This window comes from Leucopleurus acutus (assembly GCF_964270905.1).
Source record: "Leucopleurus acutus genome assembly, chromosome: 8".
Taxonomy (NCBI): domain Eukaryota; kingdom Metazoa; phylum Chordata; class Mammalia; order Artiodactyla; family Delphinidae; genus Leucopleurus; species Leucopleurus acutus.
Genome location: NC_139151.1, coordinates 28,269,382 through 28,341,470, shown reverse-complemented (window position 1 = coordinate 28,341,470; position 72,089 = coordinate 28,269,382).

Sequence of the window (72,089 nt, the reverse complement as noted above, 5' to 3'; positions counted from 1 at the left end):
AGAAACATAATCATCTTTTTGAATTAAATCTCATCAAGGCTTCACTACATGAATTAAATTACAAGTAATGAGGAAACTTCAGAGACAAAAAAATCAAGAAATACTAGAAATATTTAGAATATATCAGTCAGTATTTACTTGAAGAAGCAGAACATAACAAGTGTTGTGGTAATGAGTGGTTTATAATAGGAAATGAAAGGCTGAAAGGGAGAGTTGGAGGATCAGAGAAAAATTCAACAACTAATCTGACAGATGAATTAGTGCAAGTAGTTAAATTGGAGGTTGCAGGTAAATGTGAGAAACCAGTCAGCTTACACCATCAAAGTAAAACTGTGGATGGGAAAATGTAGCAAGATCTAAGGGAATTTGTTGTCTCAGCATAAGTACCATATCTCTGTGTCAAGGATCTGGTTTGGTGGGCTGGAAACCACTTTTGGTCGATAGGGCCAGTAATAGGGAAGACAAGCTGAAGACAGAGCAATGGAAAGTAAAATTAAGCTGGGAAATAAAATTTACTGTAGGTCAAAAGAATACAGAGAAGGGAGAAGGGGATTTTGGAAAATGTATAGTCCACAGCCTTAATCAAGTTGACATAGCACAATTCTTCACAGAAAGGGAGAAATAGTGGCTAGATTAGATTTATTAACATGTGGTCAAGGGAACTCAGGGATATCCATAAATCAGATTAAGAATGCTTGTGAAATCATAAAATTATAGCTAGATAGAAGTATATCTAGATTTACATATATGACTGTGTATTATCCTTGAGATATGTTCTAGAGCATTCCTTAAGTTATACAAAATACTTGAGATACAAAGAGATTAACAAACATATTTTTTTTCTAAAACAGCCCTTTTCACAAATATGAAATATGTAATTTGACTAATTTTGCATAACTTATTGGTTATAGAAATAGTAATTCATTTTCTCACTTAACATTTTGGTTTTATTGCATGAATACAATGAAAGAGCCAAGATTTTAAAATTCAAAGAAAGCTATTTTTCTGTTTCAAGAAATAAGTAAAGCAAATATAGTAAGAACTCCTACATGCAAATTTTTATAAAACCAAAAATTTATAAATATATTTATACACATATGTGTAAATAATAAATATATATAAAAGACATAATATTTAGTGTTTTCAAATTGTCAGGATCTGCAACAACAGAGATGAATCTTGAAGACATTATGCTAAGTGAAATAACTTAGACAGAGAAAGACAAATACTGTACGATCTCTCTTTTTATGTGGAATCTAAAAGCAAATCAGATTCATAGAAAAAAAGATCAGATTTGTGGTTACCTGAGGCAGAGGTGTGGTGGGTGGGAGAGCTGGATAAATGTGGTCAAAATGTACCACCCTTACTTCCTCTTGGGAGAGCACCAGAATAACAAATAACTGCTGAACAACCATCGACAGGAAGACACTGGAACTCAACAAAAGCATACCCGACATGAAAAGACAAAGGAGAAGCAATAATGAGACAGTAGGAGGGGTGCAATCACAATAAAATCAAATCCCATAACCACTGGCTGGGTGACTCACAAACAGGAGAACAATTATACTATGGAAGTCCACCCATTGGAGTGAAGGTTCTGAGCCCCACATCAGGCTTCCCAACATGGGGGTCTGATAACAGGAGGAGGAATTCCCAGATAAGCAGACTTTGAAGGCTAGTGGGATTTGACTGCAGGACTTCAACAGGACTGGGGGAAACAGAGACTCCATGTTTGGAGGACATACACAAAGTAGTGTGTGCATCAGGACCCAGGGGGAAGGAGCAGTGACACCATAGAAGACTGAACCAGACCAACTTGCTACTGTTTGAGGGCCTCCTACAGAGCCAGAGGGTGCTGTGTATCACTACAGGGACAAGGACAATGTCAGCAGCAGTTCTGGGAGGTACTCCTTGGCATGAGCGCTCCTGGAATACACCATTAGTCCCACCAAAGAGCCTCCAGCTTCCAGTGCTGGTTCACCTCAGGCCAAACAACCAACAGGGGGGGAACTCAGCCAACCCATCATCAGACAAGTGGATTAAAATTTTACTGAGCTCTGCCCACCAGAGCAACACCCAGCTCTACCCACCACCAGTCCCTCCCATCAGGAAGTATGCATAAGCCTCTTAGATAGCCTCATCCATCAGAGGGCAGACTGCAGAAGCAAGAAGAACTACAATCCTGCAGCTTGCAGAACAGAAACCACAATAACAGAAAGTTAGATAAAATGAAATGGCAGAGGATTATGTCCCAGATGAAGGAACAAGATAAAACCCCAGAAAAACAACTACATGAAGTGGAGATAGGTGACCTTCTACAAAAATAATTCAGAATAATGATAGTGAAGATGACCCAGGACCTCAGAAAATGAATGGAGGCAAAGATCGAGAAGATGCAAGAAATGTTTAACAATGACCTAGAAGCATTAAAGAATAAACAAACAGAGATGAACAATACAATAACTGAAATGAAAACTACACTAGAAGGAGTCAATAGTCAAATAACTGAGTCAGAAGAACGGGTAAGTGACCTGGAAGACAGAATGGTGGAATTCACTGCTGCAAAACAGAACAAAGAAAAAAGAATGAAAAGAAGTGAAGACAGCCTAAGAGACCTCTGGGACATTAAATGCACCAGCATTCACAATATAAGGGTCCCAGAAAGAGAAGAGAAAGAGAAAGGACCTTAGAAAATATTTGAAGAGATTATAGTAGAAAACTTCCCTAACATGGGAAAGAAAATAGCCATCCAAGTACAGGAAGTGCAGAGAGTCCCAGGCAGGATAAACCCGAGAAGAAACACGCCGAGATATATAGTAATCAAACTGACAAAAATTAAAGCTAAAAAGAAATTTATTAAAAGCAACAAGGGAAAAATGACTAATAACATACAAGGGAACTCCCTTAAGATCAACAGTGGATTTCTCAGCAGAAACTGTATAAGGCAGAAAGATGTGGTGTGATATATTTAAAGTGATGAAACAGAAGAACCTACAACCAAGATTACTCTATCCGCAAGGATCTCATTCAGATTCGATGGAGAAATCAAAAGTGTTACAGACAAGCAAAATCTAAGGGAATTCAGCACCATCAAATCAGCTCCACAACAAATGCTAATTGGGAAACAAAAGAGATCAAAAGAAACTATGTAAACAAATCCAAAACAATTAAGAAAATGGTAACAGGAAAATACATATAGATAATTACCTTAAATGTAAATGGATTAAATGCTTCAACCAAAAGACATAGACTGGTTGAATGGATACAAAAACAGGACCTGTATATATGTTGTCTACAAGAGACCCATTTCAGATCTAGGGACACATACAGAGTGAAAGTGAGGGAGTGGAAAAAGATATTCCAAACAAAGGAAATCAGAAGAAAGCTAGAGTAGGAATTCTCATATCAGACAAAATAGACTTTAAAATAAAGACTATTACAAGAGACAAAGAAGGACACTACATAATGATCAAGGGAGCAATCCAAGAAGATATATAACAATTATAAATATATATGCACCCAACCTCAATACATAAGGCAAATGTTAACAGCTATAAAAGAAGAAATAGACAATAACACCTCACTTACACCAATGGACAGATCATCCAGACAGAAAATTAATAAGGAAATACAAGCTTTAAATGACACAATAGACCAGATAGAATTAACTGATATTTATAGGACATTCCATCTGAAAATTGCAGACTACACTTTCTCCTCAAGTCCACGTGGAACATCCTCCAGGATAGATCACATGTTGGGTCACAAATCAAGCCTTGGTACAATAAAGAAAATTGAAATCATATCAAGCATCTTTTGAGACAACAATGCCATGAGATTAGAAATAAATTACAAGGGAAAAAACGCAAAAGACACAAACATATGGAGGCTAAACAATATGTTATTAAATAAACAGGAGATCACTGAAGAAATCAAAGAGGAAATCAATAAATACCTAGAGACAACAGATAATGAAAATGAGACAATGCTAAACCTATGGGATGCAGCAAAAGCAGTTCTAAAAGAGAAGTTTATAGCAATAAAATCTCACCTCAAGAAACAAGAAAAAATCTCATATAAACAATTTAAACTTACACCTAAAGGAACTAGAGAAAGAAGACAAACAAAACCCAGTTAGTCTGGGTTTTGTTTCCTTAGCAGAAGGAAATAAATCATAAAGTCAGAGAAGAAATAAATGAAATAGAAACAAAGAAACAACAGCAAAGATCAATAAAACTAAAAGCTGGTATTTGAGAAGATAACCAATTTGACAAACCTTCAGCCAGATTCACCAAGAAAAAGAAGGAGTGTCCTCAAATCAATAAAATTTGAAATGAAAAAGGAGAGTTACAAAGGACACCACAGATATACAAAGCATCATAAGAGACTACTACAAATAACTCTATGCCAATAAAATGGACCTGGAAAGAATGGGCAAATTCTTAGAAATGTAAAATCTTCCAAGACTGAACCAGGAAGATATAGAAAATATGAACAGACCAATTACAAGTAATGAAACCGAAACTGTGATTAAAAATATTCCAACAAAGAAAAGTCCAGGACCAGATGCATTCACAGGTGAATTCTATCAAACATTTAGAGAAGAGCTAACACCCATCCTTCTCAAATTCTTCCAAAAATTTACAGAGAAGGAACATTCTCAAACTCATTCTACAAGATCACCATCACCCTGATACCAAAACCAGACAAAGATATTATAAAAAAAAGAAAATTACAGACCAATATCACTTATGAACATAGATGCAAAAATCCTCAACAAAATACTAGCAAACAGAATCCAACAACACATTAAAAGGATCATACACCATGATCAAATGAGATTTATCCCAGAAATGCAAGGATTCTTCAATATACACAAATAAATCAATGTGATACACCATATTAACAAACTGAATAATAAAAACCATATGATCACCTCAATAGATGCAGAAACAGCTTTTGACAAAATTTAACACCAATTTATGACAAAACCTCTCCAGAAAATGGGCATAGAGGAAACCTACCTCAACATAATAAAGGCCATATATGACAAAACTTACAGCAAACATCATTCTCAATGGTGAAAAACTGACAGAATTTCCTCTAAGATCAGGAACAAGACAAGGATGTCCACTGTCAATACTATTATTCAACATAGTTTTTGAAGTTTTAGCCATGACAATCAGAGAAGAAAAAGAAATAAAAGGAATCCAAATTGGTAATGAAGAAGTAAAACTCTCACTGTTTGCAGATGGCATGATAATATTCATAGAAAATCCTAAGGATACCAGCAGAAAACTACTAGAGCTAATCAATAAATTTGGTAAAGTAACAGGATGAAAAATTAATGCACAGAAATCTCTTCCATTCCTCTACACTAACAATGAAATATCAGAAAGAGAAATTAAGGAAAAATACCATTTACCTTTGCAACAATAAAAATTTACCTAGGAATAAACCTACCTAAAGAGGCAAAAGGCCTGTACTCAGTAAACTACAAAACACTGATGAAAGAAATCAAAGATGACACAAACAGATAAAAATCCATGCTCTTGGATTGGAAGAATCAACATTGTGAAAATGACTCTACTAGCTAAACAATCTACAGATTCAATGCAATCCCTACCAAACTATCAATGGCCTTCTTCACAGAATTGGAACAAAAAATTTTACAATTTGTATGGAAACACAAAAGACCCTGAATAGCAAAAGCAATCATGAGAAAGAAAAATGGAGCTGGAGGAATCAGGCTCCATGACTTCAAACTATATTACAAAGCTACATTAATCAAGAAAGTATGGTACTGGCACAAAAACAGAAATATAGATCAATGGTACAGGATAGAAAACCCAGAGATAAACCCACACACCTATGGCCACCTATTCTATGACAAAGGAGGAAAGAGTGTACAATGGAGAAAAGACAGCCTCTTCAATAAGTGGTGCTGGGAAAACTGGACAGCTACATGTAAAAAAATGAATTTAGAACACTAACACCATACACAAAAATAAACTCCAAATGGATTAAAGACCTAAATGTAAGAACGGACACTTTACAATGCTTAGAGGAGAACATAGGAAAAACACTCTTTGACATAAACCACAGCAAGATTTCTTTTTGACCCACCTCTTAGAATAATGAAAATAAAAATAAACAAATGCGACCTAATTAAACTTAAAAGCTTTTTCACAGCAAAAGAAACCATAAACAAGATAAAAAGACAACCCTCAGAATGCAAGAAAATATTTACAAACAGAACAATGGACAAAGGATTAATCTGCAAAATATACAAACAGCTCATGGAACTCAATATAACAAAAACCCAATCAGAAAATGGGCAGAAGGGCTTCCCTGGTGGCGCAGTGGTTGAGAGTCCGCCTGCCGATGCAGGGGACACAGGTTCGTGCCCCGGTCCGGGAAGATCCCACATGCCGCGGAGCGGCTTGGCCCGTGAGCCATGGCCGCTGAGCCTGCGCGTCCGGAGCCTGGGCTCCACAACGGGAGAGGCCACAACAGTGAGAGGCCCGCGTACTGCAAAAAAAAAAAAAAAGAAAAGAAAATGGGCAGAAGACCTAAATAGACATCTCTCCAAAGAGGACATATAGATGGTCAAAGGACACATGAAAGGATGCTCAACACACTAATTATTGGAGAAATGCAAATCAAAAGTACAATGAGGTATCACCTCACACTGGTCAGAATGGCCATCATCAAAAAATCTACAAACAATAAATGCTGGAGAGGGTGTGGAGAAAAAGGAACACTCTTGCACTATTGGTGGGTACAGTGTAATGTAAACTGATACAACCACTATGGAGAACAATATGGACGTTCCTTGAAAAACTAAAGATAGAACTATCATATGACCCAGCAATCCCACTACTGTCAATACCATGAGGAAACCATAATTCAAAAAGGCACATGCACCCCAATGTTCATTGCAGCCCTATTTACGATAGCCAGGTCATAGAAGCAACCTAAATGCCCATAGAGAGATGAATAGATAAAGAAGATGTGGTACATATATACAATGGAATATTTCTCAGCCATAAAAAGGAATGAAATTGGGTCATTTGTAGAGACATGGATGTACCTAGAGACTGTCATACAGAGTGAAGTAACTCAGAAAGAGAAAAAGAAATATCATATATTAATGCACATATGTGGAATATAGAAAAATGGTGCAGATGAATCGGTTTGTAAGGAAGAAATAAAGACACAGATATAGAGAACCAACATATGGACACCAAGGGGGGAAAGCATGGGGGTGGTGGTGAGATGAATTGGGAGATTGGGATTGACATATATACATCAATATGTATACAAATTGATAGCTAATAAGAACTTGCTGTATAAGAAAATAAAAATAAATTTAAAAAACAAACAAAAAGATGAAACATTGGGCAAAAATAAATAAATAAATAAAATGTGTCAACCTCCAGTCATAAGATTAATAAGTACTATGTATGTAATGTACAATGTGATGACTATAGTTAACACTGCTGTATGGTGTGTTTGAAAGTTGTTGAGTAGATCCTAGAGTTGTCATCACAAGGAAAAAAATGATTTTTTAAAAAATCTATATCGAATCATGTAAGTTAACTAAATTTATTGTGGTAATCACTTCATAATATATGTACCACTAGTCATTATGCTGTATGTCTAAAACTTGCACAGTGCTGTATGTCACTTATATCTTAATAAAACTGAAAGAAAAATTGAAATAATATATGAACCTGAACTCTGTGGATTAAAAAAAAAATAAGAAAATAGTGAATATGTAACAACATAGCTGTATCTTGAGGACATTATGTTAAGTAAGTAAAATAAGTCAATAACAGTAGGACAAATACTGCATGATTCCACTTATATGAAGTATCTAAGTTAGTTAGTCTCATAGAACCAGAGTAGAATGGTCGTTGCCAGGCACTGGGAGGGAAGGATAAAATGGGGATTATGCTAATCAATGTGTATAAAGTCTCAGTTATGAAAGATGAATAAGTTCTAGAGAGCTGCCGTAAAACATTTTCCCTGAAGTTAACAGTACTGTATTGTATACTTCAATTTTTGTTATTAGTATAGATCTTACATTGTGTTCTTACCACAATACAAATATAATTAAGAAAAAATTGGTATGGACTTTCTCCATTCTGACAATGGCACTTGAAGCAATGAAAATAGTGTGTGAAAAGACTGTAGCAGAAAGAAACATATATATAGCTTGAGCATAAATATAAGGAAGAAATGATGCTTATAGAAGAAGTTGAGAAGTAGAACTTCTCAAAAAAGTAAAAAAGTAAAAAGTAGAAAAGTAGTTAATTCTCCAGTTATTTTTTTCAGAATTTTCTTATCTCTGTACATTTGTTGATTACATTAACCTCTTTAGGCCTTAGTTTTCCAAGATTATAAATCATTGTTGCTTAGATAAAATATGTGAAGCTATTATCACAATGAATAGCACATAGAATATTATTAATTAGTTTATGTTTTAAAGTTCTAGCCAGAGGAAACAGCATGTGTAAAGACATTGAGGTGAGAATTTTGGTTATTTAAGGAAGAGAATGAGGCTAACCTCAATGGACACTAGTGGAAAAGAGGAAGAATACTATGTGATAAGGCAGAAATAGAAGCAGAATCTAGAGAATGTAGAGACTGAATTAGTAATCATAAAACTACATCCACCCACAAAGAAAATCCCTAAGCCACATGGCTTCACTGGTGAATTCAACTAAATATTTAAAGAATTAACAGTAATACCTCACCAACTCTTCCAAAAACAAAGGAAAATGGATAATTTCACAACCCATTCTATGAAGCCCATATTATCCTAATACCAAAACCAGGCAAAGATACCATATGAAAAGAAAACTACATAGATGTAAAAATCCTGAACAAAATATTGACAAAACAAATCTACTCACTTATAAAAAAGGATTATACACTGTGACTAAGTGGAGTTTTTCTTAGTAACATAAGATTGATTCAACATATGAAAATCAATCAATATAATACACATTATTAATAAGGTAAAATACAAAACCCACACGATCATCTTAAGAGACGCAGAGAAGTCTTTTGACAAAACCCAAAAAAAGACAAAAAATTTCTCTCTAAGATTAGGAAAAATACAAGGATGTTTACTCTCACCATTTCTATTCAACATTACACTGGAGGGTTTGTCTAGGGTAATTTGGCAAAAAAACAAAATAAAAGACTTCCTTATTTTAAAGATAGCAATAATTTCTGAATTTATCTACAGTTTAAGCATGATCCCTACCAAACTCCCCTTACATTTTTTGCAGAACTTGTGAATCTGATCCTAAAATTCACAGGAAAATCCAAAGAACACAGAGTAGTAAAAATATTTTTGAAAAAGAACAAAGGTATAGAATTCACACTTCCTGATTTAAAAACTTACTACAAATCTACAACCACCAAGACTCTGTAGCATTGACATAAGAATAGATATATAGATTAAAGGACAAGAATTGAGAGTCCCAAAATAAACTCATACATCTACGGGTTTTCAGCAAGTGTGTCAAAACAATTGAATGGGGGAAAATATTGTCTTTGTAACCAAAGGTGCTGGGGCAGTAAAGACACAAACCTGGTAGAGAATAGACTTGAGGATATGGAGAGGGGGAAAGGTAAGCTGTGACAAAGTGAGAGTGGCATGGACATATATACACAACCAAACATAAAATAGATAGCTAGTGGGAAGCAGCCACATAGCACAGGGAGATCAGTTTGGTGCTTTGTGACCACCTAGAGGGGTGGGATAGGGAGGGTGGGAGGGAGGGAAACGCAAGAGGGAAGAGATATGGGAATATATGTATAACTGATTCATTTTGTTATAAAGCAGAAACTAACACACCATTGTAAAGCAATTATACTCCAATAAAGATGTTTAAAAAAAAAGATGCAGTAGAATGAATTTGGATGCCTACTTCAAATCATACACAAAAATTAACTCAAAATGAATCAAAGATTTAAATGTAAAAGCTAAAACTGTAGAACTCTTGGGAGAAAGCACATGGGTAAACATTCATGACCTTGAATTTGCCAACAAAAGAAAAAATAGATTAACTGGACTTCATCAAAATTAAGAAAACTTCCTTGCTTCAAAGGACACTGCCAAGAAGGTGGAAAGACAACCCAGAAAATGGAAGAAAATATTTGCAAATCACATATCTGAAAAGTATGCAGTACTCAGAATATATGTAGAACTCTTACAATTCAACATTAAAAAACAAATAACTCAATTGAAAGTGAGCATAAGATTTGAGTTTATGTTTCCCCAAAGATTATGTACAACTGGCCAATAAGTACACGAAAAGATGCTCAATACTACTTATCATTAGAAAAATGCAAAACAAAAGCACAATAAGATACTACTTTGCACAAATTAGGATGGCTATGATAGAAAAAAATAATAACAGCTGTTGGTGAGAATGTGGAGAAATTGGAAGCCTAATACTTTGCTCATGGGAATGTAAAATAGAGCTGCCATTTGGAAACATTTTGACAATTCCATGAGAGTTAAACATAGAGTCTATGTGATCAATTACACAGTTAGGTATATAAATAAAGAATTTAAAACATAATTTCCACAAAAACGTGTACACAAAGTTTATAGCAGCTTTATTCATGTTAGCCAAAAAGTGAGAACACCCCAAATGTCTATCAACTGCTGAATGGATAAACAAAAAGGGTATATTCTTATAATGAATTATCATTTAGAAATAAAAGGAGTGAAGTACTGCTACATGCTAAAACATGGATGAATGTTGAAAACGTTATAAATGAAAGAAGCAAGATAAAGGAGGGAATATACTGTATGTTTCCAGTTTTACAAAATTTCCATTATAAGCAAATTCATAGAGACAGGAAGTAGATTAGTAGTTGCCAGAGGTTGAAAAATGGGGAGTGACTGCTAGTAGTTATGGTGTTTCTTTTGGGGATGATGAAAATGTTCTGGAATTAGGTAGTAATGGTGGTTTCACAACCTTGTGAATATACCAATAATGTCTGAGTTGTACACTTTAAAATGGTGAATGTTCTAGCATTTCCATTTTTACTCCGTTAAAAAAAAAAATCAGTGGGAAGGGTGAAAAAGGACATTTGTACTCCAGACACTCCCTTCCTCTGCCAGCTTCAAACAGACCTGAGGACTCTGTCTATTTCCCCCACCCTCTCAACTTTCTACGGAGCACCCACTATACTTTCAGAGACTGCAGTGCTCAGCTACTGCCTTTGCTGAACCTAATTAAGACTAATCTACCCACTCTTCAGGTTTCCCCCAGGAACTCTATAGAAAAAAGTCCCAAGAAAGCTTTAATTCACATAATATAATTCACATAATAAGCCACATTAGCAAGAATGATTCCGAGAGCAGTGGCCAGAAGTATAGTTTCAGGATACCAGATGGCCATTAGGTATTAACATGCTGAGGTACAATCATGGCTACCATCCACTCTGTCTCCTGCACTGGCCAAGGATATATTGGAAAAGTAGCCTTTCTCAGGGAAGCAACAGTGAGTTGGTGGGAGATTCAGCATAATGTCAGGTGCCGGAATGGCATAATCAGCTATGAGTAGCCCCAAGAGGTGCCAAGAGAACTTCTCAGGAGGAAAACACTTTGAAAAATAGTTAGCACACGCACCAACCAATCACAACTGAAGCTGGTCATAGAGCTAAACAAGGTCAGGTCCTGGAGGTCCCCTGACAGTCATTGAATCTTTAGTTGCTGGATTGTGGGAAGTGGGGAGGTAATTAGGTATGGGGCCAGGGAGGCTAGGACAGATGGTAGAGGGTAAAAGGGGTCTTGCTCACAGAAATGGAACTTTATCAACTGATCCAGAGGTAGTATACTGTTTTAACAATCAAGATGACCATACCAATGTATATGAATGGAATTTTAGCACTAATTAAAATACAACTTGCTGAGGGGTCCTATATAATGAGATAAGGGAAATGGTGAATCAAGAATAACTTCTAGGTTTTAATTTGAGCATATGGGTGCTTTGAACTGATCACCATATTGGATAAAAAGAAACAGAGTAGGGACGGGTAAAAAAGAACTTTCTGTGGGATATGTGAATTTGAGCAGCTAACAGTCATAAATTCATACAATGTTATACATGAGGTTGATCATTTATCTGGAAATTATCCTGAAGGAAAATTTGGGGCTAGAGACATAGATTTTGAATGGCATTTGAAGCTCTAGGATTCTGTAAAATCATCTAGGAAGAGTGTGTAGCAAGAGAAAAGGAGTTTGAGACCAAGCTCTGGAGCACTCCATTATTAAAAAGGGAGAATAAAAGGAGCCTGTGGATTTTGAGGGAATGCAGTCCATAGACCCCCCTCGTTTGTAATACCAACCTCATGCCTGGGGGTTTCTCCAACAATGCTCAGATTTGAAAATTCTCTAGAATAACTCACAGAACTCACTGAATTTCTGAATAACTCACAGAACTTACTGATTTCCTGAAATCAATGTATGACTATGAATGGATCATTGCCAACTGGATAGGCTCACCTGAGCCTTGGTGTCCAAAATTTTATTGGGGCTACATGATTAACTGTACACATGGGTGACCTTTAGTCTCTATCCTTTCCAGAGGTAGAGTGAATACTGCAGGCCCCAAAGCCCCTGTCATAAATCCCCTGTCATAAATCACAAGTTTTGACTGTCCAGTGGTGCAGACCTCCTAGGCAAACGAAGACACTTTTATAATGCAGAACATTCCAAGGATCTAGATACCACCTTCCGGTAGTGTAGGGCAAAAACTAGACCACTCTTTGGGTAAGGTTAATTTTTACTACACAGAGACAGTAAACATACTTGAGGTGGCAAAGACAGAAAGGAAACCTTAGAACAGCATGGTTTCACAATAGCCAAGAGATGAGAATATTTCAAGAAGGAGGAAATACTTAATAGTTTCAAATACTATTGAAGGTTTAATAAAGATGAGAACAGGGATGCGATAAGTGAACAAAGCAACACTTTGGCCATTGGCAATCTTGGCAAAGAAGTTTCAGTGTAATGGTGAGAACTAGAGATATGGAAACAGAGAGGGTTTAAGTTTTGCTCTTAAGGGTGAGGGAGAAATTGGGAAATAGTAGAAAAGCAAAATGGAGTTATGAGAAATTTTTAAAGGGTAGATGATTTTTGAAGGTATCTATACATTATCATAAATATGGGGTCGATGAGGAGTTGTTGAAATGCAAAAGGAAAGAATGCCTGCAGAAGCTGAGTCCAGCAGATAACAGAAGTTGATAAGGTCAAGAGCTGAAGAGACAGACTTTGAATGGGGCAAGGCTGTTTCATTCATCTTAGAAGTGAAGGTCATGGTGATGGAAGATAAGAGTTTTTCTTCTACTGTTTTCTATTATATCAATGAAGTGTTAGGTGAGCTCATCAGACAAAAGTGGTGGTTTGACAAAAGAAAAGTAGATATAAAATAGTTGTCTCCAAAAGTGGTGAAGGTAAACTCACTAAAGAAATGGTAGGATTGTCAGAAAGTATCGGGTGCCCTTTTGAGTGTGCAATCAAGAATTCAAGCTGATACTACAAGCAAAGTTGTGATATTGTATCCTTACAGCCATTCCTTGTGACTACAATGGAGGTAGAAAGGGGAAAGAGTTGGAGGATTATTGCAAGAAAGTGATTGTGTTGATGGACTGTGGATTCTGTTCTGTGTAGGTAGAGATGGAAGAGGAGTTGGGAGCACAGCTGTATGGGTGAGAGTTGATTGGAGGCCTCAATGGACCAGTGGTTTTAATCACTGCCATTCGATATCTCTATTGAAAAATGATTCCACACTTCCTGTTGCATGTGCATTGATACGGAAATGATCCGGTTTACCCAGATGTCAGTACAATACACCATAGGCTTTGTCTCTCTGTTCGTATATATTTTGGTTCATATTCACATGCTCAGCCAGTATTCCCAAAGTGCAACCATTGTGCTAAAGTAGTTGGGAATCAAAGTGCCTTCCACCTATGTTACATTTGGACAACATAAGCTCTCCTACAAAACATATCCTAGCACTGGAAATGTTCTCTCTGTGACCCTTAGGTTCCTTTCCTGGCCATCCCAACACAATCCTAATTCCTCCAAAAGTTAATTATATATTAAAAAAATGACCTCTAAAATAAAAGGTTCAGATGCTGGATCCAGTATTGCTGTTTCACTTTTAGCATTCCCTTCCCTCATACACAGAGAGAAATGCCTCTCCCCAGTTGATTTTACCTATATATATGTTGATAAAGGAATTAATTCATTGATACAAGATGATGCTAGAATAATATGGAAAATAAGGAGAGCTTTTCAGAATTGAAAGAGATCTGATTAAATAATTTACCATTATACAGATCTGCAAAAATGGCAGTGATCAGCCTTGCATGGCATGGGGGTTAAGTACATAGCACTACATGTATAAAGGAAAGTGAAATGCTGACAGCACTCAGGAATGGACCCACAGTGTGCTTTGAGGCAGAGAATACCATGAAAACAAAAGGGTAAATTATGTCCTCATCGTGATAGTCAAACCAGGATCTGCCAGAATTCCCAATGCTCTTGCTAGGTCAGTTAGTAAATCAGTTTTAGAATAATGACTAAAATATTCTTTCATGCTTTAGGGTCTCCTAAAGATTGTTCTGTTAGATTTCATTTGTTGGAAAGTAAAACCATTTTAATATAAATACACATCAAACTTTACAAATTAAAGAGCAGTCTCTACAAACATAAGACTTATAGGGAAAAGGATGATATACTGCTAATTTATTTGTTATTTATTCATTTACTTTTAACCTTTTATTTTATTTTATTTTTTATTTTTTTTTTTGTGGTATGCGGACCTCTCACTGTTGTGGCCTCTCCCGTTGCGGAGCACAGGCTCCGGACGCGCAGGTTCAGCAGCCATGGCTCACGGGCCCAGCACAGGCTCCGGAGGCCAGGCTCAGCAGTCATGGCTCACGGGCCCAGCTGCTCCACGGCATGTGGGATCCTTCCAGACTGGGGCACAAACCCGTGCCCCCTGCATCAGCAGGCAGACTCTAAACCACTGCGCCACCAGGGAAGCCCTACTTTTAATCTTTTAAATCACACACATACAAAACATTGACTAGGAGGTCAATTAATGGTTCGAAATAACTTCATCTTAGTATAAACATCAAAAAGTAAGACTTATTTGTAAGTCTGTATTTTACAGGATAAATTACAGTTCAACTCCTACTTAAAGAGATGTATCCTCTTTCATTCGACACTAATTGGCAAAACTGTTGAAAATCTTAGCAGGGAATCCAAGGCAGAATTTTTTCCCACACATGTACTTAACACATAAGAGTAAAATAATTTTAGCCTTTCTGCTGATGTGCTTTTTTTGCGCATGGAAAATTAAATTTTCTTGGGTTGTATAACTGACTCTATGCATTTGTATATAGAATCAGATATGAGAAACATATTTTCCAGTTAGTATAACATACACATTTATTGTGATGTTTAAACAACCAAATTCTTGTTAAGAAATAACTAGATAACTGGAAATAATTGAGCTGACTTTTCTAAACCAGAATAGCTAGGCTCAAGTTGATTGCATTCATGCTCTGACAATTCTGATTTGCTTGGATCCATTTACTGTAACCAAATAGAAAAACTCTAGGGGGAAGGCGGAAGATGGCGGAAGAGTAAGACGCGGAGATCACCTTCCTCCCCACAGATACACCAGAAATACATCTACACGTGGAACAACTCCTACAGAACACCTACTGAAGGCTGGCAGAAGACCTCAGACCTCCCAAAAGGCAAGAAACTCCCCCACGTACATGGGTAGGGCAAAAGAAAAAACAGAGACAAAAGAATAGGGATGGCACCTGCACCAGTGGGAGGGAGCTGTGAAGGAGGAAAAGTTACCACACACTAGGAAGCCCCTTCGCGGGCGGAGACTGCGGGAGGCGGAGGGGGGAGCTTCGAAGCTGCGGAGGAGAGCACAGCCACAGGGGTGCGGAGGGCAAAGCGGGGAGATTTCCGCACAGAGGATCGGTGCCGACCGGCACTCACCAGCCCGAGAGGCTTGTCTGCTCACCCGCCGGGGCGGGCGGGGCTGCGAGCTGAGGCCGGAACGCAGGGAGAGGACTGGGGTTGGCGGCTTGAACATAGCCTGAAGGGGTTAGTGCACCACAGCTAGCCGGGAGGGAGTCTGGGGAAAAAGCCTGCACCTGCCGAAGAGGCAGGAGACTTTTCCTTCCCTCTTTGTTTCCTGGGGCGTGAGGAGAGGGATTTAAGAATGCTGCTTAAAGGAACTCCAGAGACGGGCGCGAGCCGCAGCTGAAAGCGCGGACCCCAGAGACGGGCGCGAGCTGCGGCTGAAAGCGCGGAATCCAGAGACGGGCGCAAGCCGCGGCTAAAAGCGCGGACCCCAGAGGCGGGCGGGAGACGTTAAGGCTGCTGCTGCCGCCACCGAGGGGCCTGTGTGCGAGCACAGGTCACTCTCCACACCCCTCTTCCGCGGAGCCTGTGTAGCCCGCCACTGCCAGGTTCCCGGGATCCAGGGACACTTCCCCGGGACAGCGCACAGTGCGCCTCAGGCTGGTGCAAAGTCACGCCGGCCTTTGCCACCGCAGGCCTGCCCCGCACTCTGTGCCCCTCCGTCCCCGCCGGCCTGAGTGCGCCAGAGCCCCCAATCAGCGGCTCTTTTAACCCCATCCTGTCCGAGCAAAAAACAGACGCCCTCCAGCGATCTACACTCAGTGGCAGGGCCAAATCCAAAGCTTAGCCCTGGGAGCTGTGAGAACAAAGAAGAGAAAGGGAAATCTCTCCCAGCAACCTCAGAAACAGCGGATTAAAGCTCCACAATCAACTTGATATACCCTGCATCTATGGAATACCTGAATAGACAACCAATCATCCCAAATTAAGGAAGTGGACTTTAGGAGCAAGATCTATGATTTTTTCCCCTTTCCTCTTTTTGTGAATGTGTATGTGTATGCTTCTGTGTGAGATCTTGTCTGTATAGTCTTGCTTCCACCATTTGTCCTAGGGTTCTATCCGTCCATGTTTTTTTTTAATTTTTTTTTCTTAATAATTAATTTTAATAACAATATTATACTTTACCTTCGTTCTTTCTTTCTTTCTTTCCGTCCTTCCTTCCCTCCTTTAGAAAACGAATCATCCCAAATTGAGGAGGTGGTCTCTGACAGCAAGATTTAGGATTTTTCCCCATTTACCTCTTTTAGTGAGGATGTATGTGTATGCTTCTGTGTAAGATTTTGTCTGTATAGCTTTGCTGCCAACATTTGTCCTAAGGTTCTTTCCGTCCCTTTTTTTTTTTCTAAATAAGAATTTCTTAATTCAATAACTTTATTATACTTTATTTTATTTTTACTGTATCTTCTTTCTTTCTGTCTTTTTTCCTTCTTTCCCTCCTTCCTTCCTTCCTCCCTCCCTTCCTCCCTCCTTTTTTTCCTTCTTGCCTTCTTTCCTTCTTTGCTTCTTTCTTTCTTTCTTCCTTCCTTCCTACCCTCCTTTCCTTCTTTCTTTCCTCATACTTCTACTAATTCCCTCTACTTTTTCTCCCTTTTATCCTGAGCCGTGTGGATGAAAAGCTTTTGGTGCTCCAGCCAGGAGGCAGGGCTCTGCCTCTGAGGTAGGAGAGCCAACTTCAGGACACTGATCCACAAGAGACCTCCCAGCTCCACATAATATCAAACGGCAAAAATCTCCCAGAGACCTCCATCTTAACACCAGCACCCAGCTTCACTCAACGACCAGCAAGCCACAGTGCTGGAAAACCTATGCCAAACAACTAGCAAAACAGGAACACAACCCCACCCATTAGCAGAGAGGCTGCCTAAAATCATAATAAGGCCACAGACACCCCCAAACACAGCACCAGACGTGAACCTGCCCACTGGAGAGACAAGATCCAGCCTCATCCACCACAACACAGGCACTAGTCCCCTCCACCAGGAAGCCTACACAACCCACTGAACCAACCTTAGCCACTGGAGACAGACATCAAAAACAGGAGGAACTACGAACCTGCAGCCTGCAAAAAGGAGACCCCAAACACAGTAAGATAAGCAAAATGAGAAGACAGAAAAACACAGCAGATAAAGGAGCAAGATAAAAATGCACCAGACCTAACAAATGAAGAGGAAATAGGCAGTCTACCTGAAAGAGAATTCAGAATAATGATAGTAAGGTTGATCCGAAATCTTGGAGATAGAATGGACAATAGATTGGACAAAATGCAAGAATCAGTTAACAAGGACCTAGAAGAACTAAAGATGAAACAAGCAACGATGAACAACACAATAAATGAAATTAAAAGTACTCTAGATGGGATCAATAGCAGAATAACTGAGGCAGAAGAACGGATAAGTGACCTGGAAGATAAAATAGTGGAAATAACTATTGCAGAGCAGAATAAAGAAAAAAGAATGAAAAGAACTGAGGACAGTCTCAGAGACCTCTGGGACAACATTAAACGCACCAACATTCGAATTATAGGGGTTCCAGAAGAAGAAGAGAAAAAGAAAGGGACTGAGAAAATATTTGAAGAGATTATAGTTGAAAACTTCCCTAACATGGGAAAGGAAATAGTTAATCAAGTCCAGGAAGCACAGAGAGTCCCATACAAGATAAATACAAGGAGAAATACGCCAAGACACATATTAATCAAACTGTCAAAAATTAAATACAAAGAAAGCATATTAAAAGCAGCAAGGGAAAAACAACAAATAACACATAAGGGAATCCCCATAAGGTTAACAGCTGATCTCTCAGCAGAAACCCTACAAGCCAGAAGGGAGTGGCAGGACATACTGAAAGTGATGAAGGAGAAAAACATGCAGCCAAGACTACTCTACCCAGCAAGGATCTCATTCAGATTTGATGGAGAAATTAAAACCTTTACAGACAAGCAAAAGCTGAGAGAGTTCAGCACCACCAAACCAGCTTTACAACAAATGCTAAAGGATCTTTTCTAGGCAAGAAACACAAGAGAAGGAAAAGACCTATAATAACGAACCCAAAACAATTTAGAAAATGGGAATAGGAACATACATATCGATAATTACCTTAAATGTAAATGGACTAAATGCTCCCACCAAAAGACACAGATTAGCTGAATGGATACAAAAACAAGACCCTTATATATGCTGTCTACAAGAGACCCACTTCAGACCTAGAGACACATACAGACTGAAAGTAAGGGGATGGAAAAAGATATTCCATGCAAATGGAAGCCAAAAGAAAGCTGGAGTAGCAATTCTCGTATCAGACAAAATAGACTTTAAAATAAGGACTATTAAAAGAGACAAAGAAGGACACTACATAATGATCAAGGGATCGATCCAAGAAGAAGATATAACAATTGTAAATATTTATGCACCCAACATAGGAGCACCTCAATACATAAGGCAAATACTAACAGCCATCAAAGGGGAAATCGACAGTAACACATTCATAGTAGGGGACTTAAACACCCCACTTTCACCCATGGACAGATCATCCAAAATGAAAATAAATAAGGAAACACAAGCTTTAAAAGATACATTAAACAAGATGGACTTAATTGATATTTATAGGACACTCCATCCAAAAACAACAGAATACACATTTTTCTCAAGTGCTCATGGAACATTCTCCAGGATAGATCATATCTTAGGCTACAAATCAAGCCTTGGTAAATTTAAGAAAATTGAAATTGTATCAAGTATCTTTTCTGACCACAACGCCATGAGACTAGATATAAATTACAGGAAAAGATCTGTAAAAAATACAAACACATGGAGGCTAAACAATACACTACTTAATAATGAAGATATCACTGAAGAAATCAAAGAGGAAATCAAAAAATACCTAGAAACAAATGACAATGGAGACACAACGACCCAAAACCTGTGGGATGCAGCAAAAGCAGTTCTAAGGGGGAATTTTATAGCAATACAAGCCCACCTTAAGAAGCAGGAAACATCTCGAATAAACAACCTAACCTTGCACCTCAAGCAATTAGAGAAAGAAGAACAAAAATACCCCAAAGCTAGCAGAAGGAAAGAAATCATAAAAATCAGATCAGAAATAAATGAAAAAGAAATGTAGGAAACAATAGCAAAGATCAATAAAACTAAAAGCTGGTTCTTTGAGAAGATAAACAAAATAGATAAACCACTAGCCAGACTCATCAAGAAAAAAAGGGAGAAGACTCAAATCAATAGAATTAGAAATGAAAAAGGAGAGGTAACAACTGACACTGCAGAGATAAAAGAGATCATGAGAGATTACTACAAGCAACTCTATGCCAATAAAATGGACAATCTGGAAGAAATGGACAAATTCTTAGAAATGCACAACCTGCCAAGACTGAATCAGGAAGAAATAGAAAATATGAACAGACCAATCACAAGCACTGAAATTGAAACTGTGATTAAAAACCTTCCAACAAAGAAAAGCCCAGGACCAGATGGCTTTACAGGCGAATTCTATCAAACATTTAGAGAAGAGCTAACACCTATCCTTCTCAAACTCTTCCAAAATATAGCAGAGGGAGGACCACTCCCAAACTCCTTCTACGAGTCCACCATCACCTTGATACCAAAACCAGACAAGGATGTCACAAAGAAAGAAAACTACAGGCCAATATCACTGATGAACATAGATGCAAAAATCCTCAACAAAATACTAGCAAACAGAATCCAACAGCACATTAAAAGGATCATACACCATGATCAAGTGGGGTTTATTCCAGGAATGCAAGGATTCTTCAATATATGCAAATCTATCAATGTGATAAACCATATTAACAAATTGAAGGAGAAAAACCATATGATCATCTCAATAGATGCAGAGAAAGCTTTTGACAAAATTCAACACCCATTTATGATAAAAACCCTGCAGAAAGTAGGCATAGAGGGAACTTTCCTCAACATAATAAAGGCCATATATGACAAGCCCACAGCAAACATCATCCTCAATGGTGAAAAACTGAAAGCATTTCCACTAAGATCAGGAACAAGACAAGGTTGCCCACTCTCACCACTATTATTCAACATTGTTTTGGAAGTTTTAGCCACAGCAATCAGAGAAGAAAAGGAAATAAAAGGAATCCAAATCGGAAAAAAAGAAATAAAGCTGTCACTGTTTGCAGATGACATGATCCTATACATAGAGAACCCTAAAGATGCTACCAGAAAACTACTAGAGCTAATCAATGAATTTGGTAAAGTGGCAGGATACAAAATTAATGCACAGAAATCTCTGGCATTCCTATATACTAATGATGAAAAATCTGAAAGTGAAATCAAGAAAACACTCCCATTTACCATTGCAACAAAAAGAATAAAATATCTAGGAATAAACCTACCTAAGGAGACAAAAGACCTGTATGCAGAAAATTAAAAGACACTGATGAAAGAAATTAAAGATGATACAAATAGATGGAGAGATATACCATGTTCTTGGATTGGAAGAATCAACATTGTGAAAATGACTCTACTACCCAAAGCAATCTATAGATTCAATGCAATCCCTATCAAACTACCACTGGCATTTTTCACAGAACTAGAACAAAAAATTTCACAATTTGTATGGAAACACAAAAGACCCCGAATAGCCAAAGCAATCTTGAGAACGAAAGAAGGAACTGGAGGAATCAGGCTCCCTGACTTCAGACTATACTACAAAGCTACAGTTATCAAGATGGTATGGTACTGGCACAAAAACAGAAAGATAGATCAATGGAACAGGATAGAAAGCCCAGAGATAAACCCATGCACATATGGACACCTTATATTTGATAAAGGTGGCAGTAATGTACAATGGAGAAAGGACAGCCTCTTCAATAAGTGGTGCTGGGAAAACTGGACAGGTACATGTAAAAGTATGAGATTAGATCACTCCCTAACACCATACACAAAAATAAGCTCAAAATGGATTAAAGACCTAAATGTAAGGCCAGAAACTATCAAACTCTTAGAGGAAAACATAGGCAGAACACTCTATGACATAAATCACAGCAAGATCCTTTCTGACCCACCTCCTAGAGTAATGGAAATAAAAACAAAAATAAACAAATGGGACCTAATGAAACTTCAAAGCTTTTGCACAGCAAAGGAAACCATAAACAAGACCAAAAGACAACCCTCAGAATGGGAGAAAATATTTGCAAATGAAGCAACCGACAAAGGATTAATCTCCAAAATTTACAAGCAGCTCATGCAGCTCAATAACAAGAAAACAAAAAACCCAATCCAAAAATGGGCAGAAGACCTAAATAGACATTTCTCCAAAGAAGATATACAGACTACCAACAAACACATGAAAGAATGCTCAACATCATTAATCATTAGAGAAATGCAAATCAAAACTACAATGAGATATCATCTCACACCAGTCAGAATGGCCATCATCAAAAAATCTAGAAACAATAAATGCTGGAGAGGGTGTGGAGAAAAGGGAACACTCTTGCACTGCTGGTGGGAATGTGAATTGGTTCAGCCACTATGGAGAACAGTATGGAGGTTCCTTAAAAAACTACAAATAGAACTACCATATGACCCAGCAATCCCACTACTGGGCATATACCCTGAGAAAACCGAAATTCAAAAAGAGTCATGTACCAAAATGTTCATTGCAGCTCTATTTACAATAGCCCGGAGATGGAAACAACCTAAGTGCCTGTCATCGGATGAATGGATAAAGAAGATGTGGCACATATATACAATGGAATATTACTCAGCCATAAAAAGAAACGAAATTGAGCTATTTGTAATGAGGTGGATAGACCTAGAGTCTGTCATACAGAGTGAAGTAAGTCAGAAAGAAAAAGACAAATACCGTATGCTAACACATATATATGGAATTTAAGAAAAAAAATGTCATGAAGAACCTAGGGGTAAAGCAGGAATAAAGACACAGACCTCCTAGAGAACGGACTTGAGGTTATGGGGAGGGGGAAGGGTGAGCTGTGACAGGGCGAGAGAGAGTCATGGGCATATACACACTAACAAACGTAGTAAGGTAGATAGCTAGTGGGAAGCAGCCGCATGGCACAGGGATATTGGCTCGGTGCTTTGTGACAGCCTGGAGGGGTGGGATAGGGAGGGTGGGAGGGAGGGAGACGCAACAGGGAAGACATATGGGAACATATGTTTATGTATGACTGATTCACTTTGTTATAAAGCAGAAACTAACACACCATTGTAAAGCAATTATACCCCAATAAAGATGTTAAAAAAAAAAAAAAGAAAAGAAAAACTCTAGCTTTTAGTTCATATATTATTCATGACAAAATTGCACAGGGAATTTATGTATTTGTTCTAACACATTATGCGAACTTAATATATCTTTTGTGGACAGAAATGTAAATCATGGTAATTATGATTATAGAGTTGTATTTAGATTGTATATATATATATGAACAGTATTAAGATATCTGGAAAATGATTAATTTAGTAGCTTTAGTATAGAATGGATACACTCCTCAGCTGTCACAGAGACTCACAGAGAGACAAAAAGAAGGCAAATTATATTAATATTTCCACTCTTTCATCAGAGTCAAATTTTTCAATACTTTGTTTCATTTACAGAGTTTTCAAGTATCACATATAAAAGTAAGTTAAAATTAATAGATTGTATAAAATATTTACAAATCACCACCCCCAGGACAAGTACAGAAAGATTAGACATTATTGGGAAAATAACCCCTCTGTTCTGCTTAACACACTCATGTACAAACACATTTCCTGCTGGTCACCAAAGCTAGCTGACCTTAGGAAACTCAACTAATGACAACCAAACTAAAATTAGCAACCACATGTCCCTTGCCTACAGCAAACCACAGCAGAAGTTTGGAAAACTAGAGAAAAGGGAGGCTCACTTTAACTTGCCATTGTGCCTAGTACTTCATTAGTTGTATCGTTATAAGCCTTAGGTATTACTATTCACAGGCATAACAGCAGAATCATGAGGCTCAAATAAACCTTGAGAGTTTAAGAAATCCATATCCCTGTCTCCAAGTGGAACAGTTTGGAAATATTACAGAAAGATTAGAAAGTTCTGAGCTTTGTCTGTCACCTTGAATACCAATTTTCATTTTTGTAAAGCCATAGATGACTCAATAATCACTACAGAAAACTCCAAAGGCTCATGGAAAACATGAAGCATAGATAGAAATGGTTGTACTCCTGAAAGCTCTTGTGTAGCCACCTAAATAAAAAGGAAGCACCAAAGAGGACTGTCTCTGACTAAAATAGGATAACAGAACTTAGTAAAACTCAACTGAAAGCAAAGTTTCAGGTCTATATTGTTTGATTGGTTTATTTTTTAAGCTTCTATTTTTAGTTTATCTTTTAGAAAACCAATTTTAAAATTGTTCTTTTTTTAACAGGAAAAATATTTTGGACATATACCAATTAATTTGTTGTTGTTTCAGTTTTGCTTTACTCTATTTTTTTTTAAATCCACCTGATTTTCTTTCAGACCATTGTCTAATTTTAACATTAATAATAATAAAGGTGTTAATAGAGATAATATTTATCATCCTCCCATTATGGATCCCACTCTATGCTTTATATCATTTGGTTTAAAACTTTGTGACACATTAGAATCACCTGGGAAGATCTGAAAAATCCTGAAGCCCAGGTTTCACCCCATACCAGTGAAATCAATATGTCCAGTGATGGCAACCAGGCATCAGTGTTTTTTGGAAACCACTGTTTTATCTCACCACATCCTCTAAATAGTCCTCTGAAATAGTGTAATTATGGCAGATATCTGGAGCAGTTAAGCATGCCTGATCTGGAGTTAAAACTGGCATTGATTACAGACTGCACTGTTTATGAGCTCTGAGACATTGAACACTACCTAACCTCACTGTGCCTCAGTTTTTTCATGTGTAAATGAGAATAATAATTAGTAGCTCCCTTACAGTGTTTGTTGAAGGTTAATATAATACATGTAAACTGCTAAGCATGAATAGCCATAGTTATCATCTTCTCCCCATTTTGCAGATTAAGAAAGTAAAGCATAGAAGGTTGAATAACTTGCTCAAGTTTGCACAAATAAAGGTTCCACATAGCTTGAAGGACTGCAGTCCAAGCCTCCACTATGGCCTAGTTTTAGATATCAACTATTCTTTTAAAATATATAATTCTCAATTCTAAACCTACGTAAAATGGTGTAATCTAGAAATGGGTTACATAAAAAGCTAGGTAAAAAAAATTTTAAAACACCCAGTGACTCTAGTCTTATAGATGTAGTTTCAGCACTTTCTTCCAGGTGCATGTGGAGCTAGCTCCTAGCTGCTTCCTCCCACAAAGTCAACTACATAAATTTCAATTACAAGCATTCAGGAAATATGATTCATTTTGCTAATTAGACTCTGATTTCCACTTATCTCCTATGAAGTATGAGCACTAATCCTGAAGACTGATATTTTTGTCTTGTGTCCGTTGTGACATATTACTGTCTTTAATTTTCATAGGGATAAGGGAAATTGACTTCCTTGAATATAAGACTGTGAGGAAGATGTCACTTATTTCTAACAGTGGTTCTCAACTATAGAATCACCAGTGTAGATTTTGTAAAATATTGATGACCACTTAACACTTAGAAATACTGATTTAATTGATCTTGGGTGGGGTCCAGGTAACCGTATTTTTAGAAAACTTATACATGTGATTCAAATGTATAGTCAGGGTTAAGGATCATAGAATAGTAAGGATAATAGAATAATAATAATAGAATAATAAAGATACTAGAATGTAAATTGTGAGGCTTCATTGTTTTAAATACAAGACGCAGATATACCGAAGTCTAAAGCCCTCCTTGTTAGCACCCCTCAACATAAACAGTAAGTACTTCAATACTGATTTATATTGTATTTTCGGTGTGTACAGCAAGCTTATAGCACAGGATTAGAAAAGTAAGGGGCTTATTAAACTCCTATAAGTTTGTTTTTTTGTTGTTATTTTGTTTTTGTATGTTATGGAACAGTGGCTTTTGTTGAAGATCCTGTATGAAAGTTTAAGCCCCTTGACCTCATAAAAATTCCCAACATAACAGACATAAATAAATAGAAGTAATGTTCTTTGGAATAAGAGAGACATGGACTTTAATTCTATTTCCTGAATTTTCTAGCCATATGGTTTTGCATAAGAGTAACTTCTCAGAACTGTTTCCTTTGGTGCAAAATGGAGACAATAAAACCTACCCTTCAGGTTTGTTTGTTTTAGAGATTTAATAATATTGTGTGATGTATTACTTATCCCAGCACTAGAATATAAAAAGACCTCAAAACTTACTTGCTGTTGGTATTATACCATAATTCAGTGTGATAAGTATGGAAAAAGAGGTAATTCTCAGGGAGCTATGAGAAACAGAGTTGAGACCCCCAAAACAGATGTGAATTGAGGAAGGGCAGCTTCATGGAAGACATATTATTCCCTAATTGCAAAATCCTATGGTGCATCTCTAAAGTCAGCTTGCTGAAGTATACCTTTATTTATGAATACTCTTATAATGATTTTACCTTCTATTTATTTTCTAGGTATTATACAGTTGTTGAGTTAAAAAATCAAATCATCTATAAAACTCTTGACCCACTGTGATCTCATATCCTGCCTCTATAACCACAGTGAATGAAGAAACAAATAACATGAAAACAATTATGAAGCAACGTATGATATTTATAAATCATACTAAAAGTTACTCAAGAAATATTTCCTATAAGTGACCCTTGGAGCCATGTGGTGCATCATATTGGAGGACTTTTCCCAAAATTAATTTCCCCATACATGAAAATTCTGCTAGTACTGATTTGGTAAATCAAAGTTATTTCACTTCATAACTAGAAGGAAGAACAAAAGAGAATAGATCTTGTTTAAATTATTTTAGAGCAGTCTCAGTAACATGTTTTAGTGAAAACCTCTGTAAAATTTTGCACCCCCTACATAAAGATCAGAGCACTGTTTTGCCTATGAAGCTCATAATCTCTTCATTTTTTAATTGTTTGTTTATAGATATTTAAATTGTCAACCATTAACTTGAAATTTCATTTCTCAAGTCACTTTCCTTCCATTCCTACAGAGTTTTAGTTCTGTGAGTTCTTAATCTCTTAATTCATAACCCTCTTTTCATAACACATTTACTTGTCAACCTGGTCTTACAATTGAAATATCGTTGTAAAATTGAAGATCCAAAATTGAGACTTCAAGTAGTATTTATATACGATGATGGAGACAAAATTGTGAACATTTAAAAAATTAATTCTGTGAGATGTGTCTTTATAGAAAGGGCTTGGAAGTTTTGTAAAAACTATCTTAAGTCTTTGTTATGACATTTTTTTTCCAAATTATTCAGAAGGTAGAAAATGCTGGTTTATTTGAAAAGGCACTCTTATTCAAAACATTTCTGAAGTCCTTCTACATCATAATAAACTTTCATAGTAATATGTACCAAGGAATTAATGGATGGCTTCCATAAAGGAAATAGAGTGAGTACAGCTCACTTTGGGGGAACAGCTGTCATAAGTAATATCATTTCAGATGTAAGATCAGTTAATAGCTTCATATTCTATAATTATTTTCTGTTGCTCATCAGAAAGTATTCTCACAAGGTCAAAATTTGACTTCATTAGAGGAATGTTTTTCCTATAAAAGGGAAGTGTATTAACTGTTTATTTGTAGGATTATTGAGGCTTACATAAGACTCTAGTCAGCAAAATTAGAACAAACAGCAATGTAGAGCTGCCAGTGGAAAACCTAGAAACTGTCATCTTTTAGCACACAAAGTGCTATAAGTAAAGGCAAGTTCCAAGTGGTCAGGCTTCATGCATTACTCCATTCTTGGAACTTAGAACAGTGTCTAGCACATAGTAAGGATTCAACAAATATTCGGTAGAGGAAGAAGTTAAAGATTTTCATTTAATGTAAACTGTGAAATATATTCTTAATTTTGTGAATGTTTAATACCAGTTGCAATGTCTTATGGAATGGGTACTAACATTGTACTTAGGAGTTTGATATTTTTAATGATGTGTTTGGCAACTTGGTCTTTGTCTATCTCTCCAAATGAGTCTTGAACCATTCTTTCCTTACTCAGTCAACTCTAGGCAAACTTATTTCCTTTCTGGTCATTAAAAACCTAACCTCTCTCCATTTCAGTGTCTTTGTGCTTAATGTTCCATCTGCTTTGAAGCCTCTTTCCTCAGCTTTAACATGACTGACTCTTTCTCATCCTTTGTTCACAGCAACAAGTTCACCTCCTCTGAGACACCTTTCTTAACTATATATGTTAGGTACCGCACCACATTTCCCAATTTCCAGTACGCAAGTCATATTGCCCTATTTGCTTCAAAACTTTACCAAAACCTGACTTGCTATTGTTACATTATTTGTTTACTTATTGGTTGTCACCCTCCATTTTACATTATAGCCTCTTTGACAGCAGGGCACATTTTATATTATTCTTCAATGTTTCTTTAGCACCTAGAACATCAGAAACTCTATTTGTATGTAATAATTTAATATTAATGTTTTACTCATTTATGCTTATATTTAATATATGTTTAACTTTTAGATTATGTTAAGACAGTTATTTTTCTTTTTTGTCTTAAATGTTTACATGTGAGAAGTTTAACTCGGTGAATCACTAATCAGCTGGTGACAACAACATAATACAGAGGAGTTTAACTCAGTGAATCATTAATCAGCTGGTGACAACAACATAATACAGAGGAGGAAATATTTGCCTTATGTTTATGATTTTGTGAATCCAAGCTTCCAAGTTTTCCATTGTTGTAAATGCTATCAAATTATTAGATTAAGACTATTCAATAAAAACATAAGGATAAACAATGAAAAAAATAGGCAAAAAGTTTAGAAGTCTTCAAATATACATGTTTAGAATTCTATAGAAAAAGAAATCTGTAGTATTTATTTTTATTGAAATACATGATATAACAGAAATCAAACTGAACTGAAATAAAATTACAGGAAATCCTCTTGCTCCAAAATTTTCTATTTGGTTATTGTGTAGCTAAGGTAAATTTAAAATACTATTGTGGAGCTTCCATGTGTCCTATTCATCAGAAGCTTGAAACAACGGGCAGAGTGGCTTTTATACTATCAAACAGAGTATCTGTTAGTTCAAGATGGAATTAATAGGTGAGGTGAAGTCAAGCTTTACTCATTTGTGATGATACAGGGAATAAGAATATTTTAGCCAAACAATAGATAATATATATTTTTTCCATATGATTGTAAATTGTATGTTGGTACACCAATTCCTCTTTCTTTTAGACCCAGTGCAATCACAAAAAAAATCAGTAATTTGTGGAGTACACATTGCTATTATTTTATGCATCCAATTTCCTTTTGTTCCACAAAGACTCTTTTTACCTAGGACTGCTGGACCCATTGAAAGGCCTGTCTTCCTTTTAAGATTGACTCATATTAGGTCACAAGTTGTGACCCCATAAAGGAATATACCAAAACAGTAAAAGAAATTAGCAGCTGATAGCAGAATTTCTTCTGGGAAATTGTTATATAGTCTATAATTTCTTCAAAGCCTTTGAGCAAAGTGCAATATGCTTGTGTATGTGTTAGTTCTAATCTACAACCTAGGAGTGGTCAGTGCCCCTAATTGGTAATACACAATTCAGGGATGTTTAACTGACTCCATACTCCAGAGACAAAGATGTGACATGCTTCAGCTATGTGGCTATGTTTTTAATGGGATCAACAAGTCATGTTTGTTACTTAGCATATTTGATGTTAGAAATGTTTTTTTTTCTTGATGAGATATTGGCATTCAAGCTATGAAGAATAACTAGAACTAATATTTTAGAGACACTACAATTACCTTTTCATAAAGACGGCTTCAGGAGCCAAGGACCTCAATACTCTTACCTTTCAGATTGGCACCTCAAGGTTGACTCAGAAACAGTTCTGAGTCTGACTGTTAGCCCAACTGATTCTTTCTGTCTGGTATCCACTATTTTGTTGATAAAACTTGCTTTTAAGGTATTGTTGATTTTACTCAGGTGAACTTTACACAAAAGGTGTTATTGTAGTAATTAAAGAACAGTGAACTTGGGTTCATTAAAATTACAAAAATAGGTTGCCTGGCTGCCTTTGTGCCTACTGGCTAATAATTGTTTATATGTATATATAATATGTCTGTGAGTTGGGAAAAACCCTATCCTCCCTCCTGTATTTGTCCTTTACTCTCACATTACTACCACATTCATGACATTTCTGATACCAGATGTGTGTATAGAGGGGTTTCTCTACCCAGCACTTTTCTGACCCCTGCTGGGTGTCCTACAGTTTAACTCAAAATCTGACACCATCTACCTGGTGATAGCTTCAGATCCCACAGGTAAAGGGCTCAGTGTCATGAGACTGACCCCCCCAACTCCGATGCCAATCACAAGTAATAGATTCCTAGGTTACCCACAAATTCTGACTGACTTGGCTACAAATCAGAGGTTCCCTTAGGCTTGTTTAATTTGCTACAGCAGCTCATAGAACTCAGGGAAACACTTGCTTATGTTTACTACTTTATTTTATAATAAAGGATCTGATAAAGTATACAGATGAACAGCCAGATAAAGGGTAAGGTCTGGGAAAATCCCGAGCACAGGAGCTTCTATTGTTGTACAGTTGGGGTGTGTCACCAGCATTGAATGTGGATGTGTTTACTGACCTGGATACTCTCTGAACCCGGTACTCTTGAGATTTTTTTGAGGCTTCATCATGTAGGCATAATTGATCACTAACTCCATTTCCAGTCCTTCTGTCTCTTAAAGAGACTGGAAGGGATGTGGGAGAGAATGTGAAGGAGTGAAGGTGGGGCTGAAAATTTTAAGCTTCTAATCATGACCTTTTCTTTCCAGGGACCAGCACTCATCCAGAACTCATCCAGGAGCCCCACCCAGAGTCACTTCATTGAATGAAAGTTATTCCTATCACCCAGGAAATCACAAGGGTTTCAGGAACCTTATGCCATGAACTGGGGGCAGAGACCAGTATATATATTTTATATTATCTAATATAAATATAAACTTGCTTTCATTTTAATCTAGTAGTGAGATTGTAGAACTGTTACCAATCAGGGTTCTTGGCCTTCCTTAATCAATAGAAATTGAGCTGGTTCCTTATATGGGGTTAGGGTAGGAATGTGTCCAGGGGTCAGGCCAGAGGGGTAGCTTAGGCGGTTTGTCCACCCCTTTGGTGGTGGTGTGCGCAGGGAGCATGAGCAGTACACAGCTTTTGTTATGGACACCCTGTTTTTGCTCCCTCCTCTTCAGAAGTGGCAGTTGGGTTTTTGGTCTTTTTGTATCTTATTGTCCATAATTTGCCCCAACTGTGCATACATGCAGTTATTTTTAGTCCCTCATAGTTTCTTTGTATTCTGTTGCTTAAGGAGATGTTTGTCCATGTGCAAGCACTGCAGCAAAGTGTCCCAAGTCCCAGGTCCCAGCCTGTCCCAGAACCTTCACATAGAACCTTCAGAGAGGCTACCAATATTTATTAAAATAAAAAACAAACAAAAAGGTTACTAATAATTGTGTACAACATAATTGGCTCAGGTTACTTTACCACAGAATAGATGTGTGTGATGGTCTGGAAAAAATACACATTTAAATGCTTCTAGGAGATCAAGAAAAGATGTAATAACCATGTTTTCTAGTTTTTATGTTTAGTGTTTTGACCTCTTGGGACCTTGCTACCTAGAAGGTAAAATCATCTTTCTTCACGACAGTCATTTCCAAATCTATGTGTCTCACCATACCTGGTTTATGCAAATCATGGGTATCCTTACACCAAAGGAGTTAAGATTTTATTATTTCAAACAGCAGAAAGAGGACAGAATCACCTAGAGAGAAAAGTGAAGCCCAGCACAATAAGAAAGAATATGCATCATGTCATGTGATAATGTTGATGATGTCCTGGCTTTTTGAGGATAATCTGACATGAAAGAGAGGCTGATAGATTTGACTTAATGCTGAGTTTTCATAACAGAGACCACACAGCTTTAACTTAGATCTTTAATTTCATATGTCTTAGTGGTGGTGATAGTACAATTTAAGGATATAATTTAGAGAATGTATTAAAGCCTACTTCCAAGCCACGCTTTAACTTTTAACTATGGCTTCACAGTCCTTCAATTCTTCAGTAAAATTGGCAGAGTGATAAATATTCAGATTTTCTATGAGCCTTAAAATTGAGGATTCAAGCCAAGGTTATCTAAATTTCTGATCTAAGGGAATCCTTATGAAATCTGGATTAAAGGAATAAAGTTAATCCTGTATTTCCTTTAATCATTTGCCTGCAAGAATGCATCTGGTATTTAAAACATTGCCAACCTGTAAATTAAAATCAGCAAAGCCTATAGATAATGTAACATTAGAAAAAATCATATTCATTTTGATTAATAAGATTTTTTTTTAACTTTTGGGTTAAATAATTTTCAACTCCTTTAATACATATTTAAAATATTATCTACTACATGTAGTTGAATCTATACTGGAAAATGCAAGATGGAAACTATCCAAAAGTCATCAGTCTAATAGCTGTAGATTCAAATGATATGAATCTATATTTTAGTAGATAGTTTAATGTTTATTGAAATCAGAACATATTAAGGAAGTTTTAAAACTATGCTATAAGGCTCATTTTCTTGATATTTGTTTTCCATTCTTAAAAGAAAAAAAAATTGTTAGCTAAGGTATCTGTGGTTAAAATTATAACAGTAATTGATGATACATTATTCACTTTTTTATTTTCTTTTTTGTTCATTTTATGAACAATTCAAAGCATGGAAACTATGTAGAGAAACAAAGACAAGTTGGCATTTTCTAACAAAAATGTTAATAAATAGAACTAATTTGGAGGAAAGCCATTCTGATGTAAATCAGCTTATAGAAAGTTGGTTCATTCAAATAAAGGCTTCTACTGATGTCCCTATAAACAAGCCATTAATTCACTCTTTCAGTCAGCTAACATTTACTGAGTGTCTACTGTATGCTAAACACTAAAGAATAAAGATGAATATGGCAAGATTTCTGCCCTCCAGGTATTCACACCCCAGATCAATGATAGATATGGAAATAAAGGGAGGTGTACTATTACATGACTAGTGCAGTAATAGAGTTATGATTGGAATATAGGTAAACTGGAATACAAAGAACAAATAATCTTCTAGGGAAAATGCACACATGATTTGAGAGTTAACTAGAGAGGAATTTGGTAAGTGCAGAAGGAAATAGGGTTGGATCAAGTTAAAGAAATGAAATGATGAAGCCACGATGGTATAGAAAAGCAATAGGTTGTGAGAACACCACCATTTATCCTACAAGCAGAAGCACAAACGATGAAATTTAGCCTTTGTTTTTGCCATGCCAATGAAATTCACATGCTGTTTGAACAAACTTAATGCAATAAAGCAAATTACTCCTGGAATTGGACTAATACCATCTCAAAAAGATAATGGTTATTGGATCATGAAAAAAACATCCTGTTGAATACATATGACAATTTGTTTAAGTAATTAAAAAGAACCAGATGTAGAATGGATTAAAGGAATTATGTCTGCCTCAATGACATTTGCTTCTCAAGTTTAGACAAGGTGCAGTATAGGCCAAAGACCAAAAATGAAAGATGAAAAGTGGCAACTCTTACCATATTGTCTCTTGATAGTTAACGTATGGTACAGTTTATCCAGCACCTTCATTAGTGAGCTAAAAGGGTGTAAATAACACCACACTAATGATATTCACAGCTGATAGCAGATTGGACACTGTCTCACTGAAACCACTGTTGACTGTGAAGTAACAACAGGGAGACAGAATAGCTTAGAAGTATAGGGAGAAACAAAGTAAGAGAAAACACTTAGCTTAAAATAAGGAAAAGAGCAATAAAATAATCTGGAGATGAAGAAAAAATATCACAGAAACAAGAAAGTGAACATGCCAAATTTTAGTAATATGCAAAATCATATATATATATATATGGGAAATGTATCAAGGAAGTTATAAAATTATGGGCTCTAACAGATGGAAGGCAATCAAAGGAATTAATTGCCTAGGACATGGAGGATAAGAAATATAACATCACTTCCCTGAAGACTTGGGAGACAAAGATATCTTTTAGCAGCTCTAAGAACAATATAGTAAAATGAATGATGATTGGACGTTTGGGGAGACAATACACTCAACAGAAACATGTTTTAAAGGAAAAGGTGGAAAATCTCTCTCTGTATACTTTTTCTCCTGTTTCATAAGATAGTACATTTTCTTTATTGATTTATTTGATTTATTCTATTATTGTAGCTGACAGTATATTACTTGTTATAATAACTAGAGCAAAAGAACTGTGTCCAGATTCTCCCAAAGTGGCTTAGATGACATGACTTCAGCCAAAGCAATTTAATCCCATTCATTTATTCAACAGATGTTTATCAATGGCCTTCCATGTGCCAACCAGGTACTCTAGAGATGCAATAATAAGAAAAACAGACAGAATCCCTGTCATCATGGAGCTAACAATCTACTATGTCTTCTGTGGGTCTCTGTGTGTGTGAGGGTGGTGATGGTGTGTTGTGGCAAGTGAGAGACCAGATAAATAATTAAAATGCTGTGAGTGGTGAGGTGTATGATGGAGAAAAATAAAGCAGGGAAGGAGGATAGAGTGGTGGGAGAAGTCCTCACACAAAAAGTGGTATTAGAGTAAAGACTTGGAGGAGATGAGGGAGTGAAGCATGTGCAAAGGGCTATGTGGGAATAGACCAGAGTGTATGAGGAGCATTAAGGAGTCAGTGGGACCCAGGGGCTGAGAACAGTAGGAATTGAGGACAGAAAGGTTATGGAGGTGGGAGCAAATTGTACAGTGATATGGGAAGCAATTTGAGCTTTTGATTAGAGTTAATATGACCTGACTTACATTTTGTGTGTGTGTGTGTGTGGTATGTGGGCCTCTCACTGTTGTGGCCTCTCCCATTGTGGAGCACAGTCTCTGGACGTACAGGCTCAGTGGCGATGGCTCACGGGCGCAACCTCTCTGTGGCATGTGGGATCTTCCCGGACTGGGACATGAATCCGTGTCCCCTGCATCGGCAGGCAGACTCTCAACCACTGCGCCACCAGGGAAGCCCCTGACTTACATTTTAATAGGATAGCTTTGGCTGCTGTGTTGATAATTAGATTGAAGAGGGGTAAGGGTGGAAGCAGGGTGACGATGTGGGAAATTATTGAAATAATTCATCCAGAATCTGACCTCTTGTTACCACCTCCATTGCTACCAAATTTTCACCATCATTCTTTGTACACTTTTAATCTATATCTGGAAGATCTTCAGAATACACATTGTAAAAAACAAAACAAAACTGTCTTTAGAGAAATGTCTTCAAAGAATTTGTAGGCTAATTTCATGGAGAATAATTTAGAACTATTAAAATGTAAAGGAAAATGAGATAGCAGAAGTAGAGACCAAGGGAGGAAGAAGTACCATGTAAATCCTACGAGTCAAATACATTGATATGAACATAATGGTAATGGAAGGATGTTTGGGAAGGTGGAGAGCATTGTTACTGGTATGGGGACTTGTTTTTCAGGGTTTTTTTTGTTGTTGTTCTGGAGTAACATAAAGGAAGATAAATAAACTCTGATGGAAATTAAGATATTGTGATCCTGAGAGTCTAAAACACTTTATACGAAACAGGCAATGTGATGCCTTAAATTTCACAGTTAGCCAAAATATTTATGTATATTCACCAGAAATTCCCTTCTCCAGTCAACAATTCACAATCTTTTCTCAATTGCAGTCCCTTTTCTACACAATGCACGATAACACAAAAACAATCCATTTGGTGGAATCAAATAAATCTCTTTTGCATTCATACTTGTATTCTTGAGTAAGAAATATGTCTTTCTTTTAGATGATTTGCATCTTATGATCATCTCTCCATAAAAACGGATGCAAATTTTATTAGAGGTCCTCATCCTTAACTCCTTGTCCTATGACCAGTACCAATAAATCTTAGGTAAACATGTCAACTTCTAGAAAAGTGAAGTATTCTAAGGTAAATGTAGTACATGCTAGAGCTGTGTTTCTCTGGAGTATGTTAATGGTACAGTACTGAATCGTAGAACAGCTGGACTCCACATCTTTCCATAGTCCTCTCTCCCCATACTACATCAGTTCTATGTAGGACCACTCTAGACAGCATTTCAAAAAAAGGAGAAAGCACATGAGAAAAGACAGGATTTGTGGATATATGAGCTACACTAGGGAGGAATAGTGACCCAGTTAAATAGGTTATGTAAAGTAGATTAGCAGAAAAATAAAAGTGGGGAGGCTGTGGTCATCTTGTAGGCGGCATCAAAGGTCAGATTGAGGACTTGATTCTATGGACTAGGAAAAGAATTGACTATTTCTGAGAAATGAGGTTACAGAAGAAGAGGTTATAGAGGAAGGAAGTTTGATCTGGCAGGAATGTATAGGTGGGATTTTTGAGGGAAAAGAAAAGAGGAAATACCACTTTGGCAGTTGTGTCAGGTAGGCCAGAATTTCTCCAAGACTGAGCCATGAAATACTAAAGAGCTGAGAGACAGTCAGTCATAGATCTGATCCCGGTTTTGTGGAGACTGAAGCATGTACAAGTTAGAAGTCTTCTTTAAGAAACAAAACACAAAAACTTAAATGAAAATTTATGCAAATGAAGGACCCTAAAAATTAATCTTCTGTCTCTGATGGCAGTATTATAAAATCAAAACCATTTTAAACTATAATTGTTTTAAATAAATGGAAAGTTTTTTCAGTGATTGGGTTTCCTGTTTCAAATTCTTATTCTTGAGACCTTCAAGATGGTGGAGGAGCAGGATGTGTAGATCACCTTCCTTCCCACAAATACATCAAAAATACACCTAGAACACAAGCCACGCCACACGCTCGGATTTGCCTCGAGCCCTCCGGGAGCACATCACAAAGTGGACCCCATGGCTTTCCCTTTGCCTGTGGCTTCTCCAGCGCTTGGTTCTGCAGACAACTTCCTCTCAGCCGGCAGGCAAGGAAGGCTGCGGTGGAACACCGGACTGTCTACTCGTGCTCCTTGCACACTCACCCTTCACCCACCTCACTCTGGGTCTCGGGGCCATGCTGGAATACCACCAGCAATTGTCCGATACACCAGAAATACATCTACACGTGGAACAATTCCTACAGAACACCTACTGAAGGCTGGCAGAAGACCTCAGACCTCCCAAAAGGCAAGAAACTCCCCACGTACCTGGGAAGGGCAAAAGAAAAAAGAATAAACAGAGACAAAAGGATAGGGACGGGACCTGCACCAGTGGGAGGGAGTTGTGAAGGAGGAAAGTTTCCACACACTAGGAAGCCCCTTCACGGGCAGTAATTCTGGGTGGCGCAGGGGGAAAGCTTCAGAGGCATGGAGGAGAGCACAGCAACAGGGGTGCGGAGGGAAAAGTGGAGAGATTCCCGCACAGAGGATCGGTGCTGACTGGCACTCACAAGTCCGAGAGTCTTGTCTGCTCACCCGCCGGGGCTGGCAGGGCTGGGAGCTGAGGCTTGGGCTTCGGTCGGAGTGCCAGGAGAAGACTGGTGTTGGCAGTATGAACACAGCCTGCAGGGGGTTAGTGCACCACGGCTAGCTGGGAGGGAGCTCGGGGAAATGTCTGGACCTGCCGAAGAGGCAAGAGACTTTTTCTTCCCTCTTTGTTTCCTGCTGTGTGAGGAGAGGGGATTGAGAGCGCTGCTTGATAGCTCCAGAGACGGGCGCAAGCCGCGGCTAAATGCGTGGACCACAGGGACGGGCATGAGGTGCTAAGGCTGCTGCTGCTGCCACCAAGAAGCCTGTATGCGAGCACAGGTCACTATCCACACACCCATTCCAGGAAGCCTGTGCAGCCCGCCACTGCCAGGGTCCCGGGATCCAGGGACAACTTCCCCGGGAGAACGCATGGCGCTCTTCAGGCTGCTACAATGTCACGCGGGCCTCTGCCACCGCAGGCTCACCCCGCACTCTGTACCCTTCCCTCCCCCCGGCCTGAGTGAGTCAGAGTCCCCGAAGCAGCTGCTCCTTTAACCCTGTCCTGTCTGAGCGAAGAACAGATGCCCTCCTGCGACCTAGATGCAGAGGCGGGGCCAAATCCAAAGCTGAGTCCCAGGAGCTGTGAGAACGAAAAAGAGAAAGGGAAATCTCTCCCTGCAGTCTCAGAAGCAAGGGATTAAAACTCCACAATCAACTTGATGTATGCTGCATCTGTGGAATACATGAATAGACAATGAATCATCCCAAATTGAGGAGGTGGACTTTGAGAGCATGATTTATGATTTTTTCCCTTTTCCTCTTTTTCTGAGTGTGCATGTGTATGCTTCTGTGTGAGATTTTGTCTGTATAGCTTTACTTCCACCATTTGTCCTAGGGTTCTATCCATCCATTTTGTTTTCTTTAAAAAAATATTTTTCTTAATAATTACTTTTAATAACTTTATTTTATGTTACTTTATTTTATTTTATCTTCTTTCTTTCTTTCATTCCCTCCTTTCTTCCTTCTTTCCTCCCTCCCTCCCTCCCTCCCTCCTTTCTTTCTTTCTATTTTTCTTTCTTCCTTTCTTTTTACATTATTTCCCTTTTATTCTGAGCTGTGTGGATGAAAGCCTCTTGGTGCTGCAGCCAGGAGTCAGTGCTGGGCCTCTGAGGTGGGAGAGCCAAATTGAGGACACTGGTCCACAAGAGACCTCTCAGCTCCACATAATGTCAAATGGCGAAAATCTCCCAGAGATCTCTATCTCAACACCATCACCCAGCTTCACTCAACGACCAGCAAGCTACAGTGCTGGACACCCTATGCCAAACAACTAGTAAGACAGGAACACAACCCCACCTATTAGCAGAGTCGATGCCTAAAATCATAATAAGGACAGAGACACCCCAAAACACACCAACAGACGTGGATATGCCCACAAGAAAGACAAGATCCAGCCTCATCCACCACAACACAGGCACTAGTCCCCTCCACCAGGAAGCCTACACAACACACTGAACCAACATTAACCACTGGGGACAGACACCAAAAACAACAGGAACTACGAACTTGCAGCCTGCAAAAACGAGACCCCAAACACAGTAAGATAAGCAAAATGAGAAGACAGAAAAACACACAGCAGATGAAGGAGCAAGATAAAAACCCACCAGACCTAACAAATGAAGGGGAAATAGGCAGTCTACCTGAAAAAGAATTCAGAATAATGATAGTAAAGATGATCCAAATCTTGGAAATAGAATAGAGAAAATACAAGAAATATTTAACAAGGACCTAGAAGAACTAAAGGTGAAACAAGCAATGATGAACAGAAGAATAAATGAAATTAAAAATACTCTAGATGGGATCAATAGCAGAATAACTGTGGCAGAAGAACGGATAAGTGAACTGGAAGATAAAAGAGTGGAAATAACTACTGCAGAGCAGAATAAAGAAAAAAGAATGAAAAGAACTGAGGACAGTCTCAGAGACCACTGGGACAACAGTAAATGCACCAACATTCAAATTACAGGGGTTCCAGAAGAAGAAGAGAAAAAGAAAGGGACTGAGAAAATATTTAAAGAAATTATAGTTGAAAACTTCACTAATATGGGAAAGGAAATAGTTAATCAAGTCCAAGAAGCACAAAGGGTCCATTACAGGATAAAACCAAGGAGAAATACACCAAGACACATATTAATCAAACTGTCAAAAATGAAATAGAAAGAAAACATATTAAAAGCAGCAAGGGAAAAACAACAAATAACACACAAGGGAATCCCCATAAGGTTAACAGCTGATCTCTCAGCAGAAACTCTGCAAGCCAGAAGGGACTGGCAGGACATATTTAAAGTGATGAAGGAGAAAAACCTGCAACCAAGATTACTCTACCCAGCAAAGATCTCATTCAGATTTGATGGAGAAATTTAAACCTTTACAGGCAAACAAAAGCTAAGACAGTTCAGCACCACCAAACCAGCTTTGCAACAAATGCTAAAGGAACTTCTCTAGGCAAGAAACACAAGAGAAGCAAAAGACCTACAATAACGAACCCAAAACAATTTAGAAACTGGGAATAGGAACATACATATCTATGCTTACCTTAAATGTAAATGGACTGAATGCTACCACCAAAAGACAGAGATTGGCTGAGTGGATACAAAAACAAGACCCATATATATGCTGTCTACAAGACACCCACTTCAGACCTAGAGACACATACAGACTGAAAGTAAGGGGATGGAAAAAGATATTCCATGCAAATGGAAACCAAAAGAAAGCTGGAGAAGCAATTCTCATATAAGACAATATAGACTTTAAAATAAAGACTATTAGAAGAGACAAAGAAGGACACTACATAATGATCAAGAATTTGAACCAAGAAGAGGATATAACAATTGTAAATATTTATGCACCAAACATAGGAGCACCTCACTACATAAGCAAATACTAACAGCCATAAAAGGGGAAATCCACACTAACACATTCATATTAGGGGACTTTAACACCCCACTTTCACCAATGGACAGATCATACAAAATGAAAATAAATAAGGAAATAGAAGCTTTAAATGATATATTAAACAAGATGGACATAATTGATATTTATAGGACTTTCCATCAAAAAACAACAGAATACACATTTTTCTCAAGTGCTCATGGAACATTCTTCAGGATAGATCATATCTTGGGTCACAAATCAAGCCTTGGTAAATTTAAGAAAATTGAAATTTTGTCAAGTATCTTTTCCGACCAAAACGCTATGAGACTAGATATCAATTACAGGAAAAGATCTGTAAAACCTACAAACACATGGAAGCTAAACAATACACTACCTAATAACGAAGAGATCACTGAAGAAATCAAAGAGGAAATCAAAAAATACCTAAAAACAAATGACAATGGATACACAATGACCCAAAACCTATGGGTTGCAGCAAAAGCAGTTCTAAGAGGGAAGTTTATAGCAATTAAATCCTACCTTAAGAAAAAGGAAACATCTCGATTAAACAACCTAACCTTGCACCTAAAGCAATTAGACAAAGAAGAAGAAAAAACCCAAAGTTAGCAGAAGGAAAGAAATCATAAATATCAGTTCAGAAATAAATGAAAAAGAAATGAAGGAAACAATAGCAAAGATCAATAAAACTAAAAGCTGCTTCTTTGAGAAGATAAACAAAATTGATAAACCATTAGCCAGACTCATCAAGAAAAAAAGGGAGAAGACTCAAATCAATAGAATTAGAAATGAAAAAGGAGAAGTAACAACTGACACTGCAGAAATAAAAAAGATCATGAGAGATTACTACAAGCAACTCTATGCCAATAAACTGGACAACCTGGAAGAAATGCACAATTTCTTAGAAATGCACAAGCTGCAAAGACTGAATCAGGAAGAAATAGAAAATATGAACAGACCAGTCACAAGCACTGAAATGGAGACTGTGATTAAAAATCTTCCAACAAAAAAATCCCAGGACCAGATGGCTTCACAGGTGAATTATATCAAACATTGAGAAGAGCTAACACCTATCCCTCTCAAACTCTTCCAAAATATAGCAGAAGGAGGAACACTCCCAAACTCATTGTACGAGGCCACCATCACCTTGATACCAGAACCAGACAAGGATGTCAAAAAGAAAGAAAACTACAGGCCAATATCCCTGATGAACATAGATACAAAAATTCTCAACAAAATTCTAGTGAACAGAATCCAACAGCACATTAAAAGGATCATACACCATGATCAACTGAGGTTTATTCCAGGAATGCAAGGATAGGTTTGCAATATAGGCAAACCAATCAACGTGATACACCATATTAACAAATTGAAGGAGAAAAACCATATGATTATCTCAATAGATGCTGAGAAAGCTTTTGACAAATTTCAACACCCATTTATGATAAAAACCCTGCAGAAAGTAGGCATAGAGGGAACTTTCCTCAAAATAATAAAGGCCATAAATGACAAACCAACAGCCAACATCATCCTCAATGGTGAAAAATTGAAAGCATTTCCTCTAAGATCAGGAACAAGACAAGGTTGCCCACTCTCACCACTGTTATTCAACATAGTTTTGGAAGTTTTAGCCACAGCAATCAGAGAAGAAAAGGAAATAAAAGGAATCCAAATTGGAAAAGAAGAAGTAAAGCTGTCACTGTTTGCAGATGACATGATACTATACATAGAGAATCCTAAAGATGCGACCAGAAAACTTCTAGAGCTAATCAATGAAATCGGTAAAGTAGCAGGATACAAAATTAATGTACAGAAATCTCTGGCATTCCTATACACTAATGATGAAAAATCTGAAAGTGAAATCAAGAAAACACTCCCATTTACCATAGCAACAAAAAGAATAAAATATCTAGGAATAAACCTACCTAAGAAGACAAAAGACCTGTATGCAGAAAATTATAAGACACTGATGAAATAAATTAAAGATGATACAAATAGATGGAGAGATATACCATTTTCTTGCATTAGAAGACTCAACATTGTGAAAATAACTACTACCCAAAGCAATCTACAGATTCAATGCAATCCCTATCCAATTTCCACTGGCAGTTTTCACAGAACTAGAACAAAAACATTCACAATTTGTATGGAAACACAAAAGACCCCAAATAGCCAAAGCAATCTGAAAACGAAAAATGGAGCTGGAGGAATCAGGCTCCCTGACTTCAGACTATACTACAAAGCTACAGTAATGAAGACAGTTTTTTGCTGGCACAAAAACAGAAATATAGATCAATGGAACAGGATAGAAAGCCCAGAGAGAAACTCATGCACATATGGTCCCCATATTTGATAAAGGAAGCAAGAATATACAGTGGAGAACAGACAGCCTTTTCAATAAGTGGTACTGGGAAACCTGGACACCTACATGTAAAAGAATGAAATTAGAGCATTCCCTAAAACCATACACAAAAATAAACTCAAAATGGATTAAGACCTAAATGTAAGGCCAGACACTATCAAACTCTTAGAAGAAAACAGGCAGAACACTCTGTGACATAAATCATAGCAAGATACTTTTTGACCCACCTCCTAGAGAAATGGAAATAAATACAGAAATAAACAAATTGGACCTAATGAAACTTAAAAGATTTTTCACAGCAAAGGAAACCAACAACAAGAGGAAAAGACAACCCTCAGAATGGGAGAAAATATTTGCAAATGAAGCACTGACAAAGGTCAATCTCCAATATATATAAACATCTCATGCCACTCAATATCAAAAGAACAAACAACCCAATCTAAAAATGTGTGAAAGACATAAATAGAAATTTCTCCAAAGAAGATATACAGATTGCCTACAAACACACAAAAGGATGCTCAACATCACTCATTCTTAGAGAAATGCAAATCAAAACTACAATGAAGTATTACCTCACACTAGTAAGATTGGCTATCAAAAAATCTAGAAACAATAAATGCTGGAGACAGTGTGGAGAAAAGGGAACACTAGTGCACTGTTGATGGCAATGTAAGTTGATACAGCCACTATGGAGAACAGTATGGAGCTTCCTTAAAAAATGCAAAGTAGAGCTACCATATGACCTAGCACTCCTACTACTGGACATATATCCTAAGAAAACCATAATTGAAAAAGAGACATGTACCACAATGTTCATTGCAGCGCTATTTACAATAGCCAGGACATGGAAGCAACCTATGTTTCCATCGACAGATGAATGGATAAAGAAGATATGGCACATATATACAGTGGAATATTACTCAGCCATAAGAAATGAAATCGAATATATTGAGGTGGATGGACCTAGAGACAGTCATACAGAGTAAAGTAAGTCAGAAAGAGAAAAACAAATACCATATGGTAACACATATATATGGAATCTTAAAAAAAAAAAAGGTTCTCATGAACCTAAGGGCAGGACAGGAATAAAGACACAGATGTAGAGAATAGACTTGAGGACACAGGGGGTGGGGATGAGTAAGCTGGGACAAAGTGAAAGAGTAGCATTGACATATATATACTACCAAATATAAAATAGATAGTTAATGGGAAACAGCTGCATCACACAGGGAGATCAGCTCTGTGTTTTGTGACTATCTAGAGGGGTGGGATCGGCAGGGTGTGAGGGAGGCACAAGAAGGAGGGGATATGGCTATATATTTATACAGATGACTGATTCACTTTGTTATACAGCAGCAACTAACACAGCACTGTAAATCAATTATACTCCAATAATGATGTTAAAAAAAATTATTATCCTTCAGTCATCCAGGTACAGCCAGTGAAATAACTACAGGATAATAATTTTCAGTTAATTTGAATAAATATGCACATTCTTCTCTTATGAATTTCTGACTAGAAATAAAGGAAACCTGAGTCCTTAAGTCATTCATTCTTTCATTCAACACATTTATTAAGGCCATATATTTCAGGTACTCTGTTAGTAATACCCTTATATTATTATTATTACTATTATTATTATTTATTATTAAGAAAGAATTACAGAAAAAAAGGCCAGGGTCCATATTGCTTAACTTGGACACTTAAGGTAGAAAGGAGTTTGCTAAGTTTTTGATGTAGTCCTTTATTTACTGAAAAGATTCAATGAATAAATGATACTTTATACTATTAGTTTAAATATTGTCTCACTATACAATCATGTTATTTCTAATATGGAATACCTTTTGTTTTATAGACTATTACCATTATGATAATGGATTAAAATGCAAGTACAAGATTAACTATAGAAAAAATATTAACAATAAACACCCTCAATATAAACTATTCCAATGGAAGAAGCTTTACATCAGAAATGGCAGAGCAGAAGTATAAATTTAAAAAAATAAAGCCAACAGCAACAACAACAATAGCAGAAAAACAGCATTTGTGATTTACAATTAGAATCAAAACTAGATTTCTTACTGTATTAGTAGATGATCAACAGCATGAGGATGGAAAATATATTGAGAATAAAGACATATACTGGACTTGGTGAATCTTACGGGGAGGATAAATATTTAAGTACCAACTATATACAATGTACTCTCTATTATGTTGAAAGTATTAAACCTGAAGAGAAGCCTGGGTCTTGAGGAGGTGGGGAGAAAATTCCCTTCCTAAATGTCAATATAAAACATCTGTTGAATTATGAAATGCAATATTGTATGTCAGAAGAAATATAATCAAATAACAAACTTTATTTAGATTTCAGATTGTTAGGTAAACTCTAGGTGTGGATATTTAATTTTATAGTGTACATTGTTTTTATAAGCATATTTGGACACATATACTTGTTTATTACCATGAATTAATTGGGGTCTATTCAGATTTTTGAAGTATTTTCCCAAAATGTGATTTGTAGAACACTAGAATCACTCCTTAAACCCTTTAGGCATACAAATCTAAATAAATTTCTACCTACTGGTAAAATGTCACAAATAATTGAAGCCTTTCTCAAATAATTTCAAGAATTTTATTTTGGGTATTAGTGAAATGCTTATCAGTTATTTTGATATTAGTTTTACTAACATGAATGTTTTAACTGCCAATCCTTTTTCTTTTCCTCCATGAAGAATTCTGAGATTCCCCTAGGTAAGAGCATGTTTCTCTATTTAGAGTCCAATAGGCATTTAGAAAGTATTCAGGGAATACTCATTTATTGAATACATACTCTTCATATCCATTTTCATGAATGTCCTATCTATTTTATATACATCAGTATGGTTATTAATAACAAAAAATGAATACTGCAACATCTTGATATAAACTAATATAAGCAAAACCAAATTATCTAAGTTTACTTTTACCATTCCCTGGAGACAAAGTAGCTGTTAAACTTCCAGGTTCCATAAGGGAGAGTGGGCAAATTTTTATCATAAAGCATTTTTTGTCCCTTCATTAGAATTTAGAGCAGTCTGCTAAAAGAGGAACTGATCTACTGGCAGTTCTGGCTCACCACAATAGCTGTAGGGAGTGGAGTGCTCTATGTAGGTCAAGCTTCATACAGTGGTGTGGAAAAGTATACACAGATACTACCTAGTACAAGAACAACTAGAGATTATCACAAAGTCATATTGTCATTTTGTGTTTATACCTTATTTAAAGTATGCAGGTTCTTTTTTTTTTTTTTTTTTTTTTTTTTTTTTGCGGTACATGGACCTCTCACTGTTGTGGCCTCTCCTGTTGCGGAGCACAGGGTCCAGATGCACAGGCTCAGCAGCCATGACTCACGGGCCCAGCCTCTCCGCAGCATGTGGGATCTTCCTGGACCAGGGCATGAACCCATGTCCCCTGCATCGGCAGGTGGACTCTCAACCACTGCACCACCAGGGAAGCCCTGCAGGTTCTTTTATGTAAATACCATTTTGAATGCATCCATAAAGCATTCCACAGAATAAGTGGAGCTCTTTTATAATAAAGGTAATCTACTGTTAGGGTGATTAAGTGATTTGCTAACAAATAAGAAGCCAAAGAGCAAAGACTCTAATTCCAGTTTGCTGATTTTCAGTCTAGTCGCCTTTCTATTTAGATGAGAGCTATTTCAAATCATTCTAGATACTGAGTGCTCCTCATGTCAAAAAATATGTATAAGATATGATTAGCTCTTTAGAATTGCAAAAGGTTTTAGAAAAGCTAAACAAAACAATGGAAACAGTATGCATGTTTCCTAAAGGGTTAAATGAACATAGAGAAAGTACTTTATCCAATAATCATTATTGAACATCCAATATTTTCCAGAACACCTGGGGAGGTGACTGAAGCTATCACAACTCTTGCCCTAAGGATTTAATTCCACACTCACTGGAAACCATAAAACTCCTAGAAGAAAACATAGACAGAACACTCTTTGACATAAGTTGTAACAATATTTTTTTTGATATGTCTCCTCAAGCAAAGGAAGGAAAAGCAGAAATAAACACATGCAACATAATTAAACTTAAAAGCTTTTGCACAGCAAAGGAAACCATCAACAACATGAAGACAACCTCCTAAATGGGAGAAAGTATTTGCAAATGATGTGTCCTATAAGAGGTTAATATTCAAAATATGTAAACAATGCATACATCTCAGTTTCAGAAAAATAAACAACCCAATTAAAAAATGGGCAGAAGACCTGAAGAGACATTTTTCCAAAAAAGATGGCCAACTAGTACATGGAAATATGCTCAAAAACACTAATCATTAGAGAAATGCAAATCAAAACCACAGTGAAATATCATCTCACACCTGTCAGTATGGCTATTGTCAAAAAGACCACAAATCACAAATGTTGACATGAATATGGAGAAAAGGGAACGCTAATACTCTGTGGCTGGGAATGTAAAGTTGTACAGCCACTATAGAAAACAGCATGAATACTCCTCAAAAACATGAAAAATAGAACTACCATACGATCCAGCAATTCCACTCCTGGCTATATATCTAAAGCAACTGAAAACACTAATTCAGGAAGATATTTGCACTGCAGTGTTCATAGCAGCATTATTTACAATAGCCAAATACGGAAGTAACCCAAGTATCCATCAACAGACAAATGGATAAAGAAGATGTGTCCATATGTATGTGTGTGTGTGTGTGTGTGTATGAGAAAAATGGAATATTACTCAGCCATAAAAAAAATAATGAAAAGTAAATAGAACAGAAACAGACTCACAGATATAGAGAACAAACTAGAAGTCACCAGTGGGGACAGGGGTGGGAGAAGGCCAAGATTGTAGTATGAGATTAAGAGGTACAAACTTCTATGTATAAAATAACTAAGATACAAGGACATATTGTACAGCATAGGGAATATAGCCAATATTTTATAATAACTTTAAGTGCAGTATAATCTATAAAAATATTGGATCACTATGTTACACCCCTTTAACTAATATAATATTGTAAATCAACTATAATTTTAAAAAGATTTCTTCCATCTCTCATGAGTGATTTTCATTTAAGTGTTGATCGCTAATAAATATGTATTATTTATATTAAATAACCCAGCCATAGTCTTATAAAATTCAAGACTCATTTGTAGATCTGGCCAATCTCCCTTTTACTCCCCCGTCCCAGATTTGTCCTTCAAATCTCTGTCATGGCAGAATATCAAAGCTCTATTTCTACTTCAATATGGAGTTAAGTCACTCCCTGTAGTGAAACTTCCTTAGAGCCAATGTTCACTAATTTTAAAAGCAAGTATTTACTGACATTTTTTATTTGTCAGGGACTTGTTAGACATATATTTTCAGAGGTGAACAAATCTTCAATCTTCTCCTCCATAGAATTTCAAGCCTAGTGAGCTCTTAACACATAACTTTTCTATATAATATTTATTTTGGATAGACCTTTCTAAAGGACATTTAGAAGTACCATATTTTTTACAAAATTAATAAAAATAAAAATTTTATACAAATTTTTCTGAGTATCTTAGAATGTTGTATATCTAACTAAACCAGCTTATGTAAAAATAAAAATTATAAACAGAGCATTCTCCTGCCAACACCTTTTTGTTTCTCTACTCCATTTATCCCACACAAATCACCTCACCCCTTAATTTTAAGGTGTTTCAATTGAGTCACAAAACTACAGCATCTTCTTCTGAGCATTGTCCCTAACTCCAGTTTTGGGACATTTTATGACATCGAAAAGTTATTAACAGTTTTATTTTTAGGGGTGAAAATGCTGTTCCAGTTATATTATTTAGAAGAGTCCTTAGCTTTTAAATACAAATATTAAATATTTATGAGTGAAATAACATGATATCTAGGACTTGCTTCAAAATAAGTAATTGGGCAGTGAAATAAGTAGATGAGGAGTATAAAAGCAATAAGGTCATCTATGAGTTGATAACTCTTGAAACTGTGACAGTTACATGAGTTCTCATTATACTATTCCATTTATGTACATGTTTGAAATTTCCCATAACAAAATGTTAATAAATTGCCTTAGTTTTCATTCCCTCATTTACATTTTATCACTAGGTATGATGGTAGTTCTATGTGTTAACTCAGCTAGGCTGTAGTATCCAGTATTCAATTCAATATTTACCTAAGTTTTTCTATGAAGGCATATTATGGACTTTAAGTAAAGGAGATTACCCTTGATAATGTGGGTAAGCTTCATCAAATCAGTTGAAATGCCCTAAGAGCAAAAACTGAGGCTTCCTGGAGAAGAAGACATTGTGCCTGAAGACTGCAACATCATTCTGGCCTGAGACAGTTTTTAGTCTACCAGACTGCTCTACAAATCTCTGATTTGCCAGTCCTCACAATTGGGTAAACCAGTTTCTTGAACTAAATGTGACTTTCATACATACACCTATGTATATGCTTAAAGAATGAATCTCTAATGGTAAGAACTTGAGTTCAATAGCAGATTTTCAGATAGGGCACATTGTAGAGCTGAGCCCCTTAAGTCACTTGCCAAAGACCTATTATGTCTATACTACATGAGAAAGCTTATTCTGATGTTATTAAACTATAAATTTAAATTATAAGAAAACCTATTTAATATGTTAAACTATTAGAGAACCCCTAATTTTTATATAAAACTCTCTAGTGACCTAGATATAATGTAACTTGATAGTTGAAAAAGCTATTGTATCTTTTTTAGTATTTTCAGAACTCAGCTGATGCAAAAATTACAAAATCAAATAAGACTGTTCCACTGCCAGAGAACTTTAGCATGCTGGAGAACCTAAGGCTTGAAGTCAAGTAATGGTAATACAAGATATTATCTACATATATAGGCACTAATACTTAGAGAGGTTAAATATTTGCCTGAAATACACAGCATAAATGTTTTTTTACTGCTATATTTCTTAAATTCTACACATTAAAAACTTTTGGGAGACTGTCTTCAAAAGATGTAATACTGGCTCACCTGAACCAAATTAACTAATCAGAGAGGAATCCAGGTTTGTGTGCTTTGAAAAAGTTTCCTAGGACATCTTTTGGATACCCTGCTTAAGAGCTACTATATCACCTGTAGAAATTCAAAACAACTGGTCAGTGATATTTTCTGCTATTTGTTTCCATTTATAAGTTAAAGTCCTTGGAAAAACATTTATGGTCAGTAAACCAAATGGCTCAGAAGATGAATTTCCCATTTTTCTCGTTGGTCATTATAGAACCCAAGCGTCTGCCACTGTGCATTCAATAAAGTTTATGCATATAAGATTGATAAGATATTTACCCAACAGGCAAAGTTATATCATTGTATATTCTTATATTATTTGATTATGCTTTATTTTGAGGAAAGTATTATATCATATTCATACATAATATGAGTTGGTATGTATGTTGCACATTTCAGGGATATTTCAGATGGGCATGTAGGGATTAAGTACAATAGAAATAGTCACACATATGTGTGGACACTAAGACCTAACTTATTTGGCCAAAACTAAGGTTTCCATGGTGACTCCAGAGAGGAGTTTAAAATTCCCTTCTTCTTTTTTTTAGTTAATTTTAATTGCAGTATAGTTGCTTTACAACGTTGTGTTAGTTTCTGCTGTACAGCAAAGTGAATCAGCTATACATATACCTTTATCCCCTCTTCTTTGGATTTCCTTCCCATTTAGGAAAAGTCCCTTCTTTTTCACTGCTCTCTTTCTCATCCTTCCACATGTGACTCCTGTCTTAAATAATAACAGACAACAAGATTAATAAGGCACAGACTTTTTAATAAAATTAAATTTGGCAGAAGGTCTTTATCTTTCTAATCTGTTTCAGCAGTCTAAGTGTCACACAGTCACTTTCAGCATCTCTATGGAGAACACAGAGAGACATTCTTTCCATCTTTGATCTGTTTCTTGTTACTGGAAATTATCTGTAAGAATGTGCCAGCAGAATTTCTTTTTACTAGTGCCATTATGGTACCATGAAATAAAGTCTTTTTAGATCCTTTGATTAAAATTAGCATTCACTTTGGATACTTCATCTTCAGCACTTAAGCAACATCTAATGATGCAAAAGCCTTGGGATGTATAAATAATCAAAGAGAATCCCAGAGAGCTGGTCTCTGCCCTTTAAGCTCTTATATTTAACATGGAAGGCACTACTATGGGTAAGTAGGGGCAAAAGAACATAGTCATTGAGACAGTAAGTGATTCATTGATGAGAAATATTCTCACCTCATCCACAGTTTAAAGTTATGTGTCTTTTAAGGCTGGGGGGTAAACTCAGCTGATTGAATTATGCTGCAAATCAGCAAGCCATTATTTCTTTGCCAAGTCAGGATGATCGAAGCTTAAGGTTGCTCTATATATTCCTGTCAAATATGTCCTCTTCAGGTGGGAGATCTCTTTACTGTCACTTCCATTCTTTCATTAAAAGCACCTGTATCCTCAAGAACAACAAATGCAATGGTCTTTTCAGGATGTTCAGTCCTCTCCCATTATTTGAGGATCACCTCTGTGAAGGTCACATGGCTCCTAAAGTCTCACTTGGACTGTACTCTTATCAGATACAGGAAATACCTAAGTTTACTGTGGGAATAAAGTGGACACTGTGTGCTTAACTCTAATCAAGCTGTAAATCAACAAACAGAACAAGTTGTTAATCTTACTAAACAGTGACTCATTGGGCATTTTCCTACTTAACCAATACTATGCTGAGAACTGATGAGAGTTAGATGGATGTATTGGACACAGTGCCTCCCCTCAAGGAGTGTAAACATATTAATGACATAAAATACTCAATAACAAAGGCCAACCAACATTTAAAATCAGTGTCTGTGAAATCACAATACAAGGAAAATCTTCCTATGGTTAAAGGACAAGAGGAGAGAAAGAGCACATCATTATGTTGCATTTACATGCCCATGATTTACATGTTTATTTAGTATCTCCTACTAATGATAGAAATACATTTCCAAACTTTACAAGAAGAGAAACCAAGGCTCAGAATTGTTAAATAACCTAATTAAGTCATCCTTGGATTTGAAATCCGGATATCTAATTCTTGCCATTACACTAGATTTTTTAGACTTCATGAATAAATTGAAGGAATCCCCGCTGCCCCCACTGCCCCCACTGCATGAGTTGCTGGTAGGACTTTTCCAAGCAGGTGGTCAAGGTTCACACCAAGACTAAACATTAGGGGAGACCTTCAAGATGTCAGAAGAGTGAGACATGGAGATCACCCTCCTCCTCATGAATACATCAGAAATACAACTACATGTGGAACAACTCCTACAGAACACCTACTGAACGCTGGCAGAAGACCTCAGACTTCCCAAAAGGCAAGAAACTCCCCATGTACCTGGATAGGGCAAAAGAAAAAGGAAAAAACAGAGACAAAATAATAGGGATGAGACCTGCACCACTGGGAGGGAGCTGTGAAGGAGGAAAAGTTTCCACATACTAGGAAGCCCTTTCACTGGTGGAGAGGGAGAGTGGCAGAGGGGAAGCTTCAGAGCCATGGAGGAGAGAGGAGCAAAAGGGGTGCAGAGGGCAAAGCAGTGAGATTCGCACACAGAGGATGGGTGCCAACCAGCACTTACCAGCCTGAGAGGCTTGTCTGCTCACCCGCCAGCAGGGACGGGTGGGAGCTGGAAGCTGAGGCTCGGGCTTTGGAGGTCAGATCCTATGGAGAGGAATGGGGTTGGCTGCATGAACACAGCCTGAAGGGGGTTAGGGCACCACAACTAGCCAGGAGGGAGGCCGGGAAAAAGTCTGGACCTGCCTAAGAGGCAAGAGACTATTGTTTTGGGGTGCACTAGGAGAGGGGATTCAGAGCACTGACTAAATTAGCTCCAGAGATGGGCGCAAGCCACTGCTATCAGCGCGGACACCAGAGACTGGCATGAAATGCTAAGGCTGCTACTGCAGCCACCAAGAAGCCTGTGTGCAAGCACAGGTACTATCCACACCTCCCCTCCCAGGAGTCCGTGCAGCTCCCCACTGTCAGTGTCCTGTGATCTGGGGACAACTTCCCCTTGAGAACACATGGCATGCCTCAGGCTGTTGCAATGTCATGCTGGCATCTGCTGCTGCAGGCTCACTCCACATTCCATACCATCCCTCCCCCTGGCCTGAGTGAGCCACAGCCCCCTAATAAGCTGCTACTTTAACCCCATGCTATCTGAGCAAAGAACAGACGCCCTCAGGCAACCTATGCTCAGAGGCAGGGCCAGATCCAAAGCTGAACCCCAGGAGCTGTGAACACAAAGAAGAGAAAGGGAAATCTCTCCCAGCAGTCTCAGGAGCAGCGGATTAAATATCCACAATCAACTTGATACACCCTGCATCTGTGGAACACCTGAATAGGCAACAAATAATCCCAAAATTGAGGTGGTGGACTTTGGGAGCAAAGATATATATTTTTTTCTTTTTTCTCTTTTTGTGAGTGTATATGTGTATGCTTCTTTGTGTGTGATTTTGTATGTATAGCTTTGTTTTTACCATTTGTCCTACAGTTCTGTCTATGTTTTTTTGTTTGTTTTGTTTCTATATAGTTTTTAGGGCTTGTTATCATTGGTGGATTTGTTTTTTGGTTTGGTTGCTCTCTTCTCTCTTTCTTTCTTTTTTTATTACTTTTTAATCTTTTTATTTTTAGTAAATATTTTTTTAAAATTTTATACTTTAAAAACTTAATTTTTTTCTTTCTTTCTTTTTCCCTTTTCTTCTGAGCCTTGTGTCTCATGATAGGGTTTTGGTGCTCTGACTGGGTGTCAGGCCTGAGTCTCTGAGGTGGAATAGCCAAATTCAGGACATTGGTCCACAAGCGACCTCCCAGCTCCATGTAATATCAAACAGCTAAAGCTCTCGCAGAGATCTCCATCTCAATGCTAAGACCCAGCTCCACTCAACGACCAGCAAACTACAGTGCTGGACACCCTATGCTAAACAACTAGCAAGACAGGAACACAACATCAACCAATAGCAGAGAGGCTGCCTAAAATCATAATAAGGTCACAGACACCCCCAAAAAACACCACCAGACACAGACCTACTCACCAGAAAGAAAAGATCCAGACTTATCCACCAGAACACAGACACTAGTCCCATCCACCAGGAAGCAAACACAGCCCACTGAACCAATATTAGCCACTGGGGGCAGACAACAAAAATAATAGGAACTACTAACCTGCAACCTGCAAAAAGAAATCACAAACAGAGTCAGTTAAGCAAAATGAGAAGACAGAGAAACACAAAGCAGATGAAGGAGGAAGGTAAAAACCCACCAGACCAAACAAATGAAGAGGAAATAAGTAGTCTCCCTGAAAAACAATTCAGAATAATGAGAGTAAAGATGATCCAAGATCTTGGAAATAGAATGGAGAAAATACAAGAAACTTATAGCAAGGAACCAGAAGAACTAAAAAGCAAAGAAACAATGATGAACAATACAATAAATGAAATTACAAATTCTCTAGAAGGAATCAATAGCAGAATAACTGAGGGAGAAGAACAGATAAGTGACCTAGAAGATAAAATAGTGGAAATAACTACTGAAGAGCAGAATAAAAAAAAAAAATGAGAAGAATTGAAGACAGTCTCAGAGACTTCTAGGACAATATTAAACACAACAACATTCGAATTATAGGGGTCCCAGAAGAAAAAGAAAGGGTCTGAGAAAATATTTGAAGAGATTATAGTTGAAAACTTCCCTAATATGGGAAAGGAAATAGTTAATCAAGTCCAGAGAGTCCCTTACAGGACAAATCCAAGGTGAAACATGCCAAGACACATATTAATCAAAATATCAAAAATTAAATACAAAGAAAAAATATTAAAAGCATCAAGGTAAAACAACAAATAACATACAAGGGAATCCCATAAGGTTAACAGCTTATCTTTCAGAAGAAACTCTGCAAGCCAGAAGGGAGGAGCAGGACATATTTAAAGGGATGAAAGGGAAACACGTACAACCAAGATTACTCTACCCAGCAAAGATTTAATTAAAATTTGATGGAGAAAATAAAACCTTTAGAGACAAGCAAAAGCTAAGAGAATTCAGGATCACCAAACCACATTTACAACAAATGCTAGAGGAACTTCTCTAGGCAGAAAACACAAGAGGAGGAAAAGACCTACAATAACAAACCCAAAACAATTAAGAAAATGGTAATAGGAGCATACATATTGATAATTACCTTAAATGTAATTGGATTAAATGCTCTACCTAAAATACACAGACTGGCTGAATGGATACAGAAACAAGACCCATATATATGCCATCTACAAGAGACCCATTTCAGACCTAAGGACACATACAGATTAAAGTGAAGGGATGGAAAAATTTATTCCATGCATATGGAAATCAAAAGAAAGCTGGAGTAGCAGTTCTCATATCAGAGAGGATATACTTTAAAATAAAGACTACTACCAGAGAAAAAGAAGGAGACTACATAATGATCAAGGGATCAATCCAAGAAGAAGATATAACAGTTGTAAATATTTATGCACCCAACATAGGAGCAACCCAATACATAAGGCAAATGCTAACAGCCATAAAACGGGAAACTGACAGTAACACAATCATAGTAGGGGACTTTAACACCCCACTTTCACCAGTGGACAGATCATCCAATATTAAAATAAATAAGGAAACACAAGCTTTAAATGATATATTAAACAAGATGGACTTAATTGATATTTATAGCATATTCCATTCAAAAACAACAAAATACACTTTCTTCTCAAGTTCTCATGGAACATTCTCCTGGCTAGATCATATCCTGGGTTACAAATCAAGCTTTGGTAAATTTAAGAAAATTGAAATGGTATCCAGTATCTTTTCTGACCACATCGCAATGAGACTAGATATCAATTACAGGAAAAAATCTGTAAAAAATACAAATATATGGAGGCTTAACAATACACTACTTAATAACCAAGATATACCTGAAGAAATCAAAGAGGAAATAAAAAATACATAGAAACAAATGACAATGAAAACACGATGACCCAAAACCTATGGGATGCACCAAAAGCAGTTCTAAGAGGACAGTTTATAGCAATACAATTCTACCTCAAGAAACAAGAAACATCTCAAGTAAACAACCTAAACCTACAGCTAAAGCAATTAGAGAAAGAAGAACCAAAAACCCCAATGTTAGCAGAAGGAAAAAAATCATAAAGATCAGAAATAAATGAAAAAGAAACCATCTTTGATAGCAGAGATCAATAAAACTAAAATATGGTTCTTTGAGAAGATAAACAATATTAATATACCATTAGCCAGACTCATCAAAAAAAAAAAGGGTGAAGACTCAACAGAATTAGAAATGAAAAAGGAGAGGTAGCAACTGACACTGCAGAAATAGAAAGGATCATGAGAAATTACTGCAAGCAACTCTAAGCCAATAAAATGGACAACCTGAAAGAAATGGATAAATTCTCAGAAAAGCATAACCTTCCATGACTGAACCAGGAAGAAACAGAAAATATAAACAGAACAACTACAAGCACTGAAATTGAAACTGTGATTAAAAATCTTCCAACAAACAAAAGCCCAGGACCAGATGGCTTCACAGGCGAATTCTGTCAAATATTTAGAGAAGTCCTAACACTTATCCTTCTCAAACTTTTCCAAAACTGTTCCTTCCCCTTCCAGATGGAGGAACACTCCAAAACTCATTCTATGAAACCACCACCACCGAGATACCAAAACCAGACAAAGTTGTCACAAGAAAAGAAAACTACAGACCCATATCAGTGATGAACATAGATGGAAAAATCCTCAACAAATTCTAGCAAACAGAATCCAACAGCACATAAAAAGAGTCATACACCATGATCAAGTGGGGTTTATTCCAGGAATGCAAGGTTTCATCAATATACACAAATCAATCAATGTGATACACCATATTAACAAACTGAAGGGTAAAACAATATGATAATCTCAATAGATGAAGAAAAAGCTTTTGACAAAATTCAATACCCATTTATGATAAAAACTCTCCAGGAAGTAGGCATAGATGGAACCTACCTCAACATAATAAAGACCATATATGACAAATCCACAGGCAACATCATTTTTCAATGGTGAAAAAGTGAAACCATTTCCTCTAAGATCAGGAAGAAGACAAGTTTGCCCACTCTCACCACTATTATTCAACATAGTTTTGGAAGTTTTAGCCACAACAATAAGAAACGAAAAGAAATAAAAGGAATCCAAATCGGAAAAGAAGTAAAACTGTCACTGTTTGCAGATGACACGACACTATACATATAGAATCCTAAAGATGCTATCAGAAAACTACTAGAGCTAATCAATGAATTTGGTAAAGTAGCAGGATACAAAATTAATGCACAGAAATCTCTTTCATTCCTATACACTAATGATGAAAAATCTGAAAGAGAAATTAAGGAAACACTCCCATTTTACACTGTGACAAAAAGAATAAAATACTTGGAATAAACCTATCTAAAGAGACAAAAGACCTGTATGCAGAAAACTATAAGACACAGATGAAAGACAGTAAAGATGATACAAACAGATGGAGAGACATAGCATGTTCTTGGACTGGAAGAATTAAAATTTTGAAAATGACTATACTACCCAAAGCAATCTACAGATTCAATGCAATCCTTATCAAACTACCAATGGCATTTTTCACATAACTAGAACAAAACATTTCACACTTTGTATAGAAACTCAAAAGACCCTGAATAGCAAAAGAAAACTTGAGAAGGAAAATGAAGCTGGAGGAATCAGGTTCCCTGACTTCAGACTATACTACAAAGCTACAGTAATGAGGACAGTATGGTACTGGCACAAAAACAGAAATATAGGTCAATGGAACAGGATAGAAAGCCCAGAGATCAACCTACACACATATGGTCAACTTATCTTTGATAAAGTAGGCAAAAATATACAATGGAGAAAAGGCAGCCTCTTCAATAAGTGGTTCTGGGAAAACAGGACAACTACATGTAAAAGAATGAAATTAAAACACTCCATAACACCATACAAAAAAGTAAACTGAAAATGGATTAAAGACCTAAATGTAAGACCAGGCACTATAAAACTCTTAGAGGAAAACATAGTGAGAACACTCTATGTCATAGATCACAGCAAGATCTTTTTTGACCCACCTCCTAGAGAAATAGAAATAAAAACAAAAATAAACAAATTGGACCTAATGAAACTTAAAAGCTTTTGCACAGCAAAGGACACCATAAACAAGATGAAAATACATTTCTCCTCAGAATGGGAGAAAATATTTGCAAACGAAGCAACTGACAAAAGATCAACCTCCAAAATATACAAGCAGTTTATGCAGCTCAATGTAAAAAAACAAACAACCCAATCCATAAATAAGCAGAAGACCTAAATAGACATTTATCCAAAGAAGACATACAGATTACCAACAAACACATGAAAGGATGCTCAACATCACTAATCATTAGAGAAATGCAAATCAAAACTACATCACACTGGTCAGAATGGCCATCATCAAAAAATCTACAAACATTATATGCTGGAGAGGGAGTGGAGAAAAGGGAACTCTCTTGCACTGTTGGTGGGACTGTAAATTGATACAGCCATTATGGAGAACACTATGGAGTTTCCTTAAAAATCTAAAAAATGAACTACCATACAACCCAGCAATCCCACTACTGGGCCTACACCCTGAGAAAACCATAATTCAGAAAGAGTCATGTACCATAATGTTCACTGCAGGACTATTACAATAGTCAGGACATGGAAGGAACCTAAATGTCCATCAACAGATGAATGAATAAAGAAGATGTGGCACATATATACAATGGAATATTACTCAGCCATAAAAAGAAACGAAATTGAGTTTTTGTAGTGAGGTGGATGGACATAGAGTCCGTCATACAGAGTAAGGTAAGCCAGAGAGAGGAAAACAAATACCATATGCTAACACATATATATGGAATCTAAAAGAAAAAAAATGGTTCTGACGATCCTAAGGGCAGGAAAAAATAAAGACACAGACATAGAGAATGGACTTGAGGACACTGGGAGGGGGAAGGGTAAGATGGGACGAAGTGAGAGAGTAGCTTTGACATATATACAATACAAAATTTAAAATAGGTAGCTAGTGGGAAACAGCTGCATCACACAGGGAGATCAGCCCAGTGCTTTGTGACCACCTAGAAGGGTGAGATAGGGAGGGTGGAAGAGAGATGTAAGATGGAGGGGATATATGTATACATATAGCTGATTGTTATACAGCAGCAACTAACACAACATTGTAAAGCAATTATACTCCAATAAAGGTGTTAAGAAATAATTATGCAAATAACAAAAAAAGTTGTTTGGGGTTCAATGTAGAAGCAAAGACCTAATTTTAGTGTAAAATGGTGCCCCAATGAGCCTGCAAAAATAAGATGACTCAGCAGTAGGCCTGATGGCATCTGTAGCATTCAGGGGCCTTCACTATTTAGATGTTTTTCTTCAACTAAATGCCTGAAAATATGTCTCGGGGGCTTAATATTTTTAACCCTAAATGATCATTTTATTTCTGGGAATCTAGCCTAAAGGGCAAAAATCCTTAATGTGGAAAGCCCTTATGCACAAAGATGTTTATCATAGTTTTCTATGAAATAGTCCAAAATTGGAATCAACCCAGAGGTACAACACTAGAAGCAGGTCAATAATATTATATATCCACTTGATACACTATAATGTAGCCACAAGGAGTGATGCTTGAAAGTGATTGTGCTAACATGAAAAAAAAAATGCTGGAGATAGAGAGTTTAGTGAAAATAGATGCATACTTCTCTGTATAATAGGACAAAAATAACAATAGTCCCTACAAGGAGTGAGGGAAATGAGACTTAAATGAACCAATGGGTACAGCAGGGTCGTGTGCTTTATTTCTGGGTTCTCCTCTGTCTGGCACATCTCTGGGTCCAAGTGGGTACCAAGCAGTGCTTGCTGACTTTAGAATCAGTGGGCAGAAACTATGGCAAATTCCAACTGTCACATTACGGAATATTTACGTTATGCTTTTAGTGTGGTTTTTTTTTTTGGATTTTGAGGAAAAGAATGAAAACAATTTGGCTGGAGAGGGTGTGGAGAAAAGGGAACCCTCTTACACTGTTTGTGGGAATGTAAGTCAGTGCAGCCACTATGAAGAACAGTATGGAGGTTCCTCAAAAAACTAAAAATAGAGTTGCCATATCATCCAGCAATCCCACTCCTGGGCATATATCCAGATGAAACTATATTTCAAAAAGATACATACACCCTTATGTTCATAGCAGCCCTATTTACAATAGCCAAGACATGGAACCAACTGAAATGCCCATAGACAGATGAATGGACAAAGAAGATGTGGTATATATATACACAATGAAATATTACTCAGCCTTCAAAAGAATGAAATAAAGCCATTTGCAGCAACAGGCATGGACCTGGAGATTATCATACAAAGTTCAGTAAGTCAGAAAGAGAAAGACAAATACCATATGTTATTACTTATATGTGAAATCTAAAATATAACACAAATGAACTTATCTATGAAACAGAAACAGACTCACAGATATAGAGAACAGACTTGTGGTTGCCAAGGGGGAGGAGGGGTTGGGGGATGGATGGATTGGGAGTTTGGGATTAGCAGATGTAAACTGTGAAATATAGGATGTATAAACAACAATGTCCTACTATATAGCACATGGAACTATATTCAGTATCCTGTGATAAAATAATGGAAAAGAATATGAAAAAGAATATATATATGTATATATATATATATAACTGAGTCACTTTGTTGTACACTAGAAATTAATACAACATTGTAAATAAACTATACTTCAATAATTTTTTAAAAATAAAAAAAAGAATTACATAGATAAAAATGTCAATGCTGTTTTAAAGGAATAATGAATAAACCACCCTCTCTGAAACAGTTGTCTCTTTCTAATGCTAACTATAAAATAAAAATATTCATATTCAGTATTATTTGCACAGAGTTTTAACATTTACATGAGAAGTTTACATATATTATCTTGTTTGAGGTTCATGATAACCCTGTGAGTTAAGTGGGAAAGATATTTTCACTAACATGCCCCATTTCATAGGTGAGAAACCTGAAGCAGTGATGGAACCATGGAACTAAGATCTTAAAATTAGTAATGGCCAGGATAAAAATTGAATCTAAGTCCTTTGACTCCAAAATTTTTCAAGTTACTTTGGAAATATCCCTGTATTTCAGAATCTAAACAGAGATGTGAACCTCAATCAAGGAAATCACAGAGATAATTCCATCTTTTAGTAAGTAGTTGAGTAATATGATACTGGGGGCCCCTCTAAGATTTTGTGATTCTGCTGCTGTTATGTACAATTCACTGTAGCCAAACTCAATTTCTCACTCTCAGGAAGACAGCTCAAGTTTTCACAACCACTCATCAACTTAGCTTGTACTTTTTTCTTTGCTTGTATATCTTCCACTAAGTACAGTGCCTACCACCTAAAATTTTAATTGTAAATAATAATGATGTTATTTAAACACAAGTGTTAGCTGTAATTACTATAATTATTACCACTTCATGTTTGAAGTTTACATAAATTAGTGCTTTCCTCTGACTGAATCTGTTGTGTGGTAGACCTATTTGGAGGCAGATTTGAATGAAAATCGGACTGACTGCAAGCCTCAGCTTCTATTCTCATTGGAATTAGTATAAAAATAAATGAGCCAGTGCTAGATAATGGACTCATGCATGAGAACTTGAAGACTAAATTTATCCCATAACCAGCTCTAGAAATCACCAAATGTCTCTTCAGTCCACAGTTGCTGTTGTTACCATCAGTCCTTCATGTCGGGTGGAACTCTTGAAGTCATGCTCTCTGTAGAGAGATAGATGCTACTTATCCACTCTAATGGTTAAATGTTGCTGGTCCAGTTCCCAGACAAGATCTCTGCAGGCCTTTGACACAATCTGTATCTACTACCTAAGAGATAGACTGAGTCAAGCTGGCCTTTTTCCTGGAATAACGGCTTAGTAGAACTCAGTGCTCAGCTCAGCAAACCTAATCACCTACACAAACCAGCTGTCTGAGATGTGGCTCTGTCATCTGCCATTTAAAAACCTAGAGTCTACCTATGTTTTCTCTTCAGGGATCCATAACATAATAATTTATAATTTCTTTTTCTTTTATTTCTCACAGATTAAAAAAAAAACTTAATTATACCCATCTTCTCTGTGGTAGGGTTGTAGCCAATCACCTATGCCTCAGTTATGTTAGTTTCATTAAACCTCTGCATTTCTCCCTGCTCCATCTCATCCCTAGCTCCTTCATGGAAAGTTACCTTTGTAGCTTAAGGGTGATGTCAGAGAATTAAATACCAGATAAGCAGCTTTCTCATTTGGCTTCCAACTGGGAAAAACAAAATTATGGGATAGGGATGGAGGGATGAAACAAACAGTCTTTCCTGGAGCATACACTTATATTCTCCCCTAAAGATGTTTCTTACCCTCCCCACATTAGCTTATTTCCAGAAAGTTGGGAAAATGGGCAGTCTTTCAGGCATCTGTACCAGAATTTCTGTCCAGGGCTGGATTCTCCAGAAAATTAACTTTCATATATTTAAATGTTGTGTTGCTATATAGGTGTCATTTTCCCAGCAATATTCAAAGGTGATGCAAGTAGGCCAGTGTTTTGAGTGAATTTCAGAGCACTTCTTGGTGGTAACTCTTCATGGAGACTCTATGAACCTCACACACCTTATGAGCTCATTTTTAAAAAAGTATGTTGAAAGACATTGTTAAGCTCCTCAAGAGCAGAAACCAAATCATATTAATAATTTTATCAACAATGCATAACCCAAATCCTAGTACAAAGTTTACTTACAACAAATCTTTGCCAAATAAAAGTTGCTTAATAAATAGGTAATCAGTACAAAGGAAGAGAAATATATATTTTCTTCAGAACTTTAAATTGAGTTCTGAAGTGCTTTGAAGGACACATTGATACATTTCTAAATGCAATCCCATTGTTTGCAATGTAAATTTATACCTTCATATCTAAGAGAACACTATCTGAAATATAACCAGAATTTTATAGAAAAGGTCTCCATTTTTAAATAGATGTTCAAGTTTAAGACTCTCTAAAATATTAAAGTTCACAGGCAAGCTTAAACTGTAAAACAACTTGTATTTATTTGAAATTCACTATAATTAAGTTTATGAAATTCTGGATTATGGTCACTTCAAATGACCTCTATATGGACCCAAATAATCATATTATTTACAGAACTTCAGTCCTTCTGAGATATATAGACTTTTGAGGCAATATTGCTATTGTAGAGAAAGATATTCTTTGTAAAGTAATATTAAAAATACTATCTAGTTACCACATATTAAAATACACATTGATAACTCAAGTAATATTTGCAGGATAATCTTGAGATGATAAAATTTCTGTATCTCAGATTTGTACCCAGTGAAATAAATACTGAGTACAACCTTAGGGTATTTCTAAGAAATACATCATGTTACACGCTTAGGTCCATGACTGATGAATAGAAAATTATCATTATCATTATATATATATAAGTATTATCATTATTTTTGTATATAAAATACTCTGTTTTTATATTCAGGATCTCAAAATCTAAGTAACATAAATTTCTGAAAATCTGTGTTGGTCCACTATATCAGTAAATTTTCTAACTACTTTTCTTTTCTCCCAACTCTCTAGTATTCCAGAAGAATTTCATTAATCATTAGTCAAGGCTATTATATTTTTTCCAGGAAGCATATGCCTGTGATTTTACCTCCAAAAGAAAAGGAAAGAAATTGAGCTGGTAAGAAGAGTCACCAGGTGCTATTTGGAAAAAAGAATTAAGAATTAATAAAACTTTGCAGGCCAACAGAAGTTTTAGGCCCATTAAATTAGAGAATTACTTGCAGAAATAATCTATTTCATTTCCAACTTTTTAAAAATATGTAACTATTAAGACCTCTGTGCCTTCTTTATCAAATATTATTCAGTAGCCATGAAATAGTTTTCCTGTACTATTTAATATAAATGAAAACACAACTGGAAATAATTCATGGGGAGAAAGATTTTTAGCAATAGTTCCTTCTCTTGACATTGAGCAAATTGTTTCCCCAAATATAACCCTGAAGATAACCATCTTCCTGCCCTTAGTATAGATTAAAGATGTAATGTCTTGCAAGATCTTTGAGTGACCTAAGAAGAGTGTTACATAAAAAGTAAACCATTATTGAATTTTTTAGCATTTAAATTTTCTGGACTAAATGCTCCAATCAAAAGACACAGAGTGGTGGATTTGATAAAAAAAACAAAAACAAACAAAAAAACAGGAGCCTACAATATGCTGCCTACAAGAGACCTACTTTAGGGAAAAGGGCAGAAATAAATTGAAAGTGAGGGGATGGAAAAAGATATTTCATGCAAAAGGAAATGACAAGCAAGTGGGGGTTGCAATGCTCATATCTGGTAACATAGACTTTAAAACAAAGACTATAAAGAAAGATAAAGAAGGACACTATATAATGATAAAAGGATCAATACAAGGAGAGACTACATATATGCACCCAATATAGAAGCACCCAAATACATGAAACAAATACTAACAGACATAAAGGAAGATATTGATGGAAATGCAGTAACAACCCACTCACATCAATGAAAAGGTCTTTGAGACAGAGAATCAATAAGGCAATGGAGATGTTAAATGATACAATAGAACAGTTAAAGTTAATTGACATTCTCAGGACATTACATCCAAAAAAAACAGAATACACATTATTTTCAAGTGCACGTGGAACATTCCCTAGGATTGACTACATACTAGGGCACAAAACAAAGCTCAACAAATTTCAGAGTATAGAAATTATTTCAAGCACCTTTTCTGACCACAATGTCATGAAGCTAGAAATCAACTATAGAAAAAGAAATGAGAAAAAAAAATTACATAGAGACAAAACAACATGCTACTCAAAAAAGATGGGTCAATGATGAAAGGAAAGGAAACATTAAAATAGCCCTTGATCCAAATGACAATGAAAATAAGGCCATGCAAAATCTGTGGGATGAAGCAAAACAGTTCATAGAGGGAAGTTCATAGGGATAGAGGCCTTGTTTAAGAAACAAGAAAAAAATATCTCAGATAAAATATCTAATACATCACCTAAAAAAATGTGAAAAAGAAGAACAATCAAAATGTAAAATCAGCAGAAGGAAGGAGACAATAAAGATTAGAGAGGAAATAAATAAAATAGAGATTAAAAAAACAATAGAAAAAAATCAATGAAACCAAGAGCTGATTCTTTGAAAAGGTAAATAAAATTGACAAAGCTCTGGCCAGGCTCACCAAGAAGAAAAGAGAGAAACACAAAAAAACAAAATAAGAAATGAAAAAGGAGACATGTCAACCAAAACCACAGAAATACAAAAAAAAATGATAAGAGAATACTATGAACAATTATATGCCAACAAATTTGATAGCCTAGAAGAAATGGACAACATACAGCCCACCAAAACTGAATCAAGAAGAAATAGACAATTTGAACAGATTGATCATTAGAAGTGAAATAGAATATATAATAATAATAATAATAATAAAAACTCCTTACATACAAAAGTCCAGGACCAGATGGTTTCACAGAAGAATTCTACCAAACATACAAAGAAGAACTTATACTGATTCTTTTCCTTCAGCTACCTGAACTCTTGGTGGGGCTAATGGCAGACTCTGAGAGGGCTCACACCAAGGAGTACTTCCCAGCACTTCAGCAGCCAGTGTCCTTGTCCCTTGGTGAGCCACAGCTGCCCTCCACCTCTGCAGGAGACCCTACAATATTAGCAGGTATCCCAGGACTCCCTGCTTCCTGAGACCCTCTGTAAAAGCTCCATGCACCATGCTGTTGAGTGCTCTGAGGAAGTAACAGTATTCAGAGTCTAGAGAAACTGGATTGGTGGACATTGAGCCCTCCTCAGGTAACCAGAGTTTCAAAAGGATTGTCCAAATAAATGGAAGAGTGAGTGAACCATTCTGTGAAAGAACCAGAGGCTACCACTGAGAATCCCGAAGTCCTGTGTGCGAGCCATGTGGATGACAGCCTCTTGGTGCTCCAGCCAGGCATCAGGGCTGTGCCTCTGAGGTGGAAGACTCAAGTTCAGGACACTGGTCCACAAGAGACCTCTCAGCTTCACGTAATATCAAATGGCGAAAATCTCCCAGAGATCTCCATATCAATGCCAAGACCCAGCTCCACTCAATGACCAGCAAACTACAGTGTTGGACACCCTTTGCAAAACAACTAGCAAGACAGGAACACAACCCCATCCATTAGCAGAGAGGCTGCCTAAAATCATAATAAGGCCACAGACACCCCAGAAAATACCACCAGACATGGACCTGCCCTTCAGAAAGACAAGATCCAGCCTCACCCACCAGAACAAGGCACTAATCGGCTCCACCAGGAAGCCTACACAACCCACTGATCCGAATTTAGCCACTGGGGACAGACACCAAAAACAAGGGGAACTATGAACCTGCAGCCTCTGAAAAGGAGACCCCAAACACAGTAAGTTAAGCAAAATGGGAACACAAAGAAACACACAGCAGATGAAGAAGCAAGGCAAAAACACACCAGATCTAACAAATGAAGAGGAAATAGGCAGTCTACTGAAAAAGAATTCAGAGAAATGATAGTAAAGATGATCCAAAATCTTGGAAATAGACTGGAGAAAAAACGGGAAACATTTAACAAGGACCGAGAAGAACTAAAGAGCAAACAAAAAGTGATGAACAACACAAAAAATGAAATTAAAAATCCTCTAGAAGGGACCAACAGCAGAATAACTGAGGCAGAAGAACAGAAAAGTGACTTGGAAGATAAAATAGTGGAAATAAATACTGCAGAGCAGAATAAAGGAAAAAGAATGAAAAGAATTGAAGACAGTCTCAGAGACTTCTGGGACAAAATTAAACACACCAACATTCGAATTATAGGGGTCCCAGAAGAAGAAGAGAAAAAGAAAGGGACTGAGAAAATATTTGAAGAGATTATAGTGGAAAACTTCCATAATATGGGAAAGGAAATAGTTAATCAAGTCCAGAAAGCACAGAGAGTCACATACAGGTCAAATTCAAGGTGAAACACACCAAGACACATATTAATCAAACTATCAAAAATTAAATAAAAAGAAAAAATATTAAAAGCAGCAAGGGAAAACCAACAAATAACACACAGGGAATTCCCATAAGGTTAACAGCTAATCTTTCAGCAGAAACTCTGCAACCCAGAAAGGAGTGGCTGGACATATTTACAGTGATGAAGGAGAAAACCCTACAACCAAGATTACTGTATCCAGTAAGGATCTCATTCAGATTTGACAGAGAAATTAAAAACTTTACAGACAAACAAAAGATAAGAGAATTCAGCACCACCAAACCAGCTTTACAACACATGCTAAAGGAACTTCTCTAGGCAGGAAACACAAAGGAAGAAAAAGATCTACAATAACAAACCCAAAATAATGAAGAAAATGGTAAAAGGTACATACATATCGATAATTACCTTAAAGGTAAATGGATTAAATGCTCCAACCAAAAGACATAGACTGGCTGAATGGATACAAAAACAAAACCTGTATATATACTGGCTACAAGAGACCCACATCAGACCTAGGGACACATACAGACTGAAATTCAGGGGATGGAAAAAGATATTCCATGCAAATGGAAATCAAAAGAAAGCTGAAGTAGCAATTCTCATATCAGACAAAATAGACTTTAAAACAAAAAGTATTACAAGTGACAAAGAAGGACACTACACAATGATCATGGGAACAATCAAAGAAGAAGATAAAACAATTGTAAATATTTACGCACCCAACATAGGAACACCTCAATACATAAGGCAAATATTAACAGCCATAAAAGGGGAAATCAACAGTAACACAATCATAGTAGGGGACCTTAACATCCCACTTTGACCAATGGACAGATCATCCAAAATGAAAATAAATAACAAAACACAAGCTTTAAATGATACGTTAAAAAGATGGACTTAATTGATATTTATAGAACATTCCATTCAAAAACAACAGAATACAGTTTCTTCTCAAGTTCTTATGGAAGATTATCCTGGATAGATCATATCTTGGGTCACAAATCAAGCCTTCGTAAATTTAAGAAAATTGAAATCGTATCAAGTATCTTTTCTGATCACAACACTATGAGACTAGATATCAATTCCAGTAAAAAATCTGTAAAAAATACAAACACATGGAGGATAAACAATAAACTACTTGATAACCAAGATATCCCTAAAGAAATCAAAGAAGAAATCAAAAAATACCTAGAAACAAATGACAATGAAAACACGACGACCCAAAACCTATGGGATGCAGAAAAAGCAGTTCTAAGAAGGAAGCTTATAGCAATACAATCCTACATTAAAAATGAAGAAACATCTCAAATAAACAGCCTAACTTTACACATAAAGCAATTAGAGAAAGAAGAAGAAGAAAACAACAACAAAAAAAAACAAAGTTAGCAGAAGGAAAGAAATCATAAAGATCAGATCAGAAATAAATGAAAAAGAAATTAAGAAATTGATATCAAAGATCAATAAAACTAAAAGTTGCTTCTTTGAGAAGATAAACAAAATTGGTAAACCATTAGCCAGGCTCATCAAGAAAAAAAGGGAGAAGACTCAAATCCATAGAATTAGAAATGAAAAAGGAAAATAACAACTGACACTGCAGAAATACAAAGGATCATGAGAGATTACTACAAGCAACTCTATGTAAATAAAATAAACAACATGGAATAAATGGACAACTTCTTAGAAATGCACAACATTCCAAGACTGAACTAGGAAAAAAATAAAAAATATGAAGAGAAAAATCACAAGCACTCAAATTGAAACTGTAATTAACAATCTTACAACAAACAAAAGCCCAGGACCAGATGGCTTCGCAGACAAATTCTATCAAACATTTAGAGAAGAGCTAACACCTATCCTTCTCAAACTCTTCCAAAATATAGCAGAGCGAGGAAGACACCCAAACTCATTCTATGAGACCACTATCACCCTGAAACCAAAATCAGAGAAAGATGTCACAAAGAAAGAAAACTACAAGCCTATAAAACTAATGAACATAGAAGCAAAAATCCCCAACAAATTACTAGCAAACAGAATCCAACAGCACATTAAAAGGATCATTCACCATGATTAAGTGGGGTTTATCCCAGGAATGCAAGGATTCTTCAATATATGGGAATCAATCAATGTGATACACCATAATAACATATTGAAGGAGAAAACCCATGTGATTACCTCAATAGATGCAGAGAAAGCTTTTGACAAAACTCAACACCCATTTATGATAAAAACCCTGCAGAAAGTAGGCATAGAGGGAACTTTCCCCAAAATAATAAAGGTCATATATGACAAATCCACAGCAAACATTGTTCTCAATGGTGAAAAACTGAAACCATTTCCAGTAAGATCAGGAGGAACAAGACAAGGTTGCCCACTCTCACCACTATTATTCAACATAGTTTTGGAAGTTTTAGCCACAGCAATCAGAGAAATAAAAGAAATAAAAGGAATCCAAATCGGAAAAGAAGAAGTACAGCTGTCACTGTTTCCAGATGACATGATACTATACATAGAGACGCCTAAAGATGCTACTAGAAAACTACTAGAGCTAATCAATGAATTTGGTAAAGTAGCAGGATAGAAAATTAATGCACAGAAATCTCTTGCATTCCTTTACACTAATGATGAAAAATCTGAAAGTGAAATTAAGAAAACACTCCCATTTACTATTGCAACAAAAAGAATAATATATCTAGGAATAAACCTACCTAAGGAGACAAAAGACCTGTATGCAGAAAATTATAAGACACTGATGAAAGTAAAGATCATACAAATAGATGGAGAATTATATTTTATATATATATATATATATATATGTTCTTGGACTGGAAAAATCAACATTGTGAAAATGACTATACTACTCAAAGCAATCTACAGATTCAATGCAATCCCTATCAAACTACCATTGGCATTTTTCACAGAACTAGAAAAAAAAATGTTACAATTTGTATGGAAACACAAAAGACCTCGAATTGCCAAAGCGATTTTGAGAAAGAAAAATGGAGCAGGAGGAATCAGGCTCCCTGACTTCAGACTATACTCCAAGGCTACAGTAATCAAGACAGTATGGTACTGGCACAAAAACAGATATATAGATCAATGGAGCAGGGTAGAAAGCCCAGAGATAAGCCCATGCACATATGGTTATCTTTTCTTTGATAAAGGAGGCAAGAATATACAGTGGAGAAAAGACCGTCCCTTCAGTAAGTGCTGTTGGGAAAACTGGGCAGCTACATGTAAAAGAATGAAATTAGAACAGTCCCTAACACCATACACAAAAATGAACTCAAAATAGATTAAAGATCTAAATGTAAGGCCAGACACTATAAAATTCTTTCAGGAAAACACAGGCAGAACACTGACATAGATCACAGCAAGATCCTTTTTGACCCACCTCCTAGAGAAATGGGAATATAAACAAAAATAAACTAATGGGACCTAATGAAACTTAAAAGCTTTTGCACAGCAAAGGAAACCATAAACAAGACTAAATTACAACCCTCAGAATAGGAGAAAATATTTGCAAATGAAGCCACTGACATTGGATTAATCTCCAAAATTTACAAGCAGTTCATGCAGCTCAATAACAAAGAAACAAAGAACCCAATCCAATAATGGGCAGAAGACCTAAAAGACATTTCTCCATAGAAGATATACAGATTGCCAACAAACACATGAAAGCATGCTCAACGTCATTAATCATTAGAGCAATGCAAATCAAAACTACAATGAGATATCATCTCACACCGGTCAGAATGGCCATCATCAAAAAATCTAGAAACAATAAATGCTGGAGAGGGTGTGGAGAAAAGGGAACCCTCTTGCACTGTTGATGGGAATATAAATTGATACAGCTACTATGGAGAACGGTATGGAGGTTCCTTAAAAATCTAAAAATTGAAGTACCATACAACCCAGCAATCCCACTACTTGGCCTATACTCTGAGAAAACCATAATTCAAAAAGAGTCATGTACCAAAATGTTCATTACAACTCTATTTACAATAACCAGGACATGGAAGCAACCTAAGTGTCCATCAACAGATGAATGGATAAAGAAGATGTGGCACATATGTACAATGGAATATTACTCAGCCATAAACAGAAATGAAATTGAGTTATTTGTAGTGAGGTGGATGGACCTAGAGTGTGTCATACAAAGTGAAGTAAGTCAGAGAGAAAAACAAATACTGTATGCTAAGACATATATATATGGAATCTAAAAAGGAAAAAAATGTTCATGAAGAATCTAGGGGCAACATGGGAATAAAGACACAGACCTACTAGAAACTGGACTTGAGGATACGGGCAGTGGGAAGGGTAAGCTGGGATAAAGTGAGAGAGTGGTATGTACATATATACACTACCAAACGTAAAATATATATCTAGTGGGAAGCAGCCGCATAGCACAGGGAAATCAGTTTGGTGCTTTGTGACCACGTAGAGGGTTGGGATAGGGAGGGTGGGAGGGGGGGAGATGCAAGAGGGAAGAGATATGGGGACATATGTATTTGTATAAGTGATTCACTTTGTTATAAAGCAGAAATTAACACACCATTGTAAAGCAATTATATTCCAATAAAGATTTTTTTTAAAAGACATATAAGCAGTGATCTTGAGAGATGAGAAACAAATGGCATAAGCCTTGCTGTTGCCTCAGGTTACTGCATTGAAAGAGTTTCTAGACCATGATGTAGGGAAAATGTGCACAGTGGAGGCTAACACTTAGTACAAAATTTATCTAAATATGGATCATAGATCTAAATGTGAAATGTAAAGCTATAAAAGTTAGAGTAAAATATTAGGAGAATATATTCACCATCTGGGGTTATCCAAATAGTTTTTAGACATGACACCAAATATATGATTCATAAAAGAAAACATAGTAAATTGGATTTCATAAAAATTAAAAATTTTTCGTCTGTGAAAGTCACTGCTAGAGAATAAAAAGCAAGTAAAACCCTGAAGCACACTGAGCAAAAGGGGAATATAGTTGGAAAACA